The following is a 71830-nucleotide window of genomic DNA, read 5'->3' on the forward strand; positions in this document are numbered from 1 at the left end:
CACCCATACACACACTTTTTAGATTTTCCTTCAGTAAAAAATTCTCCAGCATCCTCTCTACAAAGTTAACAGAATCTATAAATAGCAGCCCTTGGAAACAGAATCCTAAAAAGGGTCATCTCAGAGAGGCCAGTTGACCCGGGAGTAAGCCCTCAGTATTCAGGGGCCCTGCCCTCTGTTGAGCTACTCCTGGAGAAGAGGGCCGCCTTCAGACCTCCTCATCTAAGGCCTCTGAAGGTGAGGGAGAGCTCTTCCTAAAACAAAGGGCGACGGCCCACCACCCTGGTGGGCCTGGAGAGCTGTCCCACCTTCCACCACTCCAGCACGGCCTGAAGGCCCATGGGAGACCCCATTCCCAATGTCTGAATCCACCAAAACTTCAATTTCATACTTTATTTCCAATGGCTGGGAGGGTGGTTTTTTTTTTTGTTTGTTTCAGTATCTTTTTTAAAAAGAGAAAAATTTCACCTATTTCATCAAAAGCCCTTTTCTCATTGAGCCTGTGAGGGTTTGAAGAGGAGCCCTTGGCCCAGCCTCCTCCTCCACCCCACACCATGGCATAGACACCGGCCGCCGTGCCGGGGTCACCACCATCTCCAACCATCCGCGCCCCCCCAAGCCCCAGTATCTCTCTGTACAAAAGAATTTTTAAAATGGAAGCTAAGACAATAATATACATTGGAGACACACGCACACGCGCACACACATGCACACACACATCCTCACTGAAAACAGTGACTGAAAAACAGCTGCACTTGGAAAGCACCTGGGAATGCATCTTCACCCCCTCCTGGCTGGGAGGCTGCGGCCCTCTGCCCTGGTCCTCAGCTCCGGCCACCAGGGCGGCGCCCTCCTCCAGGTCGGGGCTTTCCCCAAGTAGCTGCCTGAGGCCTGGGAGGAGGGTGGAGCATCTGAAGGGGAAACAGAGGACAAAGCCAGGGGGGTGGAAAAGGAGTACCGGCCCGGCTGGCAATCTTAGGCTCCTGGCCAGCGCCCGAGCCCACGAAGGCCTAGCCCGGAGGCGCGTGAGGGCAGGCTCTCACCCGCACTCCTCACCCGCCCTCGCCGAGTACTTTGGGGAAGGGGTCCTGATTTGGGGGACGCTGCGTTGGTGCAGGACAAACCCCCAAGTCTTGGTTACTGCATTAGTGGTGGTCTCGAGTCTTCCACTGTACAGAGATTAGAATTTGTGAGAGTGGAGGGCCGTGGGCTGGGAGCAGCCCCAAGAAAGGGGCAAGAGGGAAAATTACAAAAGAGCACCACTGACCTTAATTCTGCTACATTCTCCAGCCCTAACCCTTCCACAAAACATAGGGAAGGAGCCTCTCAGGGCTACAGGCTCTCGCACTCCCGACACTCTTAATTTCTAACATTTAGAAAGAGGCAAAAGTCTCAACCTTCTGCCATTGCAAGGGGGATACTGAGACACCTCTAAGTTCTGGGAGGCAGGGAAACGTTGGGCAACCCACCCAGGGTTTAAATAGGTGGGGCCTTCACTGCCCAGGGCCAACCAGCTCTTCAGTTGCACTATAATGCTAATTTGATTTTAAAAAAATACAATACTTTTAGTGGAGTTAAGAGTCAGTTATTATCACCCCATCCTCCACCAGCTCAGAATCCCCTCTGGATTCCAAGTGTTTGCTAATTTAAAAAGGTGACAGTACGGGGACTGGTATTTAGGGTCCCTTATCTTAGGGACAGGGGTGGGGGGCCTTGGGAGAGGCCCGTTTCTTCTGGGTCTCTGCTTTCCCAGGGGCCTAGACTTCATTTCTCCCTTTCCTCTCAATTTCCCCATCTGATTTTTGTCTCAAAGATTTTAAAAAAGTTATTTCCTAAGTTTTAAAAAAGAGACATAAAGAGACTCTGCCACAGGGGCTCGGGACGGGGTTGGGGAACAGATTTGTTTCTGAAGCAGGGAAGGGAGGGGGATGGGTGAGGGTAGGGCTGCAAAATATTTTTTAAAAGTGCTTGGTAACTCAGCTCTGTTTTAAGTGTGTGTCTATACACAGATATACACACGGAGACCCTTCACACATCTGTCCTTGCACACGCACACACACATACACACACACACACTGTGCGTGTGTGTCTGTGAGCGTGCCCTGGAGGGGGCCACCCCCCACCCACCCACACAGTATTTAAAAAGTTCTAGGTGCTGCCTCCTGGCCCGGGGGTCATGACTGCAGAGGAGGGCGGGCACAGCTCGGGTGGCAGACGGGGCACTCGCTGTCCTCCGCACACAGCTCACACAGCACGGCATGTTGGCACTGGAGCACCACCCGATGCTGCTCCTGACACTTGAGACACTTTGCAGGGGACTGCATCTGGAATACCACCTGGAAGCAAAGAAGAGCCAGTGTTCACAGAGGACCCAGAGAAGCTGGCCTGCTCCCAGCCTCCCCAAGGAGTACTTTGTTCTGCTCCAATAGCCCCGGAGGCTTCGGGGTGTGCAAAGCGCTTAATTAAGGCGGCTTCCCTTTGGTCTCAAGGCCTCAACTGAGGGGTCAAGCTGGTCCCCATGCGATTCCTGCCAGCTTGGTCTGCAGGTCGGGTGCTCTGCCCCAGAACCAGTAACTTTGAGTAGGGGTCCTGGAATGGGGCTGGTGGAGAGCAGGCCTGAGCCCGCAAAGGACCCGACTGATAGGATCTGTTCCAAGCTCTGGGGACGAGTGCTCTCCCAGAACCGGAACCTCCCTCTCAGCCTCTCGGGGAAGAAAGATGCACTTTTCCGGAGCAGAACAGGCTAGAACAGGGCGGTGCTGAGGCGGAAGCAGCACCCCTCTGGCTCTGACAGTCCCCAGATGACCGTCTAAATGCCAACTCGGACAAAAAGGCAGTGGGAATAAAGGCTGGAGCTGGAGGCGAGAGGCACGGGTTCAAATCCTGCCTATGACCCTTACAGGAGGGTGACCTCGGGCATGGGATAGCCTCTCTCTGCTCAGTTTCTGTTTGCAGAATGAGGGTGATAATGCTCCACAGGTTGTGAGAAGCACTTTATAAGTCTGCGTGACCGGGAGTGACGTGTTACCCTGCCCTCCCTCCCTGACCGTGCTGGATCCCTCCTGGAGCCGCGCTGGGCCGGCGGAGTAGGGTCCCAGGCTGCTGGGGGCCCGCAGGACGGGCTGACAAAGCGAGGCCCCGCCCCGTCAGAGAGGCGCCCCGTCAGACAGGCGCTCCGCCAGCCGGGGCCCAAGGAGCCTGCCGCCAGCTCCCTCCGCCCCTCTGGCTTCTCCTGCCCCGCCCTACCTTTTCCACTCTCTCCAGGTTGGCCCTGAGCTGCTTCTGGAGGGAGTACAAGGTGGAGAGCGACAGGGCCTCCAGGTCGGAGAAGGAGCACAGGGCCTGGGGGTCCTGCCCGGAGTGCAGCCGCTCCAGCTCTTCCTGCAGCTTCTTCACCTGCACCTCCAGGGCGTCCCGCTGCTCCCGGGCCAGCTCGCACTCCAGGCCCGCGGCGCTAGCCCGCTCACTGGCCTCCTCCGCCTCCTTCTTCCAGGCGTCGCAGGCCTGCGGGGGGCAGCACAGAGCCCGGCCCAGTGGGCATCCCAGCCCAGGACGGGGCCCTCCCGCTGCACTGCTGGCTCCCCCTCATCTGTACGCCCGCAGAAGACGGGCGGCAGCGCCCCCGACCGGAGGGGGCTCTCGGGTGCCCCTGGGACCGAGGGGCGGGGCCTGCCCGTACCTGCTTGGCCTGCTTCCATGACTCCTCCCACTGCTTGATGGTTCCATTGGCCTCCTCCAGCTCCTGTCGCAGTCTGGCCAGCTCAGCAGCCCCTGGGCCGGACAGAAAGGCGGGCGAGGTGCCTGGGGAGAAGTTCCCAGAGGCAAAATGCTCCCAGATACTGCTGTTCATTCCATTTAAACCTGCTGTAGGAGGAGAGGGGGTCTTGAGGCAGCTCTCTCTTGCCAGCCCAACAGGGAGAGCCCTGAAGCACCGTGGGGGCCTTTGTCAGCAGCCAAGGGCACTGACTAACTCCCCACCACCTTACTGAACCCTGCTGGGATTCAGAAGGAAGACACAGTCCCTGTGTACAGGGGTCTCCCAGACTTAGGGGTGGTACCCATTCTATTCTCACAGGACCAACTGAAGTAAGAACAGGACTTCCTATTCTTGGGAAGATCTAAATCTGCTAGGGAAAATAATAACCCCACTTTTGGGTGGGGGAACTTCCTCAAGAGGAAATTCATAGCCACAATCCCCAATCTTAAGGTGTTCTGTCCAGTTTCAGGAGGCCACCAAAACCCCCATGTGAGAAGAAATCCCTCCCCGTGGCACACAGAAGGACTCTGCTCTCGCAGGAGATGCTAGACAAACACCCATTGCCGAGAGCAGAAAACACCTAATAGGGCACAGACTCCATGAGGGAAAGGACTGGATTTTAGTCTTTTTTGTCTCTCTCCCTTCAAGGGAGAACTTAACACCAGTATTATTGCTAGAAGAGAAAGGAATTCAGCATATTTTCACTATTACCAAACTTCCTTCCCAGTCTCACTCTATTCAAACCCCAAATTCTAGTGATTTCCCTCTATTTTCTACCCTTCTAATGACACGCTTGTGTGCTTGTATAAACCTGACTGCAAATGAGCCAGTAGATTCTGCTCAGATATAGAGAACTCATGTAGGCAAAGGTCAAACTATTGGGATCATTCTACAAATATGTTGTCTCTTTAGGACCCTTCTTTTGTCTGAGCTGCTCCAAGGGCCTGGAGCACAGGCTGCTTTGTGTCATTACTTGTCTTTCCAAGTGTGTCTTTCCATCTGGGCTCTAGTCCCCTAAGGGCAGACATTCTCTTTTTGTATCTCTAGTGCCTCGGCACATGGCCCTAGTTTGCCAATGCTGGGCTCTTTCAAAGCTTAGAATATGCTCTTTGGCTGACAGTGGAGGAGAATAATCTGTCAGCTAGTTGTGAGTGATCCTGAATATATATCTCCCTGTAGGAGGGAGGACAATTGGGCATACCCATATGCAAACTCATGTCTGGAGGGGAGGTGGATTTTGGTTTCATCAATATGGGTAGAACTCCTCCCAATGAACCTTTCTATAATTTATTAGATGATCTTCCAGAATTGCCATGGCTGAAAAGATGTATTATTTTGCAGCCTACCTAGCAATGAGACTTTCTACTCATAGGCAGATTAGTGCCTGGATAAAAGACATAAGGCTTTCAGTGGGCCAGACAGCAGAGTGCAAATAGTCTCATTCTGTCCTCATTACAGTCTTGATTATGCACCTTAAGGCTTGTCTTAAACTGGAAACCTGCAGAGGACAGGGCTGAGCAGAAAACTCTAGTGTTTATTATAGGCTTTCTGTAGGACACCCCTGAGAACTGTTCCTTATCCCCTCTTACCTAAAGATCCATGTGATGCTGATGTCCCCAGGAAAGTGTTTTCTGATTGGCTCAGGTGGCCCTGGGGCTGCTGGAGGAAGTGTGAGGAAAGGCTGACCGGAGGAGAGGGAGAGGCAGAATGAAAGGAAGCCGAGCTGCCCAGGGAGCCAGGGATGTTTACAGGGGCAGAGCTCTGTAACAAACTGCCACCTGTAAAAGAGGCCAAGGAAAGGGGAAAAGGGCAGGGGGAACACTGAGGAAAGGCAAAGAATCACCATATCCCACCCTGGGCCTGCTTGAAGCTGGAGAGCTTCCAGGAGGAGACAATGCCCACCCTCAGGGAGGTCTCAGTGTCTCTAAGGCATTTCTTCTAGGCAAAGAACAATGGAAGGAGAGCCTGAGAAAGGAGGGCCTATGGCGAAATGCTGTCCTCCCTCCCCCAGTTCTGAAAGACCAGGGCCCAGCAGAATGCACTGAAAGGTGAATTTAAGAGCTGGAAGGCAACCTATGGGGAGATGGGACAAACTTCCGGGGGCAGGCTTGGACACATCCCTGGAGAGGGGATATTTGGGGAGAACAGCCTGATGGAGAAGGGCACGTGCCCCATTGCCCGGTGGGGAGGCCCAGCCTGCTCTCCGATGGTCAGCACATGCTCAGTGGCCTGGTGCCAGCCAGCACTCCCCTTGCCCCTTGTAGAGATTTATTTCCCAAGTACCAATCATGATGCCACCTGGGTGAGGCACTGTGCTGCTGTCGAATGACTTTTCCAGGGCAGCTACTCCAAACTCATTCAGGTCCAAGTCATCAAGGGCAGACTCTGTTGGACAGAGTGACTCAGATTGCATGTGGCCCTCCTGCCATCTTTGGGCGCAGCCGTGCTTGACCTCGCCATCTCTGGTCCTGGCACTGACCGCTGAGTGGGACACTAGGGGTTCTTTACTGCCTGATCTTACCCATTATCGTGCTTCCCTTTGAGCTCCTGGAGGGCTGAGCCGGGAAATGCAAGGAGCTCAGCACGGAGAGTCTCCTAAGAGAAGCTGCCTACAAACCCGGGAGAAGCTGCACTGTCCGCTGCCTTGGACCACCATGAGCAAAGGGCTATTTAACCCTTACAAGCCCCATAGAGATGTGGAATATCAATATCGCCATTATTTCAATAATAATTTTCCTGTAATGCAGGAAAGAAAGCTAGCCCCGAGGTCAAGAAGGCCTGGATTCAATTGTTCCCTTTGGTCGTCCCTGCAACATGGCAAGGGGCAAATCACCTAATCTCTCCAAGACCCTAGTCACAGATGAATGTTGCTCTCTGTCAGCAGGGAGAATTCCCCTAGTGATGAAGTCCCAGATCTGGACCAACAGTAACAATGATGAGAATAAATACGACCGGCAGCTGGTTTGTCTGCGCTAAGGCCACGGTCAGGTCTCTGTCTTGGTCCGGGGTAAGGGGTAAGAACTAAGCTGTGGGTGCATCTCTTCCCAGAAGCCTGAGTGCCATCCAATCCAGCCCCCTCCCCCGCCATGGCCCTAGGAAAGAAGGCGTTACCTATGACCGACTCCACGGTGTCACTGGTAGGGTAGAAGGGCAAGGCGTTTGCATTCATGCCGGGGACACTGCTGGGGCCTGCGGGGCTGGGTGGGGTGGCTGCCAAGCTGGAAGTGATGCTAGAAGAGATGCTGGACGTCAGGGGGCTGCCCACTGGGAGGATACCCAGTATGTCCTGCAAGGAAAGAGAGGAAGTGAAGAGAAGCCTGAAGATAGAAAGTGCACACAGCTTGAAGATCTGGAGCTAGGGGAAAAGCAACTCCTTTGTCGTCTGGCCACTTTCAGGGTCCTAAACAGGCTCTTGTCTCCTCAAGATTGATGAGCATCAATTTGGAGGCTGCAAAGATCTTGACCCCTTGGATAATTCCAGTTGCCAATGGGTCAAGAGCAAAGTATGAAGCTAAGGGGTATGACCTCTCCTTCCCATTCTTTCATCTAAACTTGGGTTTTTAGGACGCATGACAGAAACTTCCATCTGCCCTTGACTCTGCTTCCTCATTTTTCATTCTCTACTATTGAGAAATATATCTGTCTGAAAGACAGGTGTTACCTGTTTGGGCTGCATCAGAGGCTGCTCCTGGCTCCTATGTTCCAAAGAATGGGGCTTTATTTTGGCCTTTTAGGAGGAAAAAAGCAATGGTGAAGACAAAGAGCCAAGACAATGACCACATATTCTAATATCCACTGACTTGCCATATGTTAGCCTGGTGATTTTGGGGAAATTACTTACCTCTAGGAGTCCCAGGTACCCTTAGTCTAAAATGAAGATAATACAAGGAAAGAGGGCAGCAGAGGGAGTAATAAACATCAGGTTATCTATATGTGGAAGGTTTTTGTTTGTTCTATTATTTATATATATAAATTGAATTGGGTTTTTATTGGTTGAAGTTAACATTAAACTGCTTATTTAAAAAATTAAGTGATCATAGTGTCTTCCCTATTGATCTCACAGGTTTTGAGAATCAAATGAGATCATGACTATCAAAATAGTCAGGGAATAGATGAGTTTGGGTAATACAAAGCATAGAGACTGAAAAGTTTGGGAGGAGATCTAGAAATAATCCAGTTTGGCAGGAGTCTAGATAACTTGAAACACAGTAATATCAGCTAGATTCAAACTAAATTTTGAAGCGCCCTCAATGTTAGGATATGGCATTTGTTTTTTATTTGATAGGCAATGAGGAACAATGGAGAGTTTTTGAGAAGTGACATGGCACAGTTAAAACCTGCGAGGCAGGAATCTGGCATGTTAAGTCATGGAAGAGACTGAAAGCAAAAAGGCCCGCCAGGAAGCCACTGGAACAGATGGAACCAAGCTAACATGGCAGCTTCAAGGCTGGAACAAAGACCTTACCCTTTATCAGGCTCCTCCTGGACATGCCTCTATATAATTTTATACTCTATGATTTGTTTTTTTGATCTTTCTCTTTCCCACGTTTGGAAAACACCTTATCTTTCTTCTCCCTAATTCCTCCTTCCATCCCCAAATATATGTGCTTCCTGAAATCTTACCCATTCTTCAAGACCCAACTCAAGAGTCACCACCTTCTTGTAACTTTCCCTACTTCCTCCAGCTGGAATTGGTTTTCCCCTTATTTGCTCTCACATTGACCTGATTCTATTTTTGAATTTATGTGTCTCTTACCTTCCTCTACTAGATCCTCAACTCCTCAAGGAAAGAGATGCTACCTTATTTACATATTTGTCTTTGTGTCCGGCATAGGACATGGCACACAGAGGTGCTTCAATGGTTATGAAATGTATGCTGGATTTATACAGATCTGAAGCATGCACACTCAGTTTTAAACAACTTGGGTTTCCAGCCACCATCCTCTGCATAAGAGATAGCAGTTCTCTGGATAACTATCAGGCATTGTCCTTTTGTCCATGATCCTTACCTGGCATTTGAAGCTTTTCAGATATTCAGCTCCCACTTGGTCCTCCCTCTCAAAGCCAGGTGCCTTCTTGTAACTGCCAGGCGCTGGGCTTGCCTCCCCAGGGAAGCTGATGCCTTCTAGGCTTTGTGGCTTTCGGATAGTGCCCGGGGGAGAGCCACAGAGGTTAGATGGACTACCCAGACTGCTGTTCCTACAAAGAATCTACAGGGAGAAGAAGAGAAGGGTAAGGAACAGGCCACATGGACATGACTATAACTCTAAAGCAAAAGGTGGAGGAAGTCAGATGGGTTTTCAAGGTGGGAAGGATGGAGAGATTCTTCCTTTGCCCAGAACAGTCCCTTCTAACCCCAAGATAGCGTGTTTTTGTTTTGATGAGATGGTTTGTTCTACTCCATCTGAGTCCTGACACAAAGCCTATTCAAGATAGAAGCTGGAAGAGGAGATGGTCATCTAAGATACATGCAAGGCCTGTGATGTGGAGGAGAGGAGGCAGACTCAGGTGCAGTGAAATGAACTGTCAAAACAAAAACACACTGGTTTGGAGTTGGGGGTGGGGGGACTGCCGATACCATTTGTTCAGTTTATATCACAGCTGCCTCCATCTTTCCTCCCCTCCCTCCAAGCTCATCGAGGGAAGTTAAAATTCTAATTCCACTTTTCAATTGTTATTAGATACTAGTATCCCTTCCAATCTCCCTGTCCCCATTCTCCCTACTCCTCAAGCCATGGCACATACGTTACTAAGGTCTGGGGCATGAGGGCTGGAGGGGCTCACGGGCACCGAGTCCCCTGCTGCTGATGGCATGTACATCACGGGGCCAGCCTGTGTAGGACTGGGAACAGCTGAAGAAGACTGAAAGTCATCACCAAGGGGGGGTTCTGTAAGAGATGTGAGGGATACAAGTGTTACCCAGGCCTCCCTACTCACACAGAGGCTCTCTGCAGAGGGATGAGGCAATCTCCATCCCAGCCCTTGAGTCATACATCTCAATCTGTGACCAGGAGGCTACATCTCTCCCCAGTCCTAACACCTATGGGTGAGGGCGGGGGAGGAGAGAAGGGCTAGCCACTGGGCCATGACATTTCCCCTTCCTCTATGCCATGTTGTTGGCTCCAACAGGAAGACCGCCTGGGAGAAGCCTCCAAAGGAGCAGGGGGACACATTGCTCAGTGGCTTTGCTCTCCTTGGAGAGAAGATCCCACCCTGACCTCCCCTGGCTAACAGGCCAGGGTTCTTTGTCTGCTGGGTTTACATGACCCTTGTCCAGCTTGGGCTAGCTAAGTCTGAGCATGCAGAAGCCTAGAGGCTCCCAGCAGCCCTAAGCCAACCCAAGCAGAGCCTGCAGGGTCCATTCCCCTGGCTGCAGGATCTATAGTGAAAGGAAGAGGGGGCAGGGAAGGAGGAGCAAGAAACAGTTGGCATAGCATACGTTCAACATGGGCAAAGGCGCAGAAAGGACCTCGGGGACAACTGCCCGACTGCTGCATGTCGTTACATTTGGTAGACTTGTAGATCTAGAGAAAGCCAAATGAAAACGGAGTTAGGACTCTGGGAAGGAGGGGGATGGGGAGAAGGGGGGTGTGAGAGAGAGAGGAAGGAGGGGAGTTGGAGAGGGGGAGAGACAGAGACAGAGAGACACAAAGAGAGACAGAGAGAAGGAGGGGGTGGGGAGAAGAGGGGGCTGTGAGAGAGAGAAAAGTAGGGAGGGAGGAGGAGAGAGAGAGAAAGAGAAACAGAGACAGAGGGAGAAACAAAGAAACAGAGAGAGAAAGAGAGGGAGGGAGAGAAAGGGGGGAGGGAGGGAAAGAGAAAGGGAGATAGAAAGAGGGGGGGAGAGAAGGAAAAAGGCTGGGCAAGGGTGTGACAAGGGAGAGATGGACCTCACATTCTGTCTACTCTGGTCTCCCAGACAATCAGGCCAGGGGTCAAACCCCTGTGGCAAGCCTTGTCTCACTAGGCTTGAGCACCGCTATCTTTTTCTCTTCTCATCCTCAGCCCTTCTGTCTCTTCTGCACTTCCTAAAGGCTTCTTCTGCCGTGTCTAATTCCATTTCTAACAAATACAGCTTAAGACCCACAGAGCAGTCCACATTATCTCCACTGCCTGAAATGCTCTACTCAGGACAGCATGCCTGAGGAGAGAGGATGGGGTTCCCCCAGATTGGTCCAAAAGACTGACTCCTGAACTCCTCTTGTGTATCTGGTTGCCGAAAGGTCGCTAACTTGACAATTCCCAAAGGCTGACTCTGGCTCAGTCATTCTGATGGAACAATCTCTTCTGAAATAGGAAGCAAAATCATCACACTTCATGGTTAGAAAGGACCTTAGAAGTAAGAGTCCAATTAGAACCTGTAAGCATTCATGACAAGGGTCATGGAGTCCTTCTGTCATGGATCTTTTGTCACAGGCAACTCTCCAGCCTGCAGAGCAGGATGCACTTTTAGACAGCACTGATTACTTAGGATACTTCATTATAATAGATTTCAGTCTGTCTATTGTTACTTCCGTCTATTGTTACTAACTTGTCCCAAGCAAAATACGTTTTCTCTATTCCTTTAAATATCTAAAGGTGTTACTACGCTTCACTTCTTTCTTCTCAAGGTTAAATGTCTACCTCACATACACTCCCCCACACACACCCTACCCCATTCCTTTAATTACCTTACAAGATCTCCAGATCCCAGTAATGGTAATTTCTAAATCTCTTCAACAACCTGGTTACTTTCCCTTGACAACTTTTCTATGTCTTTTCTAAACATGTCACCCAAAATTCAAAACAATATCCTATTTCCCCCTCCTTTTAAATATCTCTGTGGGATCCAGATCTATTAATGATATTGCTGAATCAAAAGATATGCATGGTTTTATAGCCCTTTGAGCAAACCTTCATATTGTTCTTCTGAATGCTTAATTAGCATTCACAACTCTACCAACAATCCAAGTTCCCAGTGTTCCCACATCTCCTATAACATTTCTCATTTTCCTTATCTGTCATGTTAGCCAATCTGATAGATATGAGGTGGTACTACAGAGTGAAAACAATATCCCAGATACTATGGAAATACTATGAGGACCCATAATGCTGAGCTGGATATAATTCCTTCATATATGAAGCCTAAAACTGCAATGACTTTTCTGGCTACCATGTTGGTTCTCACATCAAGCTTCTGAGACAGTGAATTCCAAAGGTCTTTTCATATGAACTTTTGTCTGCCAAGGCTTTCCCCATATTTGAGCTCCAATTAAGGCTTTACATTTATTCCTATTAAGTTGTATCTAATCAAATTCAGTCATGATTTCAGTCACATTCTTTTTAACAATCCCAATTCTGTCACCCAAAGCATCAACTACTATCATTCTCATCTTTTTTGAAAGGCAAATTTCTTATTTCATATTTCCACCTTCATATTCATATTTCCACCTTCTCTGGTGAAAGAGAATGGAGTCTAGGAAGGAGCATTGTGGTTTTCCACAGCTTTTCTTAGGAAACCACTCATCCCATCCATTCAACAGCTTGTTAGGGCTTGGGGCTCAATGAATTTAGTATCCAACTTAGTGGAGACTATCCAGTCCACTTCTATCCAGCTTGTACAAGAGAAAAATCATTTTGTTCACACAGGTCAAGTGAATGATTGAAATTAATTTAGCCAGTCTTCTGATTAGTACAGAAAATTCTTCTGAATAATTCAAGACTGAGACAAATCATGGAAACATCTCCCCAATCTTTAACCCAAATCATGTATTTCCTTTTATGTCAAAATACCCTTCTCTTTGAGATGTGTGATCTTTCACTGCCTAATTTATGATGGTTTAGAATTTTTATTTCATTCTCTAAAGGTCCTTTAGTTACCTGCTTACCTGAGTCAGTATGTCAGTCTTAAAATGTAAGTTCCCTAGGGGGCAGGAGCAGTATTTGTCTCTCTGTATGGTACCCAGCCCCATGCTGTGCAACCATCAAAAGCTCAATAAAGGTTTTGGGATATGAATAGTGATGATCATGAAAACCAGGAGTTTTATGTCTTTAAATTAGAGAAAAATATAGCCCAAGAAGGACATTTTATGGCATCCAAAACCAAATACTTCTCCCCACCAAAGTATCCTGGCTTTGAGATCCCACAGAACCCTCCCTAAAACCAGCAAGGAAGGTCCTAGGAGGGAGAAAGGGAGGGAGATGTGCTGCCCTCGTACCTCCGGGTGGAACTGTTGCTCCGTTCGAGTATGACAGTATTGGCAGGCATCTCCATTTTCACATTTGCCAGGGTCGCCCCACTCATCCCCGTGTTTCACACTTGGGCAAGGGGAGGACCTGGGCCAACGAGAAGGAGACAGAGGGGACAAATGAGCCTCTCTTGGGGGGGATGTACGTGAGTATGCACGAACATGTGCCCATGTAAGGAGTGGTAACAGAGAGGAAAGGGTGTGATAATCTAGGAAATTCACCCATAATTTGGCCCCCTTTGCCCCACTTTAAAAGGAATCATGCAAAGGAACAGGGGTTCACAGGCCCACAGAAAAAAAATATGTGTTTACATGAGAACTACCTTTTTGCTTTTATTGTCAGTGGAAAAGTCTGTTATTGTTATCATATGTTTAATAAATTTAAGATGCTGAAAAATTATAAAAGGCTTTTGAGAAAACTACTCCCCTAGGGAGCTAATGAGCAAGTTAGTAGAGTAAAGCTGGGGAAAGAAGCAATTAGTCATCTAAGTTGGGGGAAAATGGGTCCAACAATGAGGCTCAGGGTACAAAGGATCAAGGAATTAAAGGGAGGGAGTGAGGAAGGTGACCCATTAGGGATAAAGCAGTAAAACAAATCATATGAGCAGGCTCCAGAGGCCATTCTGCTATGAGGGGAGCTGAGCCAAGATCAATGAGTTTTACCCCAGATTATTACAGCTGACTAGTGAGTAAATATCCTTTAGGATGAACTGGCCCAGGCAGAGGGAAACACACTAGACATGAGATATGACTTCCAGGACAGATGGTTACTTCATGCTTAGTACAACTTGGCTTGATGTTAAGAAATGGAATCTGTGTGGTCACACAGAGAAATAACTTCTTCAATAAACGTTCCTCAGTTCAGGAGAATTGGAGGAATAGGAACAAGACCTCAGTGCTCTGTAAACTGTGCTGGCCAAGACAATCTGTGGTCACATCGTATTTAGTGTGTTACCCTGTCACACTACATGACTGTTACCCGGTTCATTTAAAAAACCCATCTCTGGCATGGCTAAGCTAAAGGGAAAAAAGAGTTTGTCCACATTTAGGGTCAGGATAACTATGGGGAGATCAGAAAGAAGGGAGACTCAAGTTGATATAAAGGTGGAATTCCAGATAGGGAGAGCAGATAAAGTTGCTTTTATAGATTCTTTCCCATCTGGGGTTTTTCTTTACAGTGGGCTTAAAATCAAACAATAAGAAAATAAGCTTTTGAAAATTAAATTTAAAAAAACCACAGAACTATTCATTTTTGGATAAGCACGATAACATTATCACTGAGAAAGATGGTGTTAAATGCAAAGAGATAGGAAATGTTCTCCAGGCTAGTTGCATCCTGGGCCTAAGAAAGCAGAATAGCTTAGAAGAGACAGTAAAGAAAGATGACAGAGGAGCTCAGCAATCCCCTTATAGCACAGACAGGGACGATCCTTCCACTTCTTTCTCCTGCAGCTGGGCCACTTCCTTCAGGGCAGTGTATATTCTATAGGAAAGGCCCCCTGCCCTACCACCGCTTTACCCAGGAATCTCCTGCCTTCTGCATCCAAGCCCAGCCTTCACCTCTTGGGGAGAGCTAGCATGTGGTCTGCCTCGCTCTGGCCACTGAAAGTTCCTCCCACTCAGGCATCCCTGTCCGGGGGAGCCTTTCCCAATCTTCATTGCTCCTGCTTCAGATCCCTGCTGGTCTGCCCTCAGCTTGGTGCTCCCCAAGGCCCCCCCCTCCCCCCACAGAGGAGACAGCAGCAGTCTCGGCAGCTCAGCTTAGCCAACCCCTGCTGGGTTTCTCCCTAGATGGTGAGACCTGTATTTATGTTTCCTGGGGCTCCGCCGTCTGTCTTTGCTGTTATGGTAGTACGGGCAGGCGTATCCCTGGCGACAGAGCCGAGGAGGCTTCTTGCACTGCTCAGTCTTGTAATTCCCTAAGACATAGGTTGTGTCTGCAAAGGAACAGAGGGCGGGGCTCAGTCAACCATGGGGACCGGGTCAAGAGTCTCACACTAGCAGCTGCAGTGGAAAGGGTGGGAGAGCCCCCTCAGAGGCGCCTAGTGCAGTGTCCAAGCGCTCGGGCACCGCAGTCCCTACTCCCTGAGATTGCTGTGAGAAGCGCAGACCCCTGGGCAAATCTCTCACTGTCTCTGAAGCCGTGCCCCCTGTGGGGGAACCTGCCTGGGAGGAGTGTAGAGCTTAAAGAAGGAGACAAGACACAAGGAAACACACAGGAGAAACATGTAAAAGACTGTCACTTGTGTGGACAGAGCTGGACGTGTGTTTGTCTGAATGCCCATCCACACACCGGGCGATCCAAGAAACCACCAGCGCGGATGAGACCAGCCAGGGTCCCCGCGGTGCGCTCCAAGTAACAGTGGGAAGGGGGATGCCCTGGCAGAGAGAGGAGGGGGAGACGCTCCGGATGGGGAGACGGCCTGTGTGGAGACACAGATGCGGCTGTGGACGGGTCTGCATGCACTGGGAGGGAAGGCCACGGAGGACGGGGCTCGGCTCTCCGGCCCTTACCTTGCCACCGCGGCTCCTCGCTGAGGATTTTCTCTATCATGGCGTGGCTTGCGGCCACCGCTGACTGACCCTCAATGCTGCCCTCAGATGCAGTCTGACCATTCTGTAAGGCCTCCATAGCCTGGAGCTCCCTTGGAAGAGAACACAGAGAAGACATGGGAGGAGTGTTGAGCATGAGATGTTGCAAAAACAGATGAGAACATGGTCCCCACAGGGGGACGCCTGATGAGTGACCGCGTCTACCCCCTGCTTCTCCCTCTCCCATCCCGTGGTCTCCTCTGCAGGAAGACCCCCAGCTTCTTCAGCACTCCTTTCCTGCCCACCTCTGCTCGCTCAATTCAGCTCAGCCCTGTGCCTGGCCCACCTGATGTCATAGACAGGAGAACGGAGGTCATGGGGCCCGTGAGCAAAGGCGCAGTGCAGGCCATTTTTAGTACAATTTCCTTTAGAATCAGTCTCGTGGATGCAGATTCCAGTTTTGTAGTAGCGTAGGTGGTACCGCCGCTCAGTGTCCCCTGTGGTTCTATGCAGGAACGGGCACCTGAAAACAAAGGAGAGCATGTCGCCTGCTTCTACCAGACTGTGCCCTAGTCTACCAGATCCCTGCTCTTAAACTGTCCAAGTGTCCCAGTGATCCAGAGAGAATAAATCATTTTTTTCCCGTATGATTCCACAGTAGAATGTTGAAGAAATTAGACTTATCCTTAGTACTTCCTCAGCCCAGGATTCTTTTTCACAAATCAACCTGTTGCTTTTCCACTCCTTTGCTTGGTGCTCAGGCTTGCTTCCTGAGTTTTGTAAAATAATTGAAAATCAAAAAATAGAAAGGGAGCACAACTAAGTTCAATCTGATTCATGGTTTCCATTTGGCTGTTCTGTTTTTTTCACACTACTGTCTAAATTAGTCTCAGTCTCAGAATATGAGTTTCCTGAGGGCAGAGGCAATATGACTCTCTTTTCTGATCCCCAGCTTCTTGCCACATATCATCAAATATACAATAAATGCTTTGGGATAATGATGATAATGAAAACTAGGATAATCTTGGTGCCTTTTAGCCTGCTCAGCAAGTCCCACTATCCTGGCCTAGGGGATGGGAGAAGAGCAAAGTCAAAGCAAGAGCCCTGTGAAGCAATCTGTACGGTTGGTACTCTTCCTAGCAGGAAAGAGCAGCAACAGTCGAATGATCTTGGAAATGTTGCTCTTCGGCCTGCTATCCCAAGGGTCTCTGGTCAGTTTTGGGAACATCTGAACACAATTTCTGTTAGAATGTGGCTCCTCTATAAGCCATTCCCAAAGTGGAAAAGGATACTTACTCATCTCCTTCTGGACATAGGCCTGTGGTCTCATCATACTTGGTGCAGTAGATATCAGGGCTATAGTTGAAGGTACCGTCTCGGCGGCGGATGGACCTACGGCGACGCTGGTTAACAAAGTGCCAGTGGAAGCAGGTATAGGGCCGGTGCTGGGTACATTTGTGTTGCACAAAGAGCGGGCACTGTTCTGTTCGAAACTCCTTTAAGTACCTGAAGAGAGGGCACACAAAAGGTGGAGGAGGTGGAAAGTATTTGGGGGATGGAGACCCATAGGCTTCAGCCTCTTATGTTCTCTTTGTCCCCAAATTAAGCTCTACTTTACATTTAAGAATCAAATATCAAACTCCTGGAAGTTTTCAATCTCTGGCTTCAGCCATGCTGGGATACAAGAAAGTCAGAGATCCATGTTCAAACCTCTGTCTTGGACATCTTGCCAGAATTCCAAGGTCCTGAGACTGGAGGGACACAGAATATATCCTCTCCTTGAGTCAAAGAGAATAATAAATTATATTATTGTTATAATTAAACAATTAAAGATTTTGCCAAGTGCTTTACACATAGTATCTCATTTGATACTCACAACAACCCTTTAAGGTAAGTGCATTCTCCCCCATTTTATAGCTGAAGAAATAGGGTGAGAAAGAAATTAAATGACTTGTCCAGGATCACACAACTTATAATTATCTGAGGCAAGGTTGGACCTTCTCACCAAGGCTTTCTCCACTTGCTGTTCCGGCAACTATGAGCTAGCTTTCCCAGCAGCAGATTCAGACCAGCCAGACTGATTTTAACTAGGCCAATGTCCTGACTGTCAATATTCCCTGCCATGAAACAGGGAAGGAGTAATTTAAAGCTGCTAATGTCCCACCAAAGAGATTGATCTTAGGGTCCAGAAGGATGTTAGAATTACAAAAGAGCCTCGAGCCAGGAGCTCAGGCTGAGCTCAGGTGCCTCAAACTCTAGGCCTGATATCTGAGTAATTCCACAGAATGAAGGAGGTAGACTTTTACCTGATTTCCCTGCACATGAATGGAGAAACAGGATGAGCTGCTTGGTCTCATTAGTATTTCAAAGTATAATTTATGAGCATGCTGTGACAATGCCTGAATGTGGTCCTTTCCCTGTCTTTCTGGGATGTTTAACCACTCCCAAACTCTGCCTATTCCAAAGGCTCCTAACCCCTGCCCCATTTTCAGTCCTAGCATCAAATGTAAGGACCCCATGGCAGAGGAAAGATGCTTAGATCTGCTCTTGACTTTTCCAGACAAATGAGAACAGACAGTCAAAGGCTTCTGAAAGGGAAACCGTTTCTGGTCTCCAGAAAGACTAGGAGGAGCCATGACCACAGAGTATGTGCTCTTCCTTTGGACTACTAAGTGCTGTTAATAACAGGCTTGCCTGGCAGGACTCCCTGAAGAGATATAAAAGATAGGTGATTATCCAGGTAAGTGACCTGTAGGAGAAAAGTTTCACATCTGACTGCTTTGTTAACTTCCCTCTTGGACAGGGAGGGTGCTCTCCTTGCTGGCATCAATCAATCTCGTGTAACTATATAGGTACTTGGATATTGCCAACATTCTCCACCAGCCTTTTATTTTTAAGCCTTCTCCCACTTTTTATTTGGACACCTGCCCCACTTACTGCTGCCCCTGAGTTAGGGAATATCGGCTTGTTCTTGTCTTAATTCCTCACCCTAGTGATATGATTACTCTTTTGATGTCATCCTCTCAACAGTCTCTCTCAAGCACACTTAGTCCCACAGAGAAGGGGAATACCTAGTTGTTTATGGGTGATGTTTTAACTTTGCTGACAGTATATCCAGCAAATGTGAGTCCACATCAGGGCCTTACATCGTAAGCTCCTTGAGGGAACAGCTTCCTAGAGGGCTGTGGGATTCTCTTAGCACATATGGTTATATGTAGCACAGTGGTCATAGCATGATAAAAGCTCTTAATAACAATGACAGCCAAAAGCTTTTGGTTTCCCCTCTTCTTACTGGGCCTTATAGAGCACTAGACTCATGAAAGCTCCCGGGGGGAAAGGGGAGGAGAGAGAGGAGGGGGCAGATTGACAGAGCATTGAGTCTTATCTGGAGAACTTAGAAATTGCACAGTCTAACCCTTTACCTTATGGAGAAGTCCTATAGCTAGCTAAGGAAAGCTGGGACTAGATTCCTTCCACTGTGTTCTCCATACCACTGTCTCTTCTCTTAGAAGTTTTGTGGAAAAAAGACCTTCAGGAAAAATGAAAGTCTACTTCAGAAGAAGATGTGGAACACAACAACCTAGATTTTTCTGTTTTGATTATCTTGGGGACTCACAAAGAAGCTAGAAATGAGCCCTTGATGGAGACTCTGGACCCAGCTTGAGGATATGACCCATGTGGCAAGACCACACCAGCTTTGAGATTTGGAACTTTTCATAAAATCATGTAAAATCAGAATTGGAAGGAACGCTAGAGGTTATCTGGTCCAATCAGAACCTGAAGCATGAATCCACAACTAAATACTGCCAACAAATAACCATTCATCCTCTGGTTGAAAAACTTCACGGAGATGGAATTCATCTCCTGGAAAAGGCCATTTCATTTTCACCTAATTATTAGGAAGTTCCTTATATTCAGTCTATATATGCTTCTCTTAGGTCTGTCTTCTGTAGCCAGAGTAAGTCTAATCAGTCTTCTAGGTGCCAATTTTTTTCCACACTAGTCTCCTTTAGGCAAAAAAATCCTCAATTTATATAATCAATACTCAGGACACTTCAAGAACCTAATTAACCTGACTGCCTTGGTCTGGATCAATTCTAGCTCATTAATTTCCTTCTAAAAACATGTTGCATGATTGCTTACTAGAAAGTATTTTTAAAATTTCTTACACCCTGTAAATACCAAGAGGAAGGTATGGGCCAAATTTTGTAAATGAAAATTAAATGCCATGGTTAGAGGCAAAAACTAGTTTCAGAAATAGCTATTCCTGGCCTTAAATAATCTCATTTTTAAAAGAAACTACATGCAACTCCAAACTACTTTCTAGAATCAAACATTTTCCCTATATTCTCTTGTATTTGTTGTAGCTATAAGGAATATTACAGTCCACTGAGTTCAATCTCCTCATTTTACAATTGAGGAAATTGAGGCAGAGAAGAGAAATGATTTGTCTGAGATGTTTCCTGGCATGTTTATTCCCATGCTGTGTACTCCATTAAATTATACTTCCATAGGGCAGGGATCCATATGCAGGAATTGGCCCCTGATACAATATAGTTAGAATTATATATATCTGAAATAGTAGAACAAAGTTCAATTTAAGATATATTTATTAAGTGCTTACTATGCATGAGGTGGGAAGCAGCTCAGTGCAGTTGACTGCCTGAGTCAAAAGACCTGACAAGTCACTTAAATCCATCACAACTCTTAAAGTCCATTTGTTCATCTGCATCAATTGAGAAAGTTTCCATACTGGGAGTTCTCCACCCAGGTGGATCATTGGTTCTGAACTGAATATGGATAGGCCACTGCAGTTAGTAATTCTTGTACTGGTAGAGCAATGAAACCATTGGCAAAACTATTCCACTCCCAGGCTCTTATATGCTGAAGTTATTACTGCAGACCCTAATCCCTAATCCTACTCTCTTTCTCATCACACCTTCATGTTATCTACCTGATTCTCTTTCTTTACCTTTCATCTCCCTCTCTTTTTCCATTTCATCATCTACTTCCTTCCTCCACATCCCTGAACCCTCTTTAATAAGGTATTCTTACATCACTTGTGCTTTTATCCATCTATTAGTTTCACTCTTGTGCCCCCCAGCTCTGGGTCACCAATTCAATCTGCCTTCTCATCTCTTACTCTGGAGCTGACGAGCTATCCTGGAAGGAATAACAACTTCATGCTGAGACCACTATATATTCATGCCACTGAACCTCAATTGGACCCCAGCCTTTTTATAACAATTTGTATATTAGTTTGAGGTTGATTCCTTGTTACACAGAAGTTACTCCCAAACTTCTCTTGCCTCCATGTTGTAGATAACTTGATATCCTCATTTATTTAAGATAATCCTAAACTCCTTTTCATTTCCTCTCATCCACATGTCAAAACATTTGTTCTCCTAGATCTCATCCTTTCCTCTAAACTTTTTTTTTTAAATAATAGCTTCTTATTTTTCAAAGTGCATGCAAAGACAGTTGTCAACATTCACCCTTGCAAAACCTTGTGTTCCAAATTTTTCTCCCTCCTTCCTCCCTCCCCCTCTCCTAGACAGAAAGAAATTCAATATAAGTTAAACATGTGCAATTCTTCTAAACATATTTCCACAATTATCATGCTGCACAAGAAAAATCAGATCAAAGGGAGGAAAATGATTAAGAAAAAAACAAACAAACAAGTAAATAACGACAAAAAAGGTGAAAATACTATGCTTTGATCCATATTCAGTCTCCATAGTTCTCTCTCTGGATACAGATGACTCTTTTCATATCTCATTATTGAAGAGAGCCAAGTCAGTCACAGTTGATCATAGCATAATCTTCTTGTTGCTGGTTACAATGTTCTCTCAGTTCTACTCGCTTCACTTAGCATCAGTTTACCTTTCCCTTAAACTTGAGCATGAAAAGGCCTACCTTCTTGTTGAGATTAGCACCTCCAGTTGTACCCAGGATCCCATCCTCTCCTCTTTCATCCTCTGGGATGTTATTCCATCAATAATTCTCTGTCCTACCTCTTCCATCTTCAGTCTATCCTTCTCTTACTACTTACTCTGTACTTATAAAAACAATCAGGTCTGCCCAACCCTCTTACTCTCTCTAGTTATCATTCTAAATCTTTTCTCAATACTAATGAATTTCTACTTATTTAAATTCACAAAATTATTTTTTAACTCTAAGGCTGGTGTTCAGTCTACCTCTGAAATTAATCTGGAAAAACCTTTCATATGTTACATAACAGTTCAAGCTGGATCTGAATAGATGTCTCCTCTATAGCATCCTGACTCATAACCATATCCTATGTAAAAAATATAAACTCCTTGAGGACAGGGACTCTTGGTTTACTTTCCTACTTCAGGTTCCTAGCATAGTGTTGAACAAATACTAGGGGGGACTGAAATGAAGTGAATCTCTTAACTGCTGTATTCAATGGCTTTTTCACAATCTTTTGTCTCCCTTTCCTTTCGGCAGCTTTCCACTGATGCTCAGTCTTCCTACATCCTTCTCTCCTATTTTCTAGATCCTGTTCTTTTCAGGTTCTCCTAGCTATCCAAGCACTCCTTCTCAGCCACCAATTCTCTGTAATCATTCTATTCTATATACTCTTTCTCCTGAACTGCCATTCTCCATTATCAAATGTTTATTGGACACCTCCTACTTGTTTGCATCTCATAATCAAAAATTCCAAAACACAACTGATGTGTTTTCTAAGTCTTCTTTACACCAAACTTTTCTATTTCTCTTACAACTGGCATATTGCTCACTGCTTTGGGGAAGAGAAATGTTAAGGGAGGAAGAAGGAAAAAAAAATGTGGAACACAAAAATCTTATAAAAAATGAATGCTATCTCCAAAATATATAGAGAACTGATTCTAATTTATAAGAAATCAAGCCATTCTCCACTTGATAAATGGTCAAAGGAACAATGGTCAAATGAACAGACAATTCTCAGATGAAGAGATTGAAACTATTTCTAGCCATATGAAAAGATGCTCCATCTTTCTATCACTATCTTTCAAGAAAGAATTCCAACCAAACTGGACTAATGATCCCCGAATTCAACACTCCTTATCCTCTCTCTAGATATCAGGATGTTTTCCAGAGCTATAATATGCTTCTTCTTCATATGTCTCTCAAGAATCTTGTCTTCTAAAAAAAAGAAAAAAAAAAGAATCTTGTCTTCTAAAGTTCAGCTCAGCTACCACCTCCACATCGAACCTTTCTTTTATTTCCTCCACATTTATTTGGTGTTTTTCCCCTTCCTCAAATTACTCGGTATTATTGTTTACATAAACCTCCTGTTACCCCAAGAGCAGGAACTGTTTTCTCCTTTTATCCCTAGAGTCTAGCAGAGTATCTTACACATAACATGGTGAAGTGAATGTTAGTTGAATTGAATTGGGATACTCGAGAGAATCCTTGTCTCTTCCAGACCAAAAATTAAAATATTGTCTAATCTATTATACCTTTAGTCAGAGGACAGAAAACCCTAAACTTTCACTTAAAACTACAAATAACCCTTTAACTAACAACTATAACTAGGAACAAAATTGCTTGGATTTCTTTCTCTCCTTTCCCTAATAATCTTGGGCAAGTGTATGGGGGCAGGGGAGTAGAAAAGAAGCATTCTCTTCTCACCTTTCCCCATTCCCAGTCACTGTCCCCCCCACCAATAAAAAAGCAGGCTGGGTGGCTCATGATCATTTAGTCTGGATCATCAATTTCTCTATCTACCAGAATCAGCTGTTTATTTTAAGGAATTCTCTACTGGGAAATGCTGAAATCCACTTTAAAAACCAGAGCTTTTCAGGAACTGCAGCAAAATTTTAGATTGGGTCTCAACAAGAGATATTAATCATTCAAAAAATTTTTCCTGTTCCAAAGGTCTTAAATCCCTGAGCCTAAGAAACTATAGATGATATCCATTTGCCAATTCAAATAACTACTCCAAATAATCCTATAAGTCCTAAAAAGACCTAGAAACCATCTTTTGAAAGCAGTTTTTCCTTTCTCATCCCCAAGTTCTCCACACATTATTATGGGATGTGGGAATATCAGTACTCTGCACCAAAGGTCACTGAGACCCAGAAGAATTTTAATAGTGTTATATTAACAAGCCCTCAGTGATTTGGGAAGGTTAAGGTCAGATATGGTTAATGGCCAATATGGGAAAAACTTCGATCCAAAAGAGGTGGGAGAAGATGGACAAGGCAAGGGAACAAGGTTTAGATCCTAGTTATAGCTAATAAGAAAATTACAGTAGAAAGAAGAATGGTGCTTTTCTGTTAACAGTTAACTTCAAGCCAAAACAAAGCAGTTATCTATACTTTAGCACAAAATTATTCACTTGTTTTACATTTTCTCCACATTGGTAAACTTTATTTTAGTAAGCTAAAATAATCTCCATTTTTTTGCTTCCCCTAATTCTAGCTCCAACTTGGAAGTCAAATTTCTGTTTCCAAGGTTAATAGCAATCATCCTAAATAGGTCTCAATTACCTATGAAGAGTTAGGTTTTCCTTGCTAATATTATCAGTGAGGTGACTTGAACCATCTTCAAGTGCAAATTAAAATAATGGAATTCCCTAGTTCATTAATATAGTGTTAATTAACTATGTTGATTAGGTCATACTTACACTGTCGATTAGCCTTTAAATTGCAGAATCAGTTTTAGAGATGAAAGGGATCATCAAATCTCTATCTTACTAGGTTTTCCAAATCCTGTGTAGTTGGACTGAAAGGGTAAGAGGCAGGGAAGGGGATATTTGCTGAAAGCTTTGAAATTTGAACAATGATAATTAGAAAGGGTTTCAGATATGGCTGAAATCGTAGAGTAGATTTAGTATACTTCCACCCATTTCTTGGCTTTCTTTATCCTACACTACTAGATGTTCCTTGTGCACATCTAGTCACAAAATTCTTTTGCTGAAAAACCTTCAATGGCTCCCTTTTGCTCAAATAAAGTCTGATTTCTGGCATTCAAAGTCTTCCCCAACCTGGTACCTCTACTTTTCCTGGTTTCTCTCATATTTTTCTCCTACATTTAGAGCACTGGTCTCCAAATTTTTTGGATCACATATTCCATCAGGAAAAAGAAAACATTTCTTTGAGCATGAACCATCAATCTATGTATATTTATTTATAAATTATATGGAATATACTGTTTTATTTTGTACATTATAAAACATACAGAAAATCAGAAATTGAGGTTGAGATAAAGATGAAATAAACAATTTAAAAAATTTTCCATATTAATGGCACCAAATCTTTTTGCTCTCACTAAAAATATAACATCTTTTAATGATAGCAATCTGATTGAATATGCTCTATTATTTTGGAAAATCTTGTTTTAAGCTTTTGTAATACTGCAAGTCAAAGGTCAGGTTCCAAGTTCAAGTCTCCTCTTCCCTCCAAACTTGGTTTTATTAATGTTTGTCAAAGATGAAAAAAACTGCCTCAGAGATATGAAGGTACAAATGGAAGAAGCACATCATTGGCTACACTTATTAAATCATAGCACTCATTTTTCAGTCTTATCCACCAATTATACAAAGATTTTTTTTTAAATCTGGTAATAAATTTCTATCTTCCACATATTAGGAGGAGTTGAGGAGACAGACTCTGGAGGTCAGATCCTAGGTCGAGAATGTAGCTACAGAGAGGGAGAAAACAGCAGTGGTAAGGCAGATGCAGAGATGCCCAAATGGGTCCTGGTTTCATAGCAGTAGATGGTTTTCTTCCTTTGTTTCCACGTGGCAGAGAGCAGAGTTTAGATGGGGGAAGATAGGAATTAGTGGGACTGTATACGTGAGAAAACATTTTATGCTTAGCTACATGTGTCCCAAACTCACTGGCAGCAATCTTCAATGACTCCCAAAAACTGTTGTATCTGTTCCTCTGGGCTCTTCTCGGTGCAGCTTCTACCCAAATAGCTTAAGCCTCCCTTGTTCTCTTGAGGTATGTGTGAAGGTGGAAGTTGGGGGAGAGGAGAGAAAAACTTTGGAAAAGGGACTGTGAAAATCAGGTAATTCTGCCTTGGGAAGTTTTCTTGCAAACACAAAACTTCTTGATTTAATGAATTATACTTCAGCACATGCAGTGTACTTATACCAGGATAAGTAAGTTGACTGCCCTAGGCAGTGATAATGACAAATACCTTTCTGGTTTGAACTATCCAAACAGAGGAAGGAGCTAGAGTAGGGGAAGAAAGCTGCTATCCAGTCTGCCTGTAAGGACTCCCCAGGCAGTACAGCACAGTAGGCAAGGGGAAGAGGCTGGAATGGGAAGGAGTTATGTGAGTTACCATCTAATACAACCCAAAGTGGATGGAGCAATGGCAAATGGTATACACTTAGCACCTCTCTCCAAATCTATTTTCTTCAAGCCCCACAATAGATTATCTTGCACGCATCTACTTTGGAGACCGCTGTTCTAGAGCATATCTCAGTCAAATCAGACTACTCTAGTCTCCTAATACACCCTTGTACTTTCCTGCCTCTGTCTTTACTCATATCAATGTTTCCTTTTTGGGAATGTTTTCCTTCACTGTACCTATCCAATTCATCCTTAAAGCTATCCTTCTCTGATCCTTTCCCCTCAAATCTCATATAATACTTTACATCTCCCCCATCTAGTAATATTGCTTTTCAATTCAACTGTTGCTGACAACAAACTCCCTGAAGATAAGGAATATTTCTTAACTAAATTTTTTATCTTCAGCATCTAATATTTGTTAAATTAAATTTTGTGTGGGAGTAGGAAAAAACAGCCAATTATTTTAAGAGCTCAAATACATAGTCGTTTTTTTAAAAGTCCTTTATGATCAGTGATGCCAGAGTAAATTACTGAACTAGCAGAAAAATGGAATAAAAGTTTTTAAACACACACACACACACACACACACACACACACACACACACACACTTCTCCTTTAGTAAAAAAAATTTTAACTAATTTTTTTTTTAAAGTGCTTCATTCACAATGATTAAAATAATTTCTAGCTATGTCATTATCTATTCCCAACCTTTATAGTTCTAAGATTGAGGTCTTAATGCTTCAGGCTTGGTACACACATGGGGAAGCCAACAAAAAATATCATTTCTCTCTAGTTCTGCTTCTTCCAAGTAATTACTCCTGGAGCTATATGAAAGACCATTGGGTACACTACATCTTTTCCTCTGACTGGCTCATTCTAAAAATAATCAAGGCATATAACTGAAAACTTAATAGGGAGACTACCCTAGATATGTTGCTAAAGAACAAATTGCTCCTTTAGAGACAAGATATCTCTCTTCTTGCAGATATGAAAAATTACAATAAGTATAATTCTTAAATACATTGGAAAGTCCTTTTGCAGAACTTTGATCATAAAATTGTTATTGATGATATCTGAAGCTAGGAACACCTTTATTGAAAAAGTCTTAAATTTACATTATTACAATGGATGTAAAATTTGAAGTGATTCTTTAGGAGCCAACTACTCGGGAGAAGTATCTGGTTTTTGGAGAATTGGTATAAGAAGAAGGACTACTGGGAAGTAATTTTGACTCTATGCCTGATGAAGCAAAAAAGTATTATGTGAAATCCAAATATAAAAGGAGGGCTAGGTCCATGATTTAGGCATAAAGAATGAGATTATAAATAAGTTAGAGGAACATAGGATAGTTTAACTCTCAGACTTGTGGAGGAAGAAGGAATCTGTGACCAAATTAGAACTAGAAATCATTACTGATTACAAAATAGAAAATTTTGATTATATCAAATTAAAAAGCCTTTGTACAAACAAAACTAATGCAAACAAGATTAGAAGGGAAGCAACAAACTGGGAAAACATTTTTACAGTTAAAGGTTCTGATAAAGACCTCATTTCTAAAATATATAGAGAATTGACTCTAATTTATAAGAAATCAAGCCATTCTCCAATTGATAAATGGTCAAAGGATATGAACAGACAATTTTCAGATGATAAAATTGAAACTATTTCCACTCATATGAAAGAGTGTTCCAAATCACTATTGATCAGAGAAATGCAAATTAAGACAACTCTGAGATACTACTACACACCTGTCAGATTGGTTAAGATGACAGGAAAACCAGCCATTCTGGAGAACAATTTGGAACTATGCTCAAAAAGTTATCAAACTGTGTATACCCTTTGATCCAGCAATGTTACTACTGGATTTATATCCCAAAGAAATTTTAAAGAAGGGAAAGGGTACTGTATGTGCAAGAATGTTTGTGGCAGCCCTCTTTGTAGTGGCTAGAAACTGGAAACTGAGTGGATGCCCATCAATTGGAGAATGGCTGAATAAATTGTGGTATATGAATATTATGGAATATTATTGTTCGGTAAGAAATGACCAAGAGGATGATTTCAGAAAGGCTTGGAGAGACTTACATGAACTGATGCTGAGTGAAATGAGCAGGACCAGGAGATCATTATATACTCCAACAACAATACTATATGATGATCAATTCTGATGGACGTGGCCATCTTTAGCAATGAGATGAACTAAATAAGTTCCAATGGAGCAGGAATGAATTGAACCACCTACACCCAGTGAAAGATCTCTGGGAGATGACTAAGAACCATTACATAGAATTGCCAATACCTCTATTTTTGTCCACTTGCATTTTTTATTTCCTTCACAGGCTAATTGTACACTATTTCAGAGTCCGATTCTTTTTGTACAGCAAAATAACTGTTAAGACATGTATACTTATTTTGTATTTAATTTATATTTTAACATATTTAACATGTATTGGTCAACCTGCCATCTGGGGGAGGGGATGGAGAGAAGGAGGGGAAAAACTGGAACAAAAGATTTGGCAATTGTCAATGCTATAAAATTACCCATGCATATAACCGCTAAATAAAAAGCTATAATAAAAAAATTTTTAAAAAGATGACAGGAAAAAATAATGATGAATATTGGAGGGGATGTGGGAAAACTGGGACACTGATGCATTCTTGATGGATTGTGAATGAATCCAACCATTCTGGAGAACAATCAGGAATTATGCCCAAAAAGTTATCAAACTGTGCATACACTTTGATCCAGCAGTGTTACTACTGGGCTTATATCCCAAAGAGATACTAAAGGGAAAGGGACCTGTATGTGCCAAAATGTTTGTGGCAGCCCTTTTTGTAGTGGCTAGAAACTGGAAAATGAATGAATACCCATCAATTGGAGAATGGTTGGGAAAATTGTGCTATATGAATGTTGGGGAATATTATTGCTGTGTAAGAAATGACCAGCAGGATGAATACAGAGAGGCTTAAAAAGATTTACATGAACTGATGCTGAGTGAAATGAGCAGAACTAGGAGATCATTATACACCTCAACAACAATACTATATGAGAATGTATTCTGATGGAAATGGATATCTTCAACAAAGAGAAGATCTAATTCAGTTCTAATTGATCAATAATGAATAGAGTCAGCTACAGCCAGAGTAGGAACACTGGGAAATGAGTGTGAACGGTTTACATTTTTGTTTTTCTTCCTGGGTTATTTTTACCTTCTGAATCCAATTCTTCCTGTTCAATAAGAGAACTGTTTGGTTCTGCACACATATATTGTATCTAGGATATACTGTAACATATTTAACATGTATAAGACTGCCTGCCATCTAGGGAAGGGGATGGAGGGAGGGAAGGGAAAAGTCGGAACAGAAGTGAGTGCAAGGGATAATGTTGTAAAAAATTACCCATGCATATATACTGTCAATAAAAAGTTATAATAAAAAAAAATTTTTAAAAAGGAGGGCTTAGAAGAGATGTACATTTAAATCTAACATTTTTTAAGAATTCACCAATAAGTAGAGAATTCATAATCAGCAACATGGACAACAAATGAGACCGCTTACTCAGAACAACCAATTAAAAATGAGAAGCACATCCTTATTTTCTAGAGTAGCTAAAGATGGGCAAGAAGAACTTGTACAGTTGGCCAGAGATTGCTGATCAAAGTCTTGCACAAGCACTTTGAAAGAAGAAAAGCTCCAAATGGAAAGCACAAGTATATGGTATGAGATAAGATAATTCACAATACATGTATCCCTATCAAACAATTATTATTTAGCTTTATTACTATTCTTGAAAAAACTAAATTTTTTTTTATTAAGATATATGTACTCTATGATGAAACTGGGAGAAAAAAATATGTCCTTATTCTCAAAAAGTCCTTGTTGGATTTGTCATGACGTGATCCTGTAATTAGCACCAAAGGGAGGAATACAAGTAGATAATTACCATTAAAAAGTGTATTGGCATTGTTTATAGTTCTGAATATTTATTAGTCAATATTTATTTTATTCAATGAGCATTCTTCTACATCAAAATCCTCTCCTGAAAAGAAATTTAGAACAAGGGCTTATGGCACTTTTATTGGTAAGGGAGAGGAAGAGGGGGAAGGTGTTAAGAGGAAATAGGAATTTAAAATTCCTTAATATCCAAGCAGCATGAAATGTTTACTTTTGAAAATATCTTGAAAAAAATTATGAAACAATGACCCCCAAATCAAAGTAATTCACTATTTTTACTTTAAAGTCTAAATAGTCTAAAACCTCTAAATTTGTTTAAAACACTACTGTTTTGTTTAAAAGTTTAAAAACACTACTGAAAATCATTCCTTGTTTTTGAGTAATTAGTTGAGGAAGGACTTAACCCTAATTTTCCCCAGCTATCAGCATTACATTCACAACTATTTCCAAGTATGTATTTTATAAGTCCTTATATATACTTACATATTTATATGCACATATATACAAATACAAAAGAATAGAAATAATTAATGATTGTTATGGGCCAGAAATTGAAACAAGGTGCTAAGTCACTGGAATCTATAGAGACAATGCTTATGTACTTGGTTCACACCTTTGGAGTTCACACCTTTGGGAGAGTTCACACCTTTAGAGAGCATATATAAGCTAGGAGCCTCAACCAGGATTGACTTTCGGAGATTCACAAGTCTAACGAAGAAGCCCACAAGCCCACTAAAATAAGCCAATAACCAATTCTTAGCTCATCAAATCAATTGTGGCAATTGTTAAGTGTTCCAAGGAAAGGATTTCTGACTTAAGAATAGAGACATTATTTGTGTAGGCCATTCCAATTTGATGCCTAATAACAGGTTGCAGAGATTTGGAACAATAAATCTAACATTAGAACTGGAAAGAACTTTAAGAATCATCTAGTCTAATTTTTGAAATTCCAGGAAGTAAAATAACTTGAAGCAAATCACACAACTAATTAACAATAGAGCCCAGACTGGAGTCCAGAGTTCTACTGAGCTGATCAGGAAGCTGTGATGGACTCAAGATTACTCAGTACAATGAGTATTTAAAAAAAACTTATCAGTGTAGATGATCTTGACTGCATCCTCTAAGCATGAGAGTTGAAGAGGGAATATAATGAGGGCTTAGGACTAAAGAAAACTTTCTTAGAAGCACAAAACCGTCTTGGAAATTTACAGCATAGTTGCTCTATCACTAACAAGTGAAACAGGCAGATGGGCTGTTCTGGTCCTAAGACTAGAAGCAATAGTGAAAAAAAGGTACACATGCTGGCAGTTTCTAAAACTAAGCCTGCTTTTATCAGCCCCTCATTTCCAAAAGATTGTTACCTCATTCATTGTATCAAGTGTGTGAAAATCAATCTATTTGTTCTCAAATTTACAAATCATTAGCAACTTGATTCAACTGATGAGAGACTCCCCCCAAGTCACTGAGAGATAGTTGGCTTGCCAACACTGTCTATTTCAGCTCATGCAAGGTGTGACAAAATCCAACTTTGTATCTATTTTATTATATTTGGTTAATCAGATATATTGTTACATATACTTTATATTGTCTGTTGAAGGAAAAGAAGTGTCTGACCCAAGAAAAACATCAATTTAAAATCTACTCCCAGCTTCTCAAATTTAAATCAGCAAAGTTGATAGACAGTATGAGGAGAAAGGGAATTATTAGGGAAGTTGCAGTTACAGAGCAGTTCTGACAAAACCTAAAAGAAAAATGTTTAATATAGGCAAGGGGATCACAATTCTGAATATGCCCATTTTTAAAGGACTACATTTCTAAAGGTATTCAGTAATGAAGCAAGGGAATTGTTTTGGTGTTGAGTTCCAATAAAGATAATATTCTGACTGGAGCTGCTCAAAAGATGAAATTTCAAGGAAGTAAGGTATAAAGGTTTTCAAAGAAAAATTAAAGTGTGGATAATTTTGGGCTAGAGGCTTATTATAGATTAAAAATAAAATAAAATCATCCTAGTTAAGCTATAAACTCTCAGCTACAACATAGCATTGAAAGACAAAGAGTAGTACCAAGCATCAGTGACAATTGGAGTTCAGGTTAGGACAGGCCATTAAAGTATTTCTTGTGGATGAGCAGAAACATTTTAAGTATTATTTTGCATAATATAGTTGATTGAGTATTTAATATTCATTTCACACACTAATTCCTAAGCATTATTGACGTCCAAATAATTTACTTTTGTTTATAAAGTGTAACTATTTAATCTTGTTTATATCATCTCTGTGCACCTGGTTCGCACCAATCCCGAAATACTAAAGTTGTTAAGTCACAACTATCACACACCTGGCACTTGTTAGCATCTGGCAGCAATTAAAGCAAATGTGTGTTTTTAGCTAGATTGAGAAAAGCTTTATAAGCCCCTCAAATCAATAAAATTACACCAAAGGAGAATCTATCAAACTCATCCTCCTTAACCATGTCCTTGAGCATGCTGATATATGTCAATAAGCAAGCTATAAACCTGGTCCTTTTTCCTTCTAACTCCTACTCTTTAGGAGTCATGTTTAACAATTTATGCTGATCATATATAATTTAAACTATTAACTGGTTTTCATTTTCATAAAGTGATTCAAAGTAAGATAAAGAACAGGGGGAAGAATAGGAGGAAGGGGAAGCAACATGTCAATAAACTCAAATCTGACTTGATGACAGATCTCCCAGGCCACAGTATCTTCTTTATCTCTTAATTAAATGAAAAGGGTCACATTACAGAGAATGCTATTAAGATGCTAGACTCCTTTCCATCTTCTCCTTCTCATCAATTCTTGACACTGCTGTCAAACTCTATAAATTGGCAAAGACAAAAGGGGGGAAAGTTGAGGGATTTTAGAGACAGAGACAATGGTTCTGATTGTTTTTTTAAACTTAAAATAATATAGCCACTAACTTCATTTTAAACAATACACATGGACCGTTCTTAATGAATGCCCCAAATGTACCTTTAAAACAACTGAAAAAAGCAGTCTGCTGAGTATCCAGTAGGAGTGCAAACTCCCCCTCCAAACCCCAGGAAGTAAATAAACACAATTCATTTTCAGCTAAGTATAGAGAAAAGACTAGTTTTTTCTCTCTTAAGAGAAAGGACCAGAGACAATTTAGATTTCATATACATGTCTGCTGTCCTCAGTCTTACTGTGAACTGACATTTCATAACCAAAGAAAATCACAAAAATTTAGCACAATAGAAGCATTTTTCTAGAAAAGTAGGGGATACCATTGGTGAAAGGAGTAAAGAAGGAGAAAGGCACAAATAAACCAGTTAGTAATTGTTGTCTTTCTAATCAAGTCAATATACTGGCCCATCAGCAGAATAATTAAACTTTCCCTGGTTTCCCCTAAGGTCAAAGCACAAATACTTAGAAGATGACTGGCTAGGGTAAGGGATATCTTCTGTATTACTAGCAAAGTTAAGTGGCCTACATGAAGACTGACTCCCTGATCAGTCTTTACCTGATGATTACTACAGGTACAAAATGAATCCCATATCACAAACAGAAAAGGAAAAAATTTAAAAGAATTGGCTTTAACTGTCTAAGGCTATGATTTCAAAATGCAAATGACCTCCTGAGTGGGGAAATATCTTATCTTTGGACCAGTCCATAGCTCAGAGTTTTGTCTCTTCAAATGCATTCTTACATTAACCATCTTTAAATCTAAATTCTTTCCTGCCAAGAAAAACAACCTTTACCTAAGATCCTCAGTGGAAAGACTGCAACTGTGATTCACCCAGGCTCTCCCTATGGCTTTAATTCTCAAAGTGTGCTCATGGCTTCTAAGACACACAGGAAGGAGACCTCACCTTCAGGCATCAGGGTGTTGAAAGCGGGAGGAAGTAGGTCCACGAGGGTGTCTTGCTTTTGTGCACTTATCTGGGGCGCTACTTTCCAGAGAAGGAGCTCCTTTATAGAGTGTGCCCATGGTGGATTTCTCTAAGTTGTTCTGAGAGTTGTCCAGCTGCCCTCACCAATAAGTCACAGTCTTTTGAAGGTTGATAGAAACCATCAGCCAAAGCAGATGCATATGGATTGTGGGGAAGCCTTCTTTAGTATCTAACATAGCTGGATTAAAACAAAAAAACTTAACCATTAAGCAAATCTTGACTTTAATCATTAATTTAGATTATAGCAGATATGTACTATTCTTAAGAACCTATTTTTCCTTAATATGGGCATTTAATTCCTATTAATAGGGACTGTGGGCATCTGACTAAAAAGATCAAACTGAATTCTTAATTTATATCATGTAAGGAAGTTACTTTCAAAACCAGTGATTGACCTCCATAATTCTTTATTAGCAACTTGACTCATCATCACTGAGATGGTTTAAGTACTGGTTCTAAGATGACAAGTTACTCAGTGTGCAACAAGTTGTCCACCAAATGACAAACTTAGAATACTGCTGTAGTTTGCAATAACATTTTAAAAGATATTTCCCAAGGAAACTAGATTTTCTCAAAACAAGATCAGATGCAATTAAGCAGAGTCATGACATTAATATAATGTGCACTTGCTAGCAAATCTGATTCATAGAATCCATTTATAGAATTACTGCTACACTATCCTCATTAAAAAAGTACCTGGGTGACATTCTTAAATGAAAATGGAGTCTGAGACAACATTTATTTTTCTGGGTCCAATATGAAAAAATATCCAATGGCCAAAAATCACATTGAACTAGATTTCATCTAACCTTGCAATTCAAAAGCACAATCAGTCTAACTTGGGCTAGATTTACAAAAACAAAATGCTCTCTGTATTACAAATACATGATAGAACCCATCATTAAGTGTAGTTTTCATCACTTTTGAATGCCAAGATGATATATAAGGCCAGAAACTTAAATTGTTTTATGGCTTTCCAAATTAAAACAAGAACAAACTTTTAACTATACAATTAAAATAACAAAATCCTTCATGAAGGGGATAAAGATAAACTTAGGATAAATTCTACAATTCCAAAAAACATTTCAATTACTTCACATTTTCATCTTATTCTTACTCTGATTCTCTAATATGCACTATCACAAGATGGATTTGTTTTGAATGAGTTGAAATTGTTTTACAGACCTGTCTGCACTTGCCCAATAAAAGATCAGCTTTATAGTCAATCTAGCAAATTATATGGGGGTGGATGGGGGAAGAGGACAGTTCCTGGTTGTGAAAGAGTATTATCATTATTGGTGTTCTTGATAATTTACTGAGCACTGTGAGAAATATTTAAAGTTATACACTGAAAAGAGTCAGAGATAATTTTAAAGACTTACTTTTTCGTAAGCTATGTGCCCAAACTTTATTGGGATGTTTTTAGATGCTACATTAAAAACTCCCTCTAAAACAGGAATGAATGCTTATTAAATGCAGAGAAAACCAATTATTTTGTTGTAATTGAACATTTTAGCTAGGTTTATGAAGAAAGCTTATGCCTTCGCTCAAACCCTAGCAGCTAACCCCTTTCTACCCTCCCCAAAAGGCAATTCTAGGTAATTTTGCTTCTGTTGATACAAAGGGGATGTGTCACTAGTGTTCCTTGAGGTAGCCTACACTTAGGAAGATGAGAGCTAATTTTATAGCACTCCTTTCCCAGATTGAACAAGGACTGTCTCACTGCAATCAGAATTTCTTTTTTAAATGAACCAGAAAATTAAAAGTTTGGTCCATAGCCAAAAATTGGAATGGGCAAGCCTTGGGGATAGGACTAATCCAAAGTATCAAAGAAAATCCAAACAACAGGCTGAAAAGACAAGGATTTTTTTTCATACTGGAAACAAATCAAAAATCATGATATGAGAAATGAAGTAAAAGCAGTCTCCAGTTTGAAATGTAAATGCTGCATCAAAACCATGACAGTCTTAGTTTTGTCATCCCCCTCAAAAATTACACGCACACCCATGCATGATGTTCTCCCATGCCCAGTTTCACAGGACAGGAAAGGTTAAAGGTTGGAAGTCTAAATCTGATCTTGAAAATTATTATCCCTGCTGAGCTCATATCTCTGATTACTGCAGGCAGACTTTTGAAAGGTGCCATGACTTCCAAAGATCTTCTCTGGCTGATTTAATGACATACCACCAAAGCACAGGATGCTCTGTTTTCAAAGACAATTGATCATCTGCTTTCAATTACTGATTTGGACACACAGGCTTTTAAAATAAGCAGTAAAAAGACAAAGTGATCCAATCAGTCGTCAGCAGCAATTCAGAACATTCACTTATTTACATTTACAGTGATTTATAATATTTGATTACTTCTGTTTCAGTAGATAACTCCAAAAGCAAACTCTGCTCTAACGATTTTATTAGTCTTGCTATTAATATAACAGAAACACAAGACTGTGATCCCTCAAAATGCTTTCTGGGGTTCCATATATTCCACTGCAAAACTAAATCCAAGCAACTAAAGATTTTCAAAAGTTCTAATTGTATGGATTCTGCACGTTTCTAAGGCAAAAGAATCTATTAAGATTGCTGGTTATCACTCATTTGAATACTATTTTCTGGAATTCTTCAAAGGCAAAGCCACTACCACTACCACTGGAGAGAATCAGAGTTATAAACAAAAGCAGGCCTCCAGTTGGAATGAGAGGGTAAACAAAGGTGGCAGGGCTCATACTCACAATGGCTCCAATTTAACACAAGTCTGGCCCTGTAATCAAAGCAGCATCAATAGCTTCAGACCAAAGCACAGAATTTCCCAACAAAGAAACCATCACAGAGCCTGACAAACAGCTTCCCTGGGTCCCTGAAACATATTTCCTTCCAACAGGCCCCGTCTCTGGAGTTGGGGAGTGAGCCAAGGGGCCCTCCTGCCTACAATTTGGTTCCTTCCGTTCCACAAGGTGCTTGCTCTCTGGCCCTAGTCTGTAGCATGCCCCTGCTGTGCAGCTGTTGAAGGCTCCCTTACAAAGGCATCAATATTTGCAACAAGCCTAGAGTCCAGCTTTGAATACTCCACTTATACAGACAAAAAACTCAGAAGCCCAAGAGGTCATATAGGTTTGGGACAACCACCACAACTTCAGGAGTGGGGGGAGGGGGAGCCTTTGCTTGAAACCAAATCTTCCTACATGCTTCTAGAACCTCAGCTTACTTTCCCAAATCCGATGAGGTCCCCCCTCCCCCATGCGGCTAACTGCAGGGCATGGCCCGGCCTCTGGCACCTAGGGACTGCCACCAACGTCTCAGCAGCTCATACTCCTGGGGCTGATAGCAACCAGAGGAAGGGTGTGTTTTGGGTCCCTTGCTGTGAGCGAGCTGTGCATGTGCTTCACGTGGGTGTGGGTGCCACCTGAGGGCCCACCTTGTGTCAGACGTGACTTGGGGGGAGGGGCCAGGGCAAGTGCTCCACGAGGGTTTGTTTGCTTAAGTGCATACTAGTTGCAAGAGGGGCAAGGCCCCAGTGGGGCTTGCATGCAGTAAGCAATATGTATATTGCTCCGGACTGGAGCATACAAGCTGCTAATGACTTAAACGGGTCAGGCCCCCAAGTGCATCTCCGAGCGTCGTGTTGCACTTAAGACCCAGGAATAAGGGAAGAAGGGACTGTGTGGGGCTTGAAGGTCTTGGGGGGCAGTTAGGCTTCGATGGCCAGGCCAGGCTCAAGCTGTTTGTCACCGCATCCCGCGCCCGAGCCAACCCCGCGGGGACTGCACCCAACTTTCCCGCCCTCTGGCCCGGCTGGTGGTTGGTGGCAGTTAGAAGCAGTTGGGACTGGCCCCATCAGGTTGGAACCGGTCTAGGCCCGGCCAGAAGAGGAGGGGGAGGGGGAGAAGGAGAAGAGGGTTGGGTAGAGGCCGCCTCGCGCTCTCCCTGCGCGCGTGACTCACGCTAGCCGCTGACGTCAAGCGTGCGCGCGCGGCGGGGGGGCTCTACGTACGTGTAGTGCTGCGGTTTCTCGGGCTGCGCCTGCAGCACCTGGGCGGTGGCGGCCGGGGGCGCCGAGGAAGCCGCGGAGCCGCCAGGCCCGGGGCCCTTCGACATGGTCCTGTCTTCCTCCCTCTTCGCCGCTCCCCTTTTATTATTCAGTCTGCGCGGTCCGCGCCGAGGACTGAGTGCGCCTGCGTCGCGCCATGAGAACGTGAAGCACCCCCGTGAAGCCGGACGTACTGCTGGGAGTTGTGGTCGGTTACGCCTGTATAATCTTAGCGTGGATGAGGACTTTCAACGGAGAAAAGGACCACAACTCCCAGGCATACCGTGCGGCGACTGCCCCGGATGCTGAAGGGCCCAGGATCGCTTTTGGGGATTGTAGTCCTAACCAGTGTCGATGTCTTGCCTGTGCATTTGAAGCTGTGGAGGGAAGGAATCTTTCCCTCGTAACCAGAGCGCCCCTCACTTCCCCCTCCCACCTTACCCCCCTCCCCCGAATCAGGAGAGGCCGACAGCGGGGTCATTGCTGAAGATGTCTATGAAATAAGACTATATAATAGGTCCCCAAATTCCCCGAGCATTGTACGAGTGATAGAGAGTAAACGGGACGAATCATTGTGGTATTTAATGCACATTATTAAGTTTAAAACATTCTTTTTCTATTCTGGGTTATCCTGAAAATTTTAATCATTTGGAAAGTACTCCAACCACATAAAGAACTGGAAAGAAGAGTTTTTTCCTGATCGAGGTTGCCTGGTTTCCTCTGAATAACTGCTAAATTCTAGTTTATTTTTTCTTACTGTTTTATTGATGCTCTTAAAAAAAAAAAAAACCAGCTTTGTTGAATTCCACTGATTCTCTCCATTGTGACCAATGAGTGATGACATCTGAAAATGCATTTGCCTCAGACCTGGTCTCCAGTTCGTGATATCTGCTGAGAAGTTGGAGGCACTTTCACCATCACTTTTAAGGAGTCGTGATTGTTGTTCCTTTCAGTGGCTCCAGAAGGACAGGAGCAAAGAGAAAAGTGTTCTTTACTTAATCTGGTCTGAGTGAAGTGCAATAGCAAATACCAATTTAAAAGTGTCAAGAAGCCAGCACTAAAGTGTCCAATACGGGCACAGTTGTACGTTTTTGATCTAAACCACTCTGTTACAAGCCTAATAAGTCCTAGATACCGTGCTAGACTACCAACTTTTCAGTGGCCCAGATTTTTGTTAATTTCATTAAGGTTTATGCCCAGATTAAATTCATTTATGATCTTAAAAAAGTATTCCAGATCGTTTTTAATAAGTGACATTTAACTTCCTTTCTACCTTGAAGATTTTATATATAAAATGCGTTTATTGCTGAAAGACTTATTTTTGCCATGCTTTTTATTAGATGGTGACTTACATTTGCCTTTTTTTTTTTATACTGAATATATAATGATTTTCATTAAGGGAATAAACATCCTGAATAACTTTAAGGAAATAGAAAATTGGTTCCTTAAGTGATGCATGCATTTTCTTCATTACCCAACATAAACCCAATACTGTGGGTTTCTTCTTATTACTGAGGGATCAGATCAGTAACCAAACTACTTCAGTATCTTGCATGAAGTCCTTAGTTAATTTTTACTATTACTATTTAGAGCATTTGAAGTGGAATATTCAAAAAGAATAAGGCTTAACTTAATGATTTACCTCCATTATTTTAAAATTCAAGGTAAGTGTTAATTGCCTTACCTATAAAAAATGAGATATTGCGTTAGATGATCTTAAAAGGCCTTTTAAGATCAAAATTTGATTTGACTAGTGACCCAAAGTCCCTAGTCATTTTGTTGGCAGAAGGAACAGCATAAGATCGCTCCATCCAATTTGAAATTTAACTGCATACCATAAATTTCCAAAGCAATGTTCCAGAGCTATTTAGATAGATCTATTGGTGCTGATGTTTTTGAAACTCTTCCATTTGAATGAAAATTTTCTTTTTATTTTGAACTTGGCAAACATTAAACAAACGACTATCAGTGTTCAAAGAGGAGAAAAAGATTATGAAATTGTGAACTTCCACTGTATGTTTTTTTTAGAGTATATTTAAATATATTTGTTTTTTTAAAGTGCATATTAAATTTAATTCTATAATAACAAAACTGTCTGGCTTGTTTGTGTTCTTTCTGAATTTCCTTATACTATTTTCTACGTATTTTATTAATTTTACTAATCTTTTACCTTTTTTGCATCTCACAATGCATCAACTCCCCATCAATCTCCTATCTGATTCTCCAAACATAACAAAATATCATGGATAAGCAAAACAAATTCACATATTGACCATGTCTGAAAATGTGCACCTCTAGTTTCTCACTTTTCTGCTCAGAAGTGGGAAGCATACTTACTCATCAATTACCTTCCTCATTTCCTATGTCATTTCCCCCATTTTTCATCTTTTAAGAATATTTTCTTTAAAAATTCTGAATGAAGGATTGTTAGGCAAGAGTGATAATCTGCCTCAGATTGTTATTTGTATATACAATACCTTGTGATGATTATATTTAAATTGGCCCCATAATTCACAAATTCCTTTCTTGTGTCTAGCAGAACTGGGGGGAAAAAAGTGACTGTAGAATTCTTACCGTTAAAGGTAAAGGTATGTGTTTAAATCATCTAGAAAAAGCCTTGGACACAGATGAGACCTTTTAACTTAAGAGGCCCAGTCCAACTCTAGTTCCTTATTTACATAAAAAGAATTTGCCTAGGTAGTTCCCTAATTGCATCTCAAAGTGTTTTTTAACTATTTAGTCTAAAGAATCACAAATAACTCCTATTCCCTTCCTCCTCGCTCTCCTCCTCTCCACCCCCACCCCCCCATCTATCTTTATATGGCCACTGAGACTAAGCAAAAAAACTTTTTCTCCTCTATGGGCCCAACTACAAATGAAGGAGAAATGTCAATATATCACTTGTTTTGAAACTGAAGCTTTGCTTATAGCAACATTAATTTTATCACCTTGTGGGAGGCAGTGAGATATAATATTGAAGGCAGGAATACCCGAGTCCAAGTCCTGAATTTAGCACATTCATTGTGACTCGGGCCAGCCACTTACCTTCTCTCAGTGCTCCAGGCAAATTCTTTAAAACTATGTAAGTTGCAGAGGTTTTGACCAGAGCTGGTTGAAGAAGGTTCTTCATTACATTTCTCATCACTAATGAAACCCTAGATTCTGTCCCCATCCCTTCTGCAGGATAATTCTAAATATGTTGTATGAGTCTGGTAATTAAACATTTATTGTGGTATAAATGTGTATGTAGGTAAACAGAGAAGAATGGACTTTACAAAAAGGAGACTAGAGCTTGGGAGATATTAATAATGGCAATGATACAGGCCCTTTTGTGTGGCAAAGGCTGGATTATTTCTGTGAATATACTATAATTCTCCTCTGATATTAATGATAAAGATTTTATTCATCCCATTTTATTTTTCAGAGGCAGTTGGGGCTAAGTGACTTGCCCAGTAAATACGTAAGGCTGGATTTGATTTCAGGGCCTGTGCTCTCTTATCTATTGCACCACCTAGCTGCTCCTGTCCCAGTTATTTTTAATATTTTCATTTAGCAGCAATGAGAAGCTCTGAACAGGAACTATAAATTAGAACATTCCGAGTTTCTGTGTTTCAGTTTCCTTTCCTGATTGTCTGGCTGACAATAGGAGAATAACTGTTATTCACATTTTGGTATTTTGTACTCAAGCCTTATTCTTAAGGAAAATTAAATGTCATAATTCACCCAAGATATTAATTTAGGCAAAGGACCAATAATAAACTTTTTTTCTTTGTCAAATCAGTAAGAATTTCAGAACATACTGCATAATGTGCTGAGCATTATGGTAGGCATTAGAGATACAAAGATTAAAAAGAAAATACTTCCTTTCATGAAAGATCTTGCATTCTATTGGGGAAAATAGCATAAAAGTATAACAGATCTCCTGATCCAGGAGATTGGAGCATTCTCTTATATTAAGGTATATGGACTGACCCTTGTCAGGAGTCTGAAAGAGAAGAGTTAGGCTTTTTCTCATTTGTTTCTGGCTCTAACTAGGGCATAATTGGGCTCATCATCCTGCTAAGAGTCATCCTCCTGTGAAGAGCTGTAATTACATTTTAGCATTTCCTCTACCTCATCCCCTCCCAGACTTCTGAAGTAGCCATCAGTCTAGAAAAAAAATCCATCTTTCAATTGTAGTCACCTGTGATTGGTGGGAGGAAAGATAAAAAGCAGAAGACACAGCTGAGACCTCGAAAGCTGATCTTCAATTTGCCTAAAAGACATGCTTTTGGTGCCATAACACCAGGGAGAGGAAGTGAAGAAATCCTCTCCACCCCCATCATGAAAAGCCCAAAGAAAAGCTGTTGGAGTCTTAAACCACACACTCAGAAAAAGAATGAGGGCAGAAGTTGTCTCCTTTTGAAGTCGTCTGAGTGGGTGGCCCTTGCAGCTGCCTGTGGAGCCAACTAGAACCATTCCCTGTATTAGGAGGCTGACAAGCTTCTTCCCTCACCCCAACAAGAATGACCAGAAGTCAATCCTCAATGGAAAGTGCTCTAGCCAGAATACATGTCCCTGGAAGTGTCTGTGGAGGTTGGTGGGTGATCCAGGGTTAGGGTATGTATGACAAAGTATGACTGTTAGGAGAGGTAGAATAAAGCTTAACTGTTAACCTCCAGAGTAAGATTGGAAAAGGAGAAAAGTGATATCAGAGACAAATGGCCTGGGGGAACAATGAGGTATGGGGGATAAACCGTTTTAGGAAGAGTGAGACATAGGGAAAGAGAACAGAAAAGGAAGTGATGGTTGCAGGGAGACATTTCAGAATTCTTATAAATGAAAGTAGAACCTTTATGGGTGATGAGAGGAAGGATGTCCCCCTTCCTGTGACTGACTCAAGTGGAGTCTGAAAGGTGGATAGAATAGGTTAAGCAATTAATGAACTGGATTTGGAGAATAAAGGCTATATAAATATTCTTTATATTGCTGCCAGGCTAGTTTTGGAGAGGAAGGCTGAACTAGGTACTGAACTCCTTGAGAGAGACAATAACCTGTTCTCAGAAATCTGGATAGGATGACATCTGTATAGAGCTCACTCATCAAAAGAGTGGTTGCTAAGAAACTACAGCAAAGGAAGAATGTGAAGTGTTTTGGGGGAAGAAAAACATATTAAGGAATTTTTCTGCATACTGATTACAAGGTAGATAGAAGTTCTTCAAGCAACCTGATGGGCGTGACCATGAATATGATTGAACCCAAGGAACTTCTAGGGATTAACTAAAAGTATGCTTGGGACTACATTAAGAAGTAAATTGCAACAGAGATAACAGAGAAAGTCTTAGACATAAAAAAAAAAAAAAACCAGCTTTTTTTTGGTAGTGACAAAAAGACTTTGAAACTAATGGGGTACCCATCATTCAGAGAATAACTAAACATATGGTATATGAATGTAATGGGAATATTATTATGCTAAGTAATAGAAGTAATGAAGAGAATGGGAAACCTAAGTACAAACTTATGCTGACTGAAGTGAGCAGAACAGGAACAATTTATACTCTTAACAACATTATGAAATTTAACAACTTTGATCAACCCAATAATCAACTATGATTCCTTGGTACTAATGAAGAGTACCACCTATCCCATGACAGAAAAGTGATAGAAAAACTATATAGAATGAGACGTGTTTTTGAACATGGTCAATACATGGTTTTGTTTAACTTGGATTATGGGGAGGGAGCTGAAAAGGGAGATGTCCAACTTTGACAATTAGCTAAGTCAACAGGAGTAAGGAAGGGGGTGGTCCTATATCTTTAGGAACTTTAGGAACTATCTTCCCTCTAGGGTAGTCATTCTGCACAGACCCCCCCCCCCAAACTGCAGGTGCAAGTTGATAGTCCAGAAAGGTGCTACAGAAGAATAAGATAAGAGACAGTGTGACATAGTGGAATGAATGCAGGAGTTTGGAGCTGGGAAATCATGGGTTCCAAATCTGTTTCTGATACCTTTTTAATTGTGTGACTTTAGGCAAGACATTTAACTTCTTTAAATATCAGTTTTCTTGTCTATAAAATGAGGATGCTGAATTTGATAACCTCTGAGATTCCTTCCAGCTCAAAAGAAAATGGACTAAAATTCCATGGTCATAAAGTAAGATGTGTGTCTCTAGTACTGAAAAAGAAGGCCAGTGTCTTGTTTTTTTGGTTGTTTGTTTTGAGAGGGAAGGGAGCAGCTAAGTTTCAGGACACATTAAATAGATAAAAGGAATCTGAGAGGAAGAGGTTTTAGGTAAAGGGAGTTTTTTTGAATGGAATGGGGGTTCCATAGGACATATGGAAAGGGCAGGAAGTATTAGATTGAAACATAAGAACAATAGGACTGAAGTGAATTAGGAATGAGAAAATGGGAAGTAGAGACAGGAGAGAGGAATAGTTTTTACTTAGGCAGTATCCAGAGATTTAGCAGCTAGGCCTAGTGGATAGAAAATTGGGCCTGGAATCAAATTTATCTTTCTGAGTTCAAATCTGGCCTCAGACTTTTACAATTTGACCCTGGGCAAATCACTTAACTCTGTTGCCTCAGTTTCTTCATCTGTAAAATGATTTGGAGAAGGGAATGGCAAATTATTCCAGTATCTCTGCCAATTTAGTATTCAAATGGGGTCACTAAATTGGATATGACTAAACAACAACAAAAGAGATTTAACATCACTGGGATGAGCAGAAAAAGAAGGTGTTTGTTAGCCATAGTCTGGGGATATGCTATCATCTGACTGGGGTTCCCTCACCAAGAGTGAATTGTAAAGGGTATGTTATTTCTCTTTCTAGTACTAGGGAATTTCCAAGTGCAATACTAGAAAATAAAAGAGATTGAGGCCATCATTGATGGCCATTCCCATTCACGAGGTGCTAAATGTTTCAATCCTTTGTGTAGGTGTGAATCCATTAATCATTCAACAAACATTTCTTTTTTCTTTTTAAAAATTTTCTTTCTTTAGGTTATGCGTGTGTATTTATTTTTTACATATTTCCACATAGGTCATATTGGGAGAGAAAAATCAGAACAAAAGGGAAAAACCATGAGAAAGAAAAAAAAATAACAGAAGAAAAAAAAAAGTGAAAACAGTCTGCTTCAATCCACATTCAGTCTTCCTAGTTCTCTCTCTGGATGCAGATGGCATTTTCCATATTGGGATTTCTTTAGATTACTGAATTACTGAGTAGAACTAAGTCTATCATAGTTGATCATCACACAATCTTCTTCTTGCTGTGTATAATGGTTTCATTTGACTCTTCACTTACCTTCACTCAGCTTCAGTTCATATAAGTCTTTCCAGGCTTTTCTGAAAGCAGCCTACTCATCATTTCTTTTAGAACTAATAATATTCCATTATTTTCATACCACAATTTAATCAACCATTGCTCAATTGATGGGTATCCTCTCATTTTCCAATTCTTTGCTACCACAAATAGAATTGCTACAAACCTTTTTAGCACATGTGGGATCTTTTCCCTTTTTTTTGATCTCTTAGAGCTACAGACTTAGAGCCACTGCTAGATCAAAGGGTAAGCTCAGTTTGAGAGCCCTTTGGGCATAATTCCAAATTGCTCTCCAGAATGATTAGATCTGTTCACAACTCCACCAACAATGAATCAGTGTCCCAGTTTTCCCACATCCCTCTAACACTTAATCATTATCTATCTTTTCTTGTTATCTTAAGCCAATCTGAGAGGTGTGAAGTGGGTGTTTTAGATTTGTTTTAATTTGGTCAATAAAGATTTCGTGTTTATTATGTGCTAAGTACCCTACTAAGCACTATCTAGACCCGTTGTTGTTGTTGTTGTTCCTCCTTTATTTTGGAAGATTACCATGGATTTATCAGGGAGGTGACCCCAGGACTTGCAAGTGAATTGGAAGGCTGTGGAAGGTCACTTGCCTCACCTTCTCCTCTGGAGCTCGAGGCATGGGGTAACCCCAATTAAAAGAGATGGAGACAGAAGTTGGAGTATTTGGTTAGAGGAACATGTTTCGTATTCACTGAAGAGTGAGGGGGAGGAGGGAGTAAAGTAAAAGAAATGAAATGGTATGAAGGAGCCTGATTGTGAATAGCTTTTTTAAAATTTAAATTAAATTTTTATTTTTAATTCCATATATTCTCCCTCCTCCCATCCTTATCCCTACTATTGAAAAAAAAAACACACACACAAGAAATATGACACATACAGATAATGCAAAACATATTTCTGCATTAATTGTGTTTGGAAAAGGGAAAACAAGAAAAAATAAAGGAAAAAAATACGCTTCAATCTGCACTCTTGGTCCATCAGTTCCCCCTATGGAAGAGAATAGCATTTTACATAAAAAATCCTGTGACTGATTATAGTATTGATAGGAGTTACTAAATCGTGATTTAGTAGCTTTAAATAACTTTAACTTTAAATTAAATTAAATAGCTTTAAATAACAGAGGACTTTACATTTGATCCTGAAATGATAGGGAGCCATTAGAGTTTGAATAGGATCAGACCCTATACAACAAACATTTGTTTGGAGGATAGGTTGAAGTGCGAAGAAATTTGAGGCAAAGAGGCTATTATAGTGGTCTAGGAACAGCTAGATGGAAGATCTGAGTTCAAATGCAGCCTTAAACACTATCCTGGGCAAGTCACTTAAACCCCATTTGCCTCGATTCTTAATCTGTAAAATAGGGACACACTGGAGAAGAAAATGTCAAATTACTCCAGTATCTTTGCCAAGAAATGTAGAGCTGGCCACGACTGAACAACAGCCGTGGTGGTCTAGGCTGGAGGTTAGTGGGATAGGGGCCTGCAGTAGGGAGCTAGCTGAATGAAAAGGAGACTTTGTAAGGAGAGACGTGGTGAGGACAGAAATGACTCGATTTGGCCACAGATTAGATAAAGAGATGGTTGTGAGGCTGCAATATTGGGAGAACTGGGTGTAAATGGGAAGTGAGGCAGCTTTGGGACAAAAGATAACCAGATCCTTTTCAGATACACTGAATTTGAGATGTCCTAAAGGCAAGACTAGAGATCAGCACAGAGATGAAGACTGACCCCAAAGCCTGGGAATCATCTGCCTAAAGATGATAATTGGGCTCCTGGAGTTTGAGGAGAGAATGTGGGGGAGGAGGGGAAGGGGGATGGACTGGTCCCTGAGTGGCCTGGTGGCTCAGATTCATGTTCTCAGCTGGATCCTTGAAGGGAGGGACTGGTCTCTGAGGCTCAGGTTACTGGAGGTGAGAGAGAGAGACCGTGTTAGCTGGGTGAGTTATGTTGACAGGTTTCTTCCGAGAGAGTCATTGTCAGGGTGGAGCGTTAAACAAACATTAGGGTACATATTTAGTTTGGCTATCTCATTAGCTCCCATGTATATTCATGTACTGTATTATGATTTCTCCTTCTCTGGCTGTCATTGTGTTCAGTTATTACATAACAGAGGAAATATGTCAGCTCATAAATTCTTGTTTCATCTTTTTATTAAAATCATCACTACTTTCGCAGATGTTGTTCTAAAAATATAATTATGTAAAAACACATTTACACAAGGGTTATCAGTTGCTACTGTTTCTTTTTCCCCTTTTCCCACATTATTTTGTTATAAATGAATATCCAGTAACATGATTTGTGCAGTTCTTTAGCTATGATTTACCACCCTTTATGAAACCAATTTTTAAATGTAGGAAATATTGGGAAGTCACATTTACAAACTTGATTTTACATTGGGCCTTATTTGTGTATTGATATTTTAAAGTAGCAGTTGGTTTTACTAATTTGGAAAGTCTGCTACAGATGCACTGCGAACACTGCAGTACATTACCTCAAGGTAAATACGCTTAGGCTCTGACAGAAGACTCTCCAAGTTGCCTGAGCCTGACACAAATACAATTCATTTGCATTGACTTTCTATTGTAGAGCTTTGCAACAAAGGGAAGGATCCAAACATAGCTCTATTTTGTCCAATCAGAGTGGCTAACTCGAGGAAAATTCTGATTCGTCCTTTCTTCTTTCCAAATGCCCAATCACCGTGCTACTTTAACAGCCAATCAATGGCCTGTATTTTCACCAATCAGGAAGCAGGGCTGGAGCACGGCCTTTGTGTCGGGGGATGTCAGCGCGTCGGCGAACGGCCTGGCCAATAGAAGCAGTCGTTGGTGTATGCAAATAAGATGTCTATGACGCAGTGACGCAGCGTGAGGCGTGGGTATAAAAAACAAGGTGTCGAGGGGAGGTGTCGAGCGCAGAGCGGTTTGGTCGTTGATCAGAGCGGGAGTATTCCCGGACTTTTGCTACTCAGAGCGAGGCGGTGTCAACGGCATCGCGGAGCGGACAGAAGCGGCGGTATCAGCTGTGAATCCAGCGGAGAAAACATCGACTGTTCGTTCGGTGGGTGTACGCTTCTTGCTGGATTTAAGCATCAATCGAGGCCTTTTACCCCTCCGGTTGCCGCAGTTACTGTCAGTGGCTGGCGCCGGGCATATTAGTTCGGCGGTTGTCTTGGGGCAGCTCGGAGTAAGCAGCTTAAACCTCCCGGCTTCTTCTCTTTCGGCGTCGTGCTTTAGCTTTTTCTCCCGGCCTATATTTCAGAGGCTCCGGCATCGAATTGTCGCGGGCTGCCGGGCCTCCGCCTGTCGAGGAGGGGAAGTGACTCCTCCCCGCCCTCCAGGGGAGGCCGCCTCTGCTGGCAGCCTGAGTCATGGAAAGGGGGGGGGAGGCGGCGACGGCGCCCGCCCGGCCATCTGCTGCCATCGGCTGTGATGTCGGGAGATCTTCGAAGTGGGCGCCAGGAGGCCGCCGCGGGGCTTGGGGCTGGCCGGTTCCCGGGGAGGGGCAGAAAGCGAGGTCGTCTCATCTCGCGGTCTTAAAATCGGGACTTTGTTTCTCTTTAGGTAAGACAAGATGGCCCGTACAAAGCAGACTGCTCGTAAGTCCACTGGTGGGAAAGCTCCACGCAAACAGCTGGCTACAAAGGCTGCCAGGAAAAGCGCCCCCTCTACTGGCGGGGTCAAGAAGCCTCACCGTTACCGGTACGTGGGTTTTTGTGGGTTTTGTTTCCTTGGAAATTACAGTCGCTATTCCAGCCCTGGGGGAGGGGAGCGGCGGGAGGTTGGGGGGGACGGGCAGAAAAACTGGTGATGATGCTATTTTCTTCCGATTTCGTCATCATAGCTTTTGATAGTTATTAGAGTTGTCCGTTTTCTGAATGAATTTAAACTGAGGTTTTTGGCTTTTTTTCCCTTTCTAGGCCTGGTACCGTGGCCCTTCGTGAGATTCGCCGTTACCAGAAGTCAACAGAGCTTTTGATCAGGAAACTTCCTTTCCAGCGGTTGGTGAGGGAGATTGCTCAGGACTTCAAAACAGACTTGAGGTTCCAGAGTGCAGCTATTGGTGCCCTTCAGGTAAGAACCAAACCAGCCTTTTGATGTAAGGGGGCTTGGTGGGGAATGCTTGACACTTGATTTGAAAGGAGTCTAATAGTATGGTTTTTGTTTTTTAACAGGAGGCTAGTGAAGCATATTTGGTGGGTCTCTTTGAAGATACTAACCTGTGTGCCATCCATGCCAAGAGAGTTACTATCATGCCCAAAGACATCCAGTTGGCTCGCAGGATACGGGGAGAAAGAGCTTAAGTGAAGGCAGTTTTATGGTGTTTTGTAGTAAATTCTGTAAAATACTTTGGTTTTAATTTGTGACCTTTTTTGTAAGAAATTGTTTATAATATGTTGCATTTGTACTTACGTCATTCCATCTTTCACTCAGGATGAATGCGAAAAGTGACTGTTCACAGACCTCAGTGATGTGAGTGAGCATTGTTGCTCAGGAGTGACAAGTTGCTAATATGCAGAAGGGATGGGTGATATTTCTTGCTTCTCATGATGCATGTTTCTGTATGTTAATGACTTGTTGGGTAGCTAAAATCGTAAGGTACTAGAATTGATATAAATGTGTACAGGGTCCTTTTGCAATAAAACTGGTTATGACTTGATCCAAGTGTTTAACAATTGGGGCTGTTAAGTCTGACCATACATCACTGTGATAGAATGTGGGCTTTTCAGAGGGTGATAATATACAAGTCTTAACCACAGTGTAACTTACAGTTTCCTATAAAAAAAAAGAAAAAAAAAACCATAAACCTGGCAGCTATAGAATACACTATGTGCATTTATAATAGCTATTTTATATATTGTAGTGTCAACGTTTTTAAATTAAATGTTTTACATTCACCTGTGGGGAGTCTTGTCATTGAGATGTAATTAAAAGTCCAGTTGGCTTTCTCCTAGCTTAACTTCACTTGTTCTCCTACATCAGAGTAGTAAAATTCTACTTGGCATTGTACCTTGCATAAGTCCTCATTCTACCACATGTTAAGCAACCTTCTAGCTGATAGTGCAAACAATAACCTAGGATTTTATTTATAAGGGCTCTTTTTAAACTACAAACTTTTCCACCAGCATCCTCTCCCTGATACTTGCAAATTTATCTAGTGCGGTTTTTAATAGTGATATATGGTTGGTCTTAATAGATTTGGTTTTTTTTCCTTTTAACCAAAGGGAAGCTGAATCAGTTAAGTTACTATAGATTGGATGCAAGGGATAGAGGAAATAGTAATTGATCTGCCGGGTGAAGTATGTATTATAAACCCTTAGAGTAACTTGCCTGGGGATGGGGAGGGCAATACATTTTCAAACTTTTCGTGGAAATATTGCAATGGTTGTGGGGTTAGGGTCCATCTGATATGACCATCCAGAAAAAATCACTTAGAGGAACTTCAAAGTGGTTTTAAACTTTATCCTTCTATTGAAGTTTTTAGGTCGATTATGTATGTTGACTAAAATAATTTACAAATAAACTTGTTTATCCCAACTCGTGTCAAAAACCTAAATTTGATGTTCTATAAAAACTCTAATTCCAGCCCAGTAAGATTGAATAGAGAGCACACCTCCCTCCTGGGTTAAGTAATAACCTCTGACAGGGAGGAGAGAGACCCCCTGGGCAAGTCATTTGATTGGGTGTCCCAGTCCATTTTCAAGACAAAATTATAGAGCCGTTGGCCATCTGCTTAACTTTGCAGAATTATTTTATCAAATTTCATTTTGCTAATCTTGCATTTGATTTTTACTAGTCTATAGGTTATGAGATCAAGTTAAAATGGGCTGTATTAAAAGGGTCCACGGAAGCAAATTGAGATACTTTTTTGTAGGTTGACAAAATTGGAGATTTAATTTGTATTTCAGAAGTTGACAGTTACAGGATATGTAGGAGGGATCTTATCAATGGTCTTTTTGTTCAAGTGCCATAGCTGGATATTAATTTTCTGCATGTGCTTGTTTGTCCTGTATTATACTAAAAGCTAGCTACCAATAGAAGGATTAAAGATTTTTGAGCCTATTCAGAAATTAACATAGTAGCTGCTATTAAACTGATATTTGATTTCTTGGTCAATTTAGACATTGCTACATGGAGAAGGCAAATCTACCAAATTCTAGGATTTGGGGGAGGAGGATAAAAAAACATGCAAATAAGATTTATGGTTTAATACTAGATATATGTTAAGTTTGAAGAATTGTGAGATCTCTTCACAAAAGTCTGGAATTTAGAACAAAATTTTAGATTAGGGACAATAGGATGACTTTTTGAAATGAGATTGGCAACGGGGACCAGTAGCTGCTGAATGAATGAATTTCAGCTGAAGAAACAGCTTTTCTTAAACCTCACCCAACTTTTGAAGCCAGTGGCTTGGAAAAGATTTTCTCATTTAAAAACGACTTTGGTAAGATTCTCCCTCTTCCATCCCCAAGGTAAGGTGGTCAGTTAATTTCATCTTTTTTTCCATCTGCACTGAGTTGTTACAGGGTTTTTATAGCTATGAAATCAAATGGAAGTTCTCACAACAACCCTATGAAGTGGGTGCTATTATGGACCCTCATTGAGAATCAAGAAATAAGTAGGAATAAAGAAATTTTAAGCCATTCTCTTGGTGAGAGTGAGATAAAGCAAAGGAATTGAAAATGTTTTGAAGAAAATTTTATCAATGCATCTGAAGCTGAGAAGCATAGAAAATGGGGCTGTAGAAAGAGCACAAAAGTGACCATTTTATCTCCTTACTGACATTTTCTTATGACACTTTAGCTACAGCCCTAAGCCATTGAAAGTAGCATATGGAACCTAATTAAGATATTTTCTACTAAACTATGGCAAGATAAAAAAAAAAATGCTGCATTTTGCTTATCTTTTTATCATGCACATTTTTCAATTCATCCTTCCAATTCTCTATATGAAACAGTGCTTTACAATTTAGAGAGTTGTTTTCTAAAAGGGATTGATTATAAATAATCAACTTACCATTTGATGCACAATTTTCTTTAGAATGGGCATTATATCCCTTATTCTCAAGTCACCTGAGATACGTGATCAGAAAAAGTACCTCCAAAGGAAAAATTACCAAAACCAAATTCAGAGAGCTGAAGTAAAAATCTACTAGGCCTATATTTCCCATAATAATTTGCCTATGAGACGGTTGGACCCAATGAAATATAAAAATACTGTTTAAAGGAGATGGGGATATGGACTTGGCATTAAGAAACTCGGTTGCTGTAACTGCCAGCAGCTTTGTTGGTGCAGCATTTACTAGCTGATAAAATTTTTTCCTACTAAAAACCCTGTTGTCACAATATCCAGAACAATTTGGGGAATGTTACATCAAGTATACTGTTTTGCCAAATAGTTTTGAGATTTCATTAATAGCCCAGAGAGGATTCCTCCATTGCCCCATTTCTCATTACCAGTGAACCTTACAGAACCCATTGGTCTCACTGTTCTGTAGACATCCTCCCACACACCTCTGGTCCTATCACTTGGGTCAGTACTGTGGTGGTCTCCACTACTCCCCTGAAGTTTATAACTAGGGACCCATGTGTACTACAGTGAAAGCTGGCGACCTTCGAGGATACTGCTGGAATGGTGATTTTCCTTGAGGTGTATGTAGAATGAGCCTCTAGCAGTTGGAGCTCCTGCAGAGAACAAAAGCAGACTAGATCTGGGTCCTGTTGGCCTGTTCTCCACAGGAACCACTTCAAATAAGAGAATGAATTGGATAGAACAAGTCCTAGGTGGCCAACATTTGGCTAATTTGCCAATTCCTCTTAGAATTCAAATCAATTCAACATAAAGGAAAAACCAACTCCCTGAAATTGGAATGAAAAAAAATTCACATCTGCCCCAGGGCTTTGCTGTCCTTAGGAATGATTTCCTTCTGAGAGGCATTAACAGAGAGACAGTTAAGTCGGGATGCAGAAGCTCTTTAGCATTGCAGGTGGTTTATACTTAATGTCTGCTTGATGCCGCCTCTAGCGGTATGGTTTGGTACACACTGCGAAGCCAGTGGGGACAATGATAGCTTCTGCTAGGAAGGTGATTCTAACTCATGGCTGGTGTATGGAGTTGCATAGTAAATACCTTGGGCTGCTTCAGAGAGGTACCTATTCTCAGGAACCAGTCCCAGTGACATGACCCATGGTGATACTTTCTCAGGTAAATGTCAAATTTTCCCTAATTTCAGTCCTAAAGTTAATCAGTCATGTCAAGAGGAAGTTGGAAAGACGGTTGCAAAAAAGATGGGTAGAGAAGATAAATGAAAAAGCATGAAGGCTAAAAAAGCATGGGAAGTGAAGAGAAGGAAAAGGGGAGTGAGATAAAAGAAATTAAGAGGATTTCCTTAGCTGGGGCAGGCAAGGTTTCTGAAAAAACAAGGGAGAGAACTTGGTTGAGAATCCCCTTCTACACTGTATGTCAATGAAGGGTACTGTGAAAAAACCCTTGGACGCTGTCATTCAGAAACCACTTATACCACCCACATATTGTTTTGGCCTAGGAACTTCAAGAAAAATAGAAGCCTGGAAGAGAGGAGGTAAACCCAAAACTAGGTTTCCTAAAGAACCAGAAAACCACCTGCTTCTCATCCTGTGCTGCATTTGGGCCTCAGGGCATCAAGCAGGGCTTTTCATCCTAGTGAGGCCTACATCCAGAAACGTTCTTTCCCTCATGCTGTATTGATGTGTTCAACTCTGCAGTTCCATGTCATTCCAAGTAAAGATGCACTGACCCCTCTATCTCCTTCCTCTACAATCACTGTTGGGTGATAGCCATGTTGGAGTTCAAAGGTGGGCACCTTCTCTAGCATGTTCAGGCAGGTTATCAGAGGGTAGAACATTTTCTCATCCAGGGCCTATCAACAGGAAGTCAGTGGTGATTTTTCAGAAAAAAATCTTATTGTCAAGGGAAAAAAGCCACAGACCAAAGATTGTAACCTTAATAATAGCATTTATAAAGTACATTTTTTTGGGGGATAGAGGTGGGGACCCCAGACAATTAGGTGGTAAAGTGGGATAGGGCACTGGACTTCTGGAGTTCAAATCTGGTTTCAGACACTTAGTAACTGATTCTGGACAAGTCACTTCATTTGCTTCAGTTCATCCAAAAAATAAGGAGGAGAAAGAAATGGCAAACTACTACAGTATCTTTGCCAACAAAACCCCAAATGGGGTAAAAGTCAAAGATAAGATTAAAAACTATAGAACAACATTTTAAGGTTTCCAAAGCACTTGACAACTATTGGCTCATTTTATCTTCATAACTCTATGAGGTAGGGGCTATTGTCATTATTATTCTCTTCATATGGATGGAGAAACTGAAGCAATAATTAGCTGACTTGCTTAGGACCATACACCTAGAAAATGTGTAAGATAGGATTTGGAACACAGGTCTTCCTGACTCTAGGCCCAATTCTATATCCAATGCACCACCTAGCTGCTTCCTTGCTGTTCTCACTTGGGATGGACATGGCTTACTGGGTACATTATATAAATAGGTCCATGCCTCGTCATTCCTAAGCATTTAGACACCCTACTCTCAGCTACTTAAATAAAAAACAGCTTATCTTTATTAAATCAAAAAAAAAACAAAACCTTATCCCTATCCCCAGTCTTAATGTTTGTCCCTTCCTTCTAGCCCTTATTGCCATCACTACAGGCTTTTTTTTTTTTTTAAATTAATAGCTTTTTATTTTTAAAATACACACAAAGATGTTAAAAACTTTGCACCCTTGCAAAACCTCGTGTTCGAAATTTTTCTCCCTCTCCTAGACAGCAAATAATCTGTTTGAACATGTGCAATTCTTTACATATTTTTACATTTATCATGCTGTGCAAGATCAAAAAGGAAAAAAAAACAAAAAGCAAGCAAAAAAGGGTGAACATGGTATGTTATGATCCACATTCAGTCCTCTCTCTGGGTGTAGCTGGCTCTCTTAATCACAAAATCATTGAAACTGGCTTCAGTTACCTCACTGTTGAAAAGAACCAAGTCCATCAGAATTGATTATCATATAATCTTATGTTGCTGTATAATGATCTCCTAGTTCTGCTCGTTTCACTCAGCATCAATTCATGTAAGTCTCTCCAGGCCTTTCTGAAATCATCCTGTTGGTCATTTCTTACAGAACAATAATATTCCATAACGTTCATATACCACAATTTACCCATTCTCCAACTGATGGGCATCCACTCAGTTTCCAGTTTCTTGTCACTACAAAAAGGGCTGCCACAAACATTTTTGCACATGTGGGTCCCTTTCCCTTCTGTAAGATCTCTTTGGGATATAAACCCACCAGAAACACTTCTGGGTCAAAGGGGATGCCCTTTGGGCAAAGCATCAAATTGTAAGCTTTCTTCAGGGAGATATTTGTTCCATCAATAACATCCCCAGCCAGACCCACCTTATCCATCTGACTTTGATTCTTGTCCAGTAACTCCAGCACAAAGTTTGGACTTTCCCAGAAGACTCCCCATGTTCACCCACCCATGCCAGTGGGTTGTAAGGCACAACCAGGAGAAGGTTGAGCTATTCCTATTAATGGAGGCCACGTGTAGACAAAGTCAATGGCGAAATATTGTGCTTGGACTTAGGAGAATTAGTCCAGCCTTCCAAAAGCATGTTTTTGGAGGGCAGTAGGAGTGGAGAATGGAATATAATCCTCTGAGATTAGCTTCCCCTACCTGCCTGCCCCTCCACTCCACCTACCCCTCAGCTGTCTTCCCAAAGTACTTCCCAGCCTGTTTGGCGTTTAAAGTTATTCCCAACCTATTTTTCCAGCATTGTTGCACATTGCTCCCTTCACCAATCTTATAGTCTGGGCAAAAATTTTTTTTTTTTTGCTTTTCCTAATATTCAACATTCCATTACACCCTTTGCATCCACTGTCCCTTTTTTTACCTCTAAATTTTAGAATTAATTTTCTTCAAGCCTCAGCTCAGGTGCCACCCACATGAAACTGTCTGACTCAGCTGCTACTGGTTTCCCAAAACCAAAACTACCTTGCTTTTATTTATAGGGATGTAATTCTCCTGATGTCACCTTCCCAACTCCCACTCATGTTGGTAGGCTGAGATCTCAGTTAGTTGTTAGATAACTATTACTCTCCTCAAGATGCTAAGGAGACCCTTCAAGGGCTGAGCTGCTATTGCCTACAAGCCCTTACCAGTGTGCTTCACATTAACTTTATAGTCAATTAGATTTTAGACAGAGTAAGTTGGTGCAAAAACACCAACAATTCACCCCTAATCAGGAAAGCACTTTTCTCTTGCTTATACAAGATCCCTGGGAGAAATGGCTCAAACTTAAAAGGGCAAAGATCCTGAGACACATTAAAAAGGCACACGTGTGGCAAAGGGATATTGAGCAAGTCCTGTCATTGGGGGACATTTTCTTCCTTTATGGAATCCTAATAAAATTCCTTTTGGGTGTAGCTTTTTGTTAGGTTCTAAGGATTTGATGCCTTTCTTGAGACCATGGCCAGCATTTCTATCTGCCACATGTCACACAGCTACGCAAGGCAGTTCACAAAGCACAGAGTTAAAATCCATCCATCAGATATGTATTAGCTGTATGACCCTAGGGAAGTCACTTAAATCTCTGCCTGAATTTCCTCATTTAATAATAGTACTTACCTCCCAGGATTGTTGGGAGGATGATATTTGTAAAGTGCTTTGTACTTTGCAAACCTTAAAGCATTATATAAATGTTAGCAATGATGATGGTGATGGAACTTACTAGTGGAAGCTGCTGCTTCTTCCACCAAATGGCTATCTTTGTGTCTCATCTGGGGTCTGTGGATGTCTCTCTTTGGCCACTGTCTTTTTTCCTCCAGTAAATATATTGAAAGTTTTTTTGTTTTTGTTTTTGTTTTAGGGGGGAGGAAGGAAGGTAAATTGTAATGCTCCCTCTGGGATTACCTTCCTATTCTTCCTGGTGGTACAGGTACTTTTTCAAGATGCAAGACTAGTTATCCACTAATTAGTGAAATGACTTCACTGTCGAATTAATTTCTCCTTCCAGCCTCCTAACTTCCAACTCAGTGTTATCCTTGACCTCTCTCTCCAATATCCAATCTGTTGCAGACCCTTACCACTTTATGCTTGAACATTACAGTAGGCATTAGTGAGTCTGCCTGCCTCAAATCTTTCCCCATTTCCAATGCAACCTCCATTTTGCTGTCAGTGATTTTTTCTTTTTTTTTTTTTTAATTAAAGCTTTTTATTTACAAGACATATGCATGGGTAATTTTTCAACATTGATCCTTGCAAAACCTTCTCCAAATTTTCCCTCCTTCCCCTCCCCCCTCCCCTAGATAGCAGGTAGTCCAATACATGTTAAATATGTTAAATTATATGTTAAATCCAATATATGTATACATGTTTATACAGTTATCTTGTTTCAGAAGAAAAACTGGGACATGAAGGAAAAAACTGGGAAAAGAAAACAAAATGAAAGCAAACAACAGAAAGTAAAAATACTAGGATGTGATCCACACTCAGTTCCCACAGGCTTCTCTGGGTGCAGATGACTCTCTTCATCACAAGCTTATTGGAACTGATCTGAATTATCTCACTGTTGGAAAGCGCCTGCCAGTGATTTTCTTAAAGCCTAAGTCTTATGTCATCCCATCAGCTCAATAAAGCAGTGGCGTCCTATCACCTTCAGGATATATACAAAATCCTCTGTTTGCACCCAAAGTTCTTTATAACTTAGCCCTTTCCCCTACCTTTCTAGTCTAGTACCCAAACACTCCAATTCATTTGTTTATTCATTCAACCATCACCAAAATAACTTCTTATTCCATAGGGTAATTCTTCGGTAAGGGATAGATGTATGGTGAGGCAAAAGGGACTATGCTGATTTTAAACATAATCTGGTTATGTTAAGTGTAGTCCTAGAAGTTTCAAGTCTTCAAACATACACTGCAAAGTGGCAAAGGGATTTCTGACTCATATTCACCCTCCAGAATTTATATGTAGTTTCTTCAACCAATTATTGCCTCAATCATTATCAAAGATCATTTACAATCCACATTGTGCACCTTCACAAATTCAGTTCAAGAGAACCACTTAAGTGGTTACACAGTGCTAGGCAAAGGGGAAATACCCAAATAAAGATGTTTTTCATTTAAAGATTCAATCTTACCTGGGATACAAGCCAGGAACCCCACCCTAATCAATCAGGGACTGTAGAAGACATTAAATCCACTTATTTTATTGATGAGAAAATTGAGGATGACTTCTCTGAGGTCATAAAACTAGTAAGTATGGGAAGCAGGATTGAAAGCCAGATTTTCCTGACTTTGGGGTTTCACTCACTACCCCATGCCAATCGTGTAGACATGTATATGTTGTCTGATCTGGAAGCAATAAAGTAAATGGAACAGGTCTTGTCTTTGTGTGGTGGGAGTTAAATGTGCTCCCACATCCTATCCCTAATCTCCACACTCCCTTCTCCATTCACCCAGAGGAAGGAGAATAAGCCTTTATCAAACACTAGACACTAGAAAGAGTGTGGAGAAAATAGGAAGGTTGGAAAGGGACCTTTTCTACTAAAAGATCTTACACTTACAGATCTTGCAAAACTCCTCTGTAAATCTAAGTGGTTTTCCTGACCAATTCCAACAACTGGGGGCAGGGTGTGTCAATCGTCACATTGCATTCACAACTACCTCTCCCCACTCTTGGGTACTTAAAGAAGTCAGACCCCATGGTTTTGTATCTAACCCCATATTTTAGGAATGGTTATGTTGCTGCTGGTACCACAATGGAGTCAGAAAACTACAGGTGAAGTTCTGGCTCTGCTATTGACTCCTATGGGCCTGTGTTTTCACATCTGGTACAATGGCTGAACATTAAGACAGATAAACCTGAGAATTAAGACAAATAATTTCTTTAATTAAAAAAAACAACAACCAAAAAAAAAACAAAAACATTAAGTACAGTTCACAAGAAGAGAAGAGCAGCCTACCAAGGAGACAAATGCAGTCTTCAAGGAAACTCCCTGAAATCTTAAGTGCTCCAGTCAAAGTCCTGGAGCTATCTTTATATACTCCTTGCTCAAAGGCCCAAAGCTGCATTTCAGGTCAATTTACTTGAAGGCAAAGTTCAATCTGCCCCAGATCTACTCTATAGTAACTTCAGCTTTTATAAGTGCTTATTATTGATTGGATGAATAAGATCCCAACAAAAAGACCTAGTAGCTGAGAAGTCATAAGGAGGAACAGGGAAGAACAGAATTATCTCCTCAAGTGGATCTTTTGTTGTCCTTAATTAAGTCTTTATTTTAGTAAGCCCTTGATTAATTCCTTGCATTGACAAAATTTCCATGACCCCATAGTTACTATATTCAATCAGAAAGCCAAGTTATGATATCAATCCCTGAGGTTATTTTTGTTCTATAAAAGAAATTACTGGTACCCCACTTCTTTACTAACTCCTTTTAAGGTTAGCTTTCTTAATAAGCTCACAATGGCTAATTCCTTTGAGCCTGCATATTAAACATTACCATGAATAAACTCATTTTTAGGAAATGAGCCTGCCTTATGGCATATTGGGTTCATAAAGAATTTAACTTGCCCATTGTTTTTGTTTTGTTTTTTAAATTTTATTTTATAATAACTTTTTATTGACAGAACCCATGCCAGGGTAATTTTTTTACAACATTATCCCTTGCACTCACTTCTGATCCGATTTTTCCCCTCCCTTCCTCCACCCCCTCCCCTAGATGGCAAGCAGTCCTATATATGTTAAATATGTTAACTTGCCCATTGTTAATTCCCCTTTTTGGAACTTAACTCACATTCCCCTTCCCCATGGTAATAAAATCTTTGCTTCTTGATATGAAGAAGCTCTCTGCCAACAAAGTCTTTTGAGATACCTCTTGATGCTAACTCAAAAACCAATATATTTTGGGGGTTCATCGCTACTCACTAACATTTTATGGATTTTATAGGGAGTCCTGGGATCCCAATATATTGGGGGATTTGGTGCTTATACATCTCTGGACCCATATCTATGAGTTATGGAGCAGCGAGGTGGCAAAGTGGATAGAGTGCATGGTCTGAAGTCAGAAAAATTCATAGCTATGTTGTGACCCTTGGCAAGTGCCTCAGTTTCCTCATCTGTAAGATAACCTGGAGAAAGAAATGGCAAACCATTCCAGTATTTTTGCCCCCAAGAAAACTCCAAATGGGGTCACAAAGAGTCTGGATATATTTGACATCACTCAATAATAATGCATGCTAAACATTTAGAGCTCCCTTAAGGAGCTCTTGTCCTAAGGAGGAAGACAACATGCAACCAAGCTGTAATAGCCCTGGCCAATAAGCCCAGTTTGATTGCTTGGCTAATGCAATTCCCCATGTGGAAAGGCCCGGGGAGCCTACTTCCAGGAGAATTGTGATAATGTGTTGTTCAAGGAATAGCAAGTAGGTCAGTGGAGCTGAATCAAAGTATGTGGGGGAGAGTAAATAGAGCAGTGACAGGGAAGGAGAGAAAGACCAGGTTGTCTCACTCTACCAGCTTGACTCCATGCCCTTTCAAGGGCTTTTAAAGTCAAACAAATGATTTTACATTGAATCCTGAGGATAACAGGGAACCACTGATGTTTCTTGAATAGAGGAGTAACATGGTCAAGCTTGGGCTTTAGGAAGCCTGCTTTAGCAGCTGCCTTGCAAATGGACTGGATTAGAAAGAGACTAGAAGCAGGAAGATCAATTAGTAAACTGCTGCAATAATATGGGAATAAGGTGAGCAGAAAGAGGTGGATATATACAAGAGATAGAGTAAGGGTACTAATTTTCAATTATTTTGGGAAACTACATATCATGTAACTGCTTAGAACAAGGTGGAAATATGGCATGAATGTTCGTGAGAAGTAAAAGATAATACCAGAATTGACAATTGGTTGGTGTGGAAATAGAGGAGTTAATTTAATCTGACCTAGTTACAGTAGAGAACTGGCCCATAGCAATTCATTTCATCTGGCTTCTCTGACCTCATTTTCCTCATCTGTAAAATGGGGAGGGTGGTGCACAATTTCTTAGGTCCCTTCCATTTCTGACTCTATGATCCAAAATGTGAAATTTGTTCCCAGCAAGGGGTTGGGGGAAGGGTGTGTCTAAAAAGGCAATTTCTTATGTTATAGCAATGACTTCAGAAAATGAAGCTTCTAAAAGGGGGGTCAGATTTAATGCAGTAGTTAAGTAGGGCTGTGGATAGAGTAAGGTTCTGAGTCAAGAAAACCTAAGTTCAAATCTGACCTCAGACTTTAGCTAAGTGATCAGGGGCAAGTTACTTAACCCTGTTTGCTTCAGTTTCCTCATTTGTAAAGTGACCTAGAGAAGGAAATGACAAAACATTTCAGTATCTTTGCCAAGAAACCCTTGAAAAGAAGTCAGAAGGAGTTGGACTTGATTGAAAAGACTAAGCAACAAGTTCAGTTGCTAGGTTCTGGAATCAACTACATACTCCCTCCCCATTTAGAAAAGAATCCATAAGACTTGAGGGAAAGCAGGAATCACAAAATATTACTGGTGAAAATTTCGCATGGTCACAGAAACATAGTTCTAGGCTTAGAAGGAACCTCAGATGCTAGTGAGTCCACTTCCTTCATTTTACAGATGGGGAAACTGAGGCCCAGATGGTAAAGTGATATCCTCAGGCTCCCACAGGTAGTGAGTGGCAAAACTAGAATATCTTAATGATTGTCTAGTTTAACCCCATTCTCATTTCATAGAAGAGGAAATTGGGGCTCCAGGAATAAAAGGTCACTTGCCCAAAGTCATTCACAACAGAGCTAAGATAAGAAGCGATATGTCAAGTTTGCTAAGTTCAGACTTCTTTTCACCACACTACAATAGTGTGGCCTGGTGCCAGTGAACCTAAGAGAACAGAAACTTCCCCCAAAGTCCTTGATCTAGCTGTTCAAGAAATTAGGAGGAAGTTCCAAGATTAAAATAAGGCTTCTCCCCCTGCCAAAGTTACTTCAGAATGAGGTCAGTGAGGGCAAGATTAAAAACTATTTAAAACATTCTGTTCAAGTGAAATCAAAGTACAAGGATCAATGTACATCGAGAAACAAGAAAGAGAAACAAACAAGAAAGAGAAAGATAAGCTTCCCTTGTGGTCAATCTCTTGGATGAAGGAACGGGATATAAAGATAAAGAAATGACTTTGGGTGAGGCTGGGTATATAATGCAATTTTTTTTTCATTGGAACGGAAGGACAAAAGTCCAACGTTTAAATTGAGTCTGTTTAGAAGTATAGATTGTTGTTGTTTGTCCTTTGGTCTCGAAGAGGTCCATGATGTCAGGGAGGTATTTCTATGACGTGCAAGTGGATTGGATTTAAGTGGGGGAGGGTCTGTACAAGATCCAGCCTCACTTATTCCTCCAGAACCATCTGGGTCCAATGGCCAGATATAGATCAGGGTGACTGGAAATGACCCTGGATGCAATGGGATACTGGGAAAAAGGTAATTTGAAAGAGAGGTTTTCTCAGGCTCCACCCAGTGGTGGCCAGAGGAAGTGGTAATTTATCAGGGGAGCTGGGCTTTAGAAGCCACTTCCTGACCACTTCTATATCCACATCATGCCTTCTCAAACTCAACAGCCACCATTTGCTTCCACCTCAACCTCCATCATCTTTGCCAGTTTTCATGGAGTCAGGTGTAAGTTGTTTTTAATATGTAGTGATCTGGAATCTGTTTTCATGTGGTCATTTATAATTTTCAATTATTTTGGAAAACTATATTTCATGAATCTGTTTATCTATTGGGGATTGGCTTATATTTCTCAATGTAAACCCCTTTTCTTCCTCCCCCAAAGGACTATTCCTTTAAATTAAAAAATTAATTTTTTTCAATAGTATTTTATTTTTCCAAATACATGTAAAGATAGTTTCAACATTCATTTTATAATTTTTCTCCCATCATAAATACATACCATACTATATTGAGCCATTCTCCAACTGATGGGTATTCCCTCAATTTTCAATGTTTTTACCCTGAGAAGAAAAATACTTTAAATATTTTTGTATATATAGGTCAGTTTCCTTTTTTTCCCTTTTTTTTTTTTTTTAATCTCTTTTGATATTCTTGTCTAGTAGTGTGGTGGCGTTAGGTCAAATGGTATACATGAATTTACAGCCCTTTAAAGGAGCACAGAGCATATCTTTTGGTCATTTCTCAATTGGGACATAGCTCTTATTTTTCATAAATTTGACTCAATTCCCTCCACGTTTGAAAAATGAGACCTTATCAGAGAAACTTGCATCAAAATTCTTTTTTTACAATTCCATTTGCTAGCAGTGTTTCCCCCATTTATTCTCTCTCCTTTCACCCTGTCCCTCCTCAAAAGCAACATTCGTTTTTGTAACGCTTCGTGTTCTAGATTTTTTCTCTCCCTCCTTCATCTTGTCCTGCCTCAGTTTCCCTAATTGTTCTGCCTCAATCTCCCTGGTTGCCACCCCCTCTCCTGCGCATTAGGACTGAGCTAATTAGGGCTGTGACCACTCCAGCAGTCCAAAAGATAAAACCCCAGATGTCCTGCCTCAGATACCTCTTTGGCATCCTCTATCTCCGAGTTCCAGACTTTCTGTCTCAAGCTGACTACTCCCTTCGCCCCCAGTTTATCAGAATTTGTGGTCCTGCCCCCCACCCTGTCAGAACCGATTGATGGGCCCTGCCTAGAAATGCCCGCTTTCAGTGCTCTGACTCCATCCCCTTGCCTGATCGCTCAGAGCGCAGATATTGCATTGGAATCTCACAGTTCCTGCTGATGCTAATGGTGAGTGCTTTAAGACATCAGCCCTGGGACCAAAATGGCTCCTTTGGTCCCAGAAAATACCCCTCGGGAACCCAAATAAAAGAGTAAAAACTCTCTAATGCCTATCTTGCCTCAGTTTCTCCAGCTAATATTACATCCTCCCCTCCCCAAGACAGTAAACACTCTGATACAGGTTAAATATGTGCTTAAATTAAAAAAAAAATTTTTTTTAATTTATCAAAACCAATCAGACTCGGCATTATACGTAGAGTTTCCCAGTTCTATAGTCTCCTCCCTCGGCAAAGGGAGGGACGTGAATGGAAAATAATGCTTAAACATCATCAATTTACAGATGAGGGAATTGAAGGCAGCAAAGAGTAAGTCACATACCCCCGTAGCAGCCACCTGAATGAGATCCAGGCTCTCCAACCAGGGGCCCTCCCTAGAAATCCAAGGCCGGCTTGGGACACAGCAGGTAGGTCACTCGTGGGTAGTTGGAGCACCATCTGGTGGCCAAAGGCCACAACTGCTCAGTGAAGTCTCTCCTGGAGAAGTAGGGTACAAGTCTCTCTTCTAAACTTCTCTGCCCTATTCAGTAACCTCCAATGCTTTCCTATTCTCTCCCAAATCAAATAGATTGTAAATTGCTCATTCCAAGAGCATCTTTTCAGATGCTCTTCCCAATATGTTGTTGAGCCATTTCAATCATGTCTGATGCTTCATTGGCCCGTTGGAGGTTTTCTTGGCAAAGGTACTAGAGCGGTTTGCTAAGGGCTCCTCTAGCTCATTTTACAGATGAGGAAACTGAGGCACATAGGGTTAAGTGATTTGCTCAGGGTCACACAGCTAAGAAGTGTCTAAGGTTGGATTTGAACTCACGTCTCCTCGACTCCAAACCCAGCCCTTTAGTGCACTACTTTGCTGTTGCAGTAAGCCATGAAGTGAGGTATGGTTGAAGCTTTTCAGAAATAATCATCTGGAAGAGAAAGTCATTACCTGAGACACCTGGGTCCCAGGGAAGATATGGTCAGAAAATAGAACGATAATAAATGTTGACCAGATACTGTCTTTCTGCAGTTCCTTCTTTGTCAGGAGGCTTTCTTATTAAGGAAACTTAAGGAGAAGGAGACTTTGCGTTAGGTACTCTGATATTTCACCCATAGGCTTTGGAAAAAGTCTCTCCCTACTATGGGTGGCCAACAACTTAGGAAGGCTACACAGAATATACATCCTTGAAATACTGAGTATCCCAAAAGTCTTAGTGTAATTTAAAGCTTAAAGCTGCACTAAAACTTTGGGGACCTCATTTATAAACTTTTATCTATATACATACAAGTATATACATACACATATGTGTGTATATATATATATGATTTCTATATATATATAATTTCTATATGTATATGAAAGAATTATGTCTATGTAGGAATAATGTCTCAGAATTTTCTCTCCCCAAGAGACAGAAATGGGTGAGATGAAATGATGGGTCAGAGCCCAGGGTCTACTCAAAACTACTTTCTAGCTAAGGAATATGGAATAATAAAACCTCTTATCTGTTGCTCCTTATTTGTCTCCTGTAACTGACAATATCTTGGTAAAAGACATCTCATCTCAACATCAATATTATATGAAGATCAATTCTGATAAATCTGATTCTTTCCAAGAATGAGATGATTGAGAGCAGTTCCAATGATCTTGTGACAAAGAGAACCATCTACACCCAAAGAGACTGGGGGAACTGAGTGTGGATCACAGCATAACATCCTCACTTTTTGTTGTTGTTTGCTTGCATTTTCTTTTCTTTTCTTTTTTTTTTTCACTTGGGCATATCTATTTTTATTGTTATTGTATTTTAGCAAAGCTTCACAAAGGAATTTTAATACAGCACCAATATAAATTTACATAGTTTCTATTTTTCCTTCATATATTACAAAACAACTGAAGGTTTTTTTTTTTATTGTTGTTAAATATTAGAACGCATTCTGCAGTGAACATTGACTATAGATTGAGTTTTTTCTAATATTTTATTTTATTTTATAATAACTTTATATTGACAGAACCCATGCCAGAGTAATTTTTTTACAACATTATCCCTTGCACTCACTTCTGTTCCAATTTTTCCCCTCCCTCCCTCCACCCCCACCCACTGGCAAGCAGTCCTATATATGTTAGATATGTTTGCATTTTGTTTTCTTACTCATTTACTTTCCTTTTTGATTCTTTTTCTTGTGCAACAAAAGAATTGTATAAATATGTTTACACATATTGGATTTAACATGTATTTTAACATTTATAGCATATATTGGATTGCTTGCCATCTAGGGGAGAGGGTGGGGGGAAGGAGGGGAAAATCTGAAACACAAAGTTCTGCAAGGGTCAGTGTTGAAAAATTATCTGTGCATATGTTTTGAAAATGCAAAGCTTTAAAAAAAAATTTAAAAGACATTTCATCTCCTTACCTGAATGAAAAGACATCCTGGGTCCTCTTTTACCTGTACATAGGCCATTACCCAGCTGACTGAAGCCCCAAATTTTCATCTTTTAGCTCTCTCAAACTTTCTAATTGCCATATTCTCTCAAAATTTGTTCTGTCCATTTTTGTGTCAATAAAGTCTTTTGTTCCTATAAGAGAATCTCTTTGAATTATTTCAAATTAACTACAAACTATGACTCTCAAAAACTTCAGGAATATATAGAAATTATATAGAGAGAAATGTCTATAGAAGTAGACATTTCTATATTATATATATATTTATATGAAATATAGCTATATGTAGGAAATCTATATGAACACAAAATGACATAATATGTATAGAGAAAATGTTAGTTATTATTATTATTATAATTTAAATACTGGCTTCAGATAGAATTTCTCTGCTTTCCTGCCAGTGGGGCTCTCTCTCTCTCTGGCTACTAAGTCCGGACTTGCTCAGGGGGGTTCGCCAGTGTGAATACCATCTCTTGTTTGGAAGCCCCAGTAGGTGCAATTAATTCCAAAGAAATAATGGTGAAGCAAACCATCTACTTCTCGACAGAGAGGGGATGGATCCAAGATTGAGAATGAACATTTTCAGACCAGCCAGTGTGAGTATTTGTGTTTCTTGATTGTGTATATTTATTAAAAACACTTTGTATAAAATGTTTGTGGCAACCCTTTTTGTAGTGACAAGGAACTGGAAACTGAGTGGATGCTCATTAGCTAGAGAATGGATGAATAAATTGTGATATATGAATATTATGGGATATTACTGTTCTGTAAGAAATGACTAGCAGGATGATTTCAGAGAGGCCCAGAGACTGACATGAACTGATGCTGAGTGAAATGAGCAGAACCAGGAGATCATACACAGCAATGACAAGATTATACAATGATCAATTCTGATGCTTCTGGTTCTCTTCAACAATGAGATGATTTGGACTGGTTCCAATGATTTTATGATCAAGAGAGCCTACACCCAGAAAGAGAACTGTGGGAACTGAGTGTGGAATACAACATAGCATTTTCACTCTTTTTGTAGTTTGCTTGCATTTTATTTTCTTTCTCATTTTTTTTCCTTTTTGATCTGATTTTTCTTGTGCAGCAAGATAATTGTATAAATATGTATACACATATTGGATTTAACACATATTTTTTAACATGCTTAACATCACTTTCAGTGAAATATTATCATTTGTCATTTAGGAAAGGGAGTAGGGGCGGGAAATTTGAAATGGAAAGTTTTGCAAGGGTCAATGTTGAAAAATTATCCATACATATGTTTTGAAAATAAAAAGTTTTAATTAAAAAAAGCACTTTGCATAGTATTTTAATCTTTTTGTTGTTGTTGTTGTTTGCTTGGTTTTTTCCTTCTTTTTTTCTCTTTTGATTTGATTTTTCTTGGGTAGCATGATGAATGTGGAAATATGTTTAGAGGAATTGTACGTTTAACGTATATTGGATTTCTTGTTGTCTTGGGGAGGGGGAATAAGCAGAGAGAGGGAGAAAAATTTGGAACACAAGATTTTACAAAGGTGAATATTAAAAATTATCTTTGCATGTATCTGGAAAAATAAAATACTATTAAAAAATAAAAATACTAAAGTATAATTTTAAAATATAGTTTTTAATTTCTTTTGCCCTCAATTGGGGGTGAGGAGAATGGCCAGGCAAGAAAAAAAAGAAAAGAAAAGAAATGAAAGACACTGAGACATCCTTTTAAAAATGCCTTGAAATATGCAAAAATACTTGTAGCAATTCTTTTGTGTTGGAAAAGAACTAGAAACTGAGGGGATGCCTATCAATTGGGGAATGGCTGAACAAATTATGTTATGTGCATGTATAATGGCATACTAATGTGTTGTAAGAAATGAAGAGCAGTTTCAGAGAAACTTGGGAATCTCTTTATGATCTGAAGCAGAGTGAAATGAGCAGAACCAGGAAAACAATTTTTAAAAGGAACAATTCTGAACTCTAATCAATACAATGATCAGCTGTGATTCCGGAGCACAGATATTGCCGTTCAATCCCTGGGACAAAATATGCAGAATGATAGAGCCCACATAGGAATTTGTTTTATTTTTGTGTGGAGGGGTGTGTGTAGTGAAAATAAATGCTTGATAATTGAAAAAAAGTTGTTGTTTAATTTTTAAAAATGCATAGAAGGAAAGACAGAAAGAAGCCCAGAGAAGTAAAAAAGCTTTCAAACTTATTAAATTTATATCCTTAAAAAGAAAAGTAAGCTATTTAAAATAAAGCCTTGTTTCATAATTCTTTTTCTGTTCTCCTATGTACATGAAAAGATTTATTTGATGCTTGTTAAATTCAGAATAAAAATTAATACATTTTTAAAAGAAAGAAACAGGAATGGGTGACTCGGCACAACTTTTGTAAATGTTTTGCTGGAGTTATGAATATAGCCGTAAAGGAGCATCCTTCTCATCCTTTCTAACCTGAGTTTCACAGTCTCTGGGGCGATATGGAGCATTGTTACTTCAGAATAGCTCTATCCCAGGGGTAGAGGGCTGGGAGGCACAGAACTTGCATGTACCATACAGGGAAGGTCCCTGCAGGGAAGGAGGGAGGAGGAGTCAGATGCTCCTCTTCATTCTCCATGTCCTTTTCTCTATCCCCCCCTTCTCTGTCCTCCATGGGGATATCAGTCCTATCTAGGTACTGCTTTTGACTAGAACTATTAATTTCTCACACAGGCCACAGCCTAGCACTCTCATTAAAGAGGATCTGGAAAGGCTTTCCGAAAAAAGTGGGGTTTTAGCTGGTCACATGGAAAGACCAATTGGACAGTGAATACTTGGACTAAGCAGCGAGCTTGGGAGTCTTGGACTCTCTTTGGTTCATCAACTAATAAATCATCATGCATTCATTAAGTTCTTGCTATTTTCCAGGCACTGTGCTAAGCCTTGGAGATATAAAGAAAGGGAGAAATAAAGGCAAGTTCCTGCCTTCATGGAGTTTATATTCTCTTTCTTTTTTTTCCTATTGAAGGTTTTTATTTTCAAAATATATACTAGGATAATTTTTTCAACATTGATCTTTGAAAAACCTTGTGCTCCAGTTTTTCCCTCCTTTTCTCCTATTGTCTCCCCTAGATGGCATGTAATATGTTAAACATAGTAAAATATGTTAAAATCAATATATGCACATATATTTATACAGTTATTTTGCTGCACAAGAAAAATCAAATCAAATCAGAAAAAAATGAGGAAAAAACCAAAATGCAAACAAACAACAACAAAAAGAGTGAGAATGCTGTGTTGTGATCCACACTCAGTTCCCCACAGTCCTCTCTCTGGGTGTAGATGGTTCTCTTCATCACAAAATCATTGGAACAGGCCTGAATAATCTCATTGTTAGAAAGGGCCACATCCATCAGAATTGATCATTGTATAACCTTGTTGCAGTATATAATGATCTCCTGGTCCTGCTCATTTCACTTAGCATCAGTTCATGTAAGTCTCTCCAGGCCTCTCTGAAATCATCCTGCTGGTCATTTCTTACAGAACAATAATATTCCATAACATTCCTATACCACAATTTACCCAGCCATTCTCCAACTGATGTGCTTCCATTCAGTTTCCAGTTTCTAGCCACTACAAACAGGGCTGCCACAACCATTTTGGCACATATAGGTCCCTTTCCCTTCTTTAGTATCTCTTTGGGATATAAGCTCAGTGAAACACTGCTGGGTCAAAGGGTATGCACAGTTTGATAGCCCTTTGGGCATAGTTCCAAATTGCAGAGCTTATATTCTAATGTGGGTCAAAATTGTGGACTGAATACAGACTTACAGAGCCAGTTATTTTGATTGGATGGAGAGATCCCAGTTTGGGAAGTGACAGGCCCTCTATCTTTTCTCGAGGATTTTCCTTACCTCAAAAGACAGAAAGAGGGAAGATGATGAGTTAGAGCCCAGGGTCCACTCAAAACTGCCTATTTACCTAAGGAATGTGGAGCAGTAAAAGCTTCTAATTTGTCTCCTATAAAAGCCCCATCCTGACTTCTTGGCTTTTTGTAAAAGCTACAGCCTTGATTTTTCATCTGTTTCCTTCCCTAAATAACATAACCTAATAATAAAATAAAAATAAACATAATTTAAAAAATGACATAAATAAATAAATACTTTGCTAAAAGACATCCTGTCTTTTTACTTGAATGAAAAGACATCCTGGCTGCTCTCTTATCTGTACCTTGCTCTCTGCATGGAGGCTGTTTAGCCTGCAGACTGAAACTCCACATTTTCAGTATATGAAACTCTCTCAAACTTCTTCTAATTGCCAAACTCTCTTAGTTTTGTGTCTCTGGTGTATTTTGTGACTATAAGAGAATCTCTTTGAATTCTTTCAAATTAACTATGAACCATGACTCTGGAACACTTCAGAAGTATATAGTGTGAAGGGAGGTTCGACCTGGTGTCTAGTCCCAGTTCTAACCCTTTTAATTTAGAGTAAAACTCAGTAATATGTTTTAGGGCCTTTACTGACCTCATCAATAAAATTATTCCTGTTCTGGTATAAAGGCACGACAAGTATTGGATTCCTTGGATAAATAACTGGTGCTTCTAAGTTCCAGAGGTGCTAGAGAGGGGCAGCAGATGAAAATTAGCAGTCAGAGGGATGTCTCAAGCAGGGGTACCCACAATGTATGCTCTTTGCTCCTATTGTCCAATTTATAGACTTTTGAAAATACATTCCATAAAAGATAAGATGACTGGATTAATGGGAAGAGGATTAAAAGGGAGGGAAAAAGTGAGGAGAGAAAACTAAGCAGACTAAGTAGACAAAATAAGAGAGGGGTAGAAGTAAAGCAGAGGAGTCATCAGAGATAGAAAATTTTATATATATACATAATAATGATGATCATGAGTAGAATTTATTAGAAAAAAAGCAGAGGTAGCAATTATTTTCTGAAATTAAAGCTAAAATAGATTTAATCAAAAGAAAAAATAGGGAAACTACACTATATGTCAGCCATATTAATCAATTTTGTTTTGGACTATTTAAAACAATTAGTGTAAGGTTGGAATATTGCTGTGGTATAGGAGATGACAAGTTTGTAGATTTAGAAAAATATGGAAAGACTTGGACTTATGAAGGATGATGTTATCTACCATCAGAGAAACAGAAAACAAACAAGCATAATATGGCCTTATGGAGATGTACATGAATGTATCTATACAAATATATATATAATTATAGACATCGATGTATGTGTATGTATGCATATATGTATCTATATGTATATATATAAGAGTAAGACATGTACATAAATATACATACCTGTGCTTAATTGTGGTCTTCTTGGGAGAGATGGGAAGGAGAAAAGGGGGAAAACAATAAAACAAAAACAAAAAAACAAAAGAAAATTTGCAAGAAAGCTAAGAAAAAATGGACAGCTCTTAACACAATGTGTAATGTTTATTATAAAAGCTTTCTTAAAATGAAAATTTGTTGTCTCA

At 41.0% G+C, this 71830-nt stretch overlaps 2 protein-coding genes across 4 annotated transcripts; one reads left to right on the top strand and one right to left on the bottom strand.

Annotated features, from left to right (window-relative positions):
- Positions 1 to 378: 378 nt before the first annotated feature.
- Positions 379 to 37967, bottom strand: UNK (unk zinc finger). 3 transcript variants are annotated; one of them, XM_051995066.1, is made up of 16 exons: positions 37706 to 37967; positions 16813 to 17022; positions 15863 to 16039; positions 15499 to 15629; positions 14786 to 14921; positions 12955 to 13072; positions 10197 to 10281; positions 9503 to 9645; positions 8767 to 8967; positions 7419 to 7484; positions 6869 to 7043; positions 6041 to 6142; positions 5347 to 5535; positions 3680 to 3861; positions 3247 to 3504; positions 379 to 2336 (listed from the first exon to the last, which is right to left on the bottom strand). In XM_051995066.1, the coding sequence occupies exons 1-16, from the start codon at positions 37807 to 37809 to the stop codon at positions 2175 to 2177; spliced, it is 2439 nt and encodes an 812-aa protein (XP_051851026.1). In that variant the 5' UTR covers positions 37810 to 37967; the 3' UTR covers positions 379 to 2174. The 3 variants fall into 3 exon arrangements, with proteins under 3 accessions (XP_051851026.1, XP_051851024.1, XP_051851025.1); XM_051995064.1 differs by having other exon boundaries at positions 3680 to 3864; positions 37706 to 37965; XM_051995065.1 differs by having other exon boundaries at positions 3680 to 3864; positions 6056 to 6142; positions 37706 to 37897.
- A 9997-nt stretch (positions 37968 to 47964) lies between these two features.
- LOC127560461 (histone H3.3A) lies at positions 47965 to 50602 on the top strand. Its single transcript, XM_051995070.1, has 4 exons — positions 47965 to 48125; positions 48629 to 48766; positions 48985 to 49138; positions 49240 to 50602. The coding sequence occupies exons 2-4, from the start codon at positions 48639 to 48641 to the stop codon at positions 49366 to 49368; spliced, it is 411 nt and encodes a 136-aa protein (XP_051851030.1). The 5' UTR covers positions 47965 to 48125; positions 48629 to 48638; the 3' UTR covers positions 49369 to 50602.
- Positions 50603 to 71830: the final 21228 nt, after the last annotated feature.

This window comes from Antechinus flavipes, chromosome 4 (assembly GCF_016432865.1).
Source record: "Antechinus flavipes isolate AdamAnt ecotype Samford, QLD, Australia chromosome 4, AdamAnt_v2, whole genome shotgun sequence".
Taxonomy (NCBI): Eukaryota; Metazoa; Chordata; class Mammalia; order Dasyuromorphia; family Dasyuridae; genus Antechinus; species Antechinus flavipes.

What these genes read in the sequence shown, in the direction of transcription:
- UNK (XM_051995064.1), bottom strand. Translation starts at nt 37,809, where the DNA reads ATGTCGAAGGGCCCCGGGCCTGGCGGCTCCGCGGCTTCCTCGGCGCCC. An exon ending in TCTCCTGTCTATGACATCAG is followed by an intron (nt 15,630 to 15,862) that starts GTGGGCCAGGCA and finishes TTCTCTTCCAAG; the next exon opens with GGAGCTCCAGGCTATGGAGG. An exon ending in ATGCCCCAGACCTTAGTAAC is followed by an intron (nt 8,968 to 9,502) that starts GTATGTGCCATG and finishes TTCTCCCTGTAG; the next exon opens with ATTCTTTGTAGGAACAGCAG.
- LOC127560461 (XM_051995070.1), top strand. Translation starts at nt 48,639, where the DNA reads ATGGCCCGTACAAAGCAGACTGCTCGTAAGTCCACTGGTGGGAAAGCT. An exon ending in AAGAAGCCTCACCGTTACCG is followed by an intron (nt 48,767 to 48,984) that starts GTACGTGGGTTT and finishes TTCCCTTTCTAG; the next exon opens with GCCTGGTACCGTGGCCCTTC. An exon ending in CAGCTATTGGTGCCCTTCAG is followed by an intron (nt 49,139 to 49,239) that starts GTAAGAACCAAA and finishes GTTTTTTAACAG; the next exon opens with GAGGCTAGTGAAGCATATTT.